The 72,089-nt window shown below is 35.5% G+C and overlaps 1 protein-coding gene and 2 long non-coding RNA genes across 3 annotated transcripts; 1 reads left to right on the top strand and 2 right to left on the bottom strand.

Moving 5' to 3' along the window:
• Positions 1-2,435: 2,435 nt before the first annotated feature.
• LOC108700186 lies at positions 2,436-6,268 on the bottom strand. Its single transcript, XR_001932962.2, has 2 exons — positions 3,722-6,268; positions 2,436-3,061 (listed from the first exon to the last, which is right to left on the bottom strand). It is a non-coding gene; the product is annotated as an uncharacterized LOC108700186 (long non-coding RNA).
• Positions 6,269-47,427: 41,159 nt separating this feature from the next.
• zic3.S (Zic family member 3 S homeolog) lies at positions 47,428-51,134 on the bottom strand. Its single transcript, NM_001087619.1, is given in 3 exon segments — positions 47,428-48,517; positions 48,888-49,051; positions 50,025-51,134. Coding segments are annotated over 3 exon segments (1,326 nt in total). The 5' UTR covers positions 50,998-51,134; the 3' UTR covers positions 47,428-48,328.
• Positions 51,135-51,367: 233 nt separating this feature from the next.
• On the top strand, positions 51,368-69,531 carry LOC108700185. Its single transcript, XR_001932961.2, has 2 exons — positions 51,368-52,719; positions 69,015-69,531. It is a non-coding gene; the product is annotated as an uncharacterized LOC108700185 (long non-coding RNA).
• Positions 69,532-72,089: the final 2,558 nt, after the last annotated feature.

Below are 72,089 nucleotides of genomic sequence, written 5' to 3'. Positions count from 1 at the left end.
AGTGTTTTGCCTCCAATAAGTATTAATTATATCTTAGTTTGGATCAAGTAGAAGGCACTGTTTGATTTTTACAGGTAACAAATATTTTTCAAAACTGTAATTATTTAATTAAAATGTAGTCTATGGGGGATGTCCTTCCTGTAATTCGGAGTTTCTGGATAACGGATTTCCAGATATTGTATCCCATAACCATAGAACTACTAATTATTCAATGCTCTGTACAGAGAAATTCATCCTTGCAGTGTTTTTTAAAGGTTTGCTGTGTGGGGCTCAGGGAAGTAATGGCATCCCAAGGCAACTTGGATTTGATACAAGAGTCATCACTAAGAATCAGGGGCTGCTTTGTGACTTAATCACTGACTAATACCTGTTATTAGACGTATAGGTTGCAGGGCTGGGATTATCTTGTGTATCGCATCAGTCTCTCTCTCTCTCTCTCTCTCTCTCTCTCTCTCTCAATTTATGTTTGAGAACTTACAAGTAGTCCATCCTCTGTTGCCTATGATCAGTAGTGTGCCCCTCACTAGCAGGCATGGTGTATCCTTTATATACACAATTATTTATATTATACATTAAAGGTATAAATAAGCAATACCTTATTCCTGTAATGTTTTTGCCTTGTCTTGCTGAAAACTGTCTTGTCCCAATATGGCAGCCCATTTTCATGATTTTCATTGCGTTGGGAACCAGAGGGTTAAAACTCATCCTTCCTTATGCATTGCGGAAAGTTGACTCTGGTAAGTGGAATGGTTGTACCTTTGCTGCTTGAAATCTTTTGTAGAAGCAAGTAAGAGCATTAAGGTCTCCTACAAAATGTCTTTGAAGATTTGTACTACAGAGAAAGGTTGATTTCTTAAGGTTTTAACATTTTTCAACTGCAAAAACTAAGAGATTTGAACATCAATTGCTACAGCCTTTTGTCAACAGTTATGTGCTAATAGAAGATGTGTCCAGTCTTTTTCAACTAAATCTTATAAGAGGGAATTAAATGCAGGGAATATCCAGTATGAGATGCCATCACAAGTTACCATGTGTTCTATACAATGGAAATGGGTAAATTTCACATTTCAGTCTTTTGTCCATTTGCACATGCACTATTTTCTATATAATTTAGAATTTGCATTGTTTAGGTGAGTTAAATGATTCTGCTGTGTTAGTTCAGGTGGTGTATTCAGACAACCACAGAAACTTCTGGTACATTTATTAGAACATGGCAGGCAAGATTGGCCTGCTCCATAATTTGCCTCAGTTTAGACAGGAAGGGGGAAACAGGAACAGGAATATGAATCATAAGGCAATGGCAAAACAGCAGGAATGGCCTTACTACAGGTTGCTACAGTTAACACTGGAGAAGAGATAAGGGGAGATATGATAACTATGTGTATATATATATATATATATATATATTTATATATATATATTTATATATATATATATATATATATATATATATATATATATATATATATATATATATATATATATATATATATATATATATATATATATATATATATATATATATATATATATATATACAATAAATAATAAGGTCTCTGATACTTTGTTTACCAGTAGACCTTTCCAGAAGACATAAGGGCATCCACTGATATTATAAGAAGGCCTATTCCATCTTGATATTCAGAAAGGGTATTTTACAGTGAGAGCTGTGAAATTGTGTGATAAATAAGATAGCTGCAAGGAAGGTGTTGACTGGTTTTATAGCAAAGGAAAATACAGGGCTACTGAAATTAGTTTTAAGAACAAAGTTGATCGAGGCACTTGTCCAACTGCCATCTTGGAGTCATGAAAAAAGGTTTCCCCTTTTGAAGCAAACTGCCGCGATAATTCACCAGTGTCACAAAATATTGGATGCGCGTCGGAAAAGGCAGTCCCGTCAAAACCGTCGCATTTCAACATTATTCGGACACCCATTGACTTTAATGCCATTGTAAAAATTGACACGGCATCAAAATTCGCGTTTCACACATCTATCGCCGTTTCGTGAATTGCACAGGAAATTCACAAATTTTTCTGTGAATCGAAACAGGACAAATTCGCCCATCACTACTTATGAGAAAGGCATTACTATAGAAATATTTGTGCCCTGTGACAAGGACTTTCAATAAATAGGGAAACCATCTATAGAAACTTCATATTGGTACACCATTGCAGAGGCCACATAAAACTGACAAGAGTATTCTAGTAGGATTCTTCATATCTGCAAGGAATATGAGCTGCAGTGGGTGCCCTCCCATGGTGCCATGACCATATCACCTTGCATTGTGGACCATGATGTACCACACTGCCACATCTGTGTTTTTTATATTACATGTCCAGGTTGTATATCTTCTCTGTATATACTAGTCTAGTAGCACTATTCAATGAAGTTATATATGAATACAAATGAACTGTGTGCAGTTATATGGGCTAAATGTGGTCCCAACCGAGCTACCCTTTATTATTTGTTTGGCTAAAATGTATCAATGGAACATCTGTTCATCATTTTTGTGAAGCAGACACCTAGAAACAGACATTTAACAGACATTTAAAGGATTAGGATAGACAGAAAGAGGAAGGGTGACGATAGATAGACGTCTCTGAATTAATGGGATACATGTTTCCACACAGATTGTAACTCACATATCTGTGACATTCTTCATTTGAAAATACGAGATTTCACAGCACAAAACAACTGAAAAGCAATCACTTGGTAGAAATGAATAAATGGGTAAGGCACGCAACATTTAGCTTTTCTCGCTGCAGTCACAGCACAGCAGGAAATCCAAAGCTTGACTCGCTGAACAGTCTGAAGTAACGAGAGATGGGAGACAGGAAGTGCTAACTCATACTGTGGCCAGGGCCGCCATCAGGGGGGGACAGGGGGGACAAGTGTCCCGGGCAGGGCTGCACTTTTTTGAAGATCCGGGCCCCCCTTGACAGCTCCGACGCAGGGCCGCTTGATCGAAGTCCCGAACAGCCGAATGCGAAAGCGCCGAACAGACGAAGTCCTGAAGCCACGGAAAGACCCGAAGTCATGAAAGGAGCCGACACTAAAGTCCTGAAGAAGCAAAAAGACCAGATGTCACGAAAACAGCTATAATTGAAGTCCTGAAGCCACGAGTTCAATTCTACTAACAGCGATGTGGGTTTTTTTTAATCCCCTGGCCACCAATGTTTTATTTTAATACTCTATAGGCCCCTGGTAATTTTTAAAAAAAAATATTTTATGGGGCCCCAATTTTTTTTTAACTTGTAAGGAGGGGCCTTGGCGCCAAAGTTTTTAAAAAATATATTTTCTGCGGCCCCAATTTTTTTTTCATTCAATAAATTCTAGCCAAGACAATGCTACAATGAGAAAGCCAGCATTTTAAATGGATATCATTAGTTTACATTCTGGTCACAGGAGTATGAGTGGAAAAGCTGAGGCAAGAATGGAATTATAATAGGGACAGTAAGCCTACTTGGAGGCCTATTAGCATAAAGGGACCCACTTAACTTAGCTTATATCACTAATATGGAATATGTAGTATTCCTAACTCACTTTGGGGCAGATTTACTAAAGAGCGAAGTGACTAAAGATGACTAACTGCTTTCAGGTACGCCGATTTACTAGCGGGCGCAGGTGTAACTTCGCTAGCGAAAGAGAAAGCCACTTAGTAAATGTACCCCTTTGTATTTTTTCGGCTAAGATTAATTGTCAGTGGTGCCCCCTTTTTACCTTTCCTCGGCGGTAGGTCATTCTCATGTCATCTTCCCACCATGGCAGAGCGAGCCATCTTTGCTTCATGCTTTCTGGCTTTTTAGATGGCTTCTATGAGGAAATGGCTTTAAAATAGTGCTTTCTGGCTTAGATCTAGGCACTACTGTATACTGAGTCCCCATCCTTGAATCATTGTGGTTATTACTCTTTAAAGAGCTTTATATTCTCATGGCTCATCAATACAATTAAAATGCATGGAAAGCTATTCATAGAAATAGTATGAAGACTTCAGAATATTTTTCTTTTTTGGCTCTCAGTTTAAGATACAGTTTGTTATATCATGCTTCTTTGTGTCTAAATGAATCCTACCTAGGTTTGATTTAGGCAGAGCAATGCTGCAGGCTGTAACCTCACAGTAAAAGCAAGAAACAACATAATACAAATAGTGTTTATGTTTCCAGAATAAATAGAACTTCAATTGGCAGGGTATTCAGTAAAGCTGCATAGGTGAGGACAATGTAGCCAGTCATGGTTTATTTATGTGAGACACATGGAATCGTGAGTAAGGTATTTTGCATAATCTATTTATTTTCCAGCTGTTTTAAGGCCTTTTAACATAGATAAAGTGGCTAATTTCACACATTTAACTTGGACCTGTACTTCACACTAAAGTGTGGATGCCTTCTGCATTCCGCAGTCTGAGCTGACTAAGTCTACAAGATAGTATAAATTAATTAGCATGGTACCAAATGCTAATGCTAATGTCTAGCCTTTAGAACCACATCTGCAGTGCCTAATAACAAACTGGACTCACATGAGAACATATTAGGTTTATGCAAAGGTCTCAAGTGTACATAAGCTATGCATTGCAGATCAGACTTTTATAGCAACCACATTGAGTGCATTCTTACTTCTTTAAAGGCTAGTTCCCAAATTGAGATTAAAGGCATCTAAGTCTCCATAAGAAAACTAGTTAATATTTAATTTTAGCAGGAACACTGCATTGAAAAATATATATTATAAAAATACATTTCTGCATAATACTCTTTTGTAAAACAATCATTGGTTTAATTATTAATGTATATTGAATCCTCCAGAATCATATCCAAAATTTCTCTCAATCTCATTCCTACAAGGCAGGGTCTTCCAACTGGTATATGTATGGTACATGTTAAATTTATAATAATTTTGTACAAATACCTGCCTTTTTGTGCTCTTATAATAATAATATAATATATAATAACATCTTAATATAGACCCCTGAGGTGGAGCTACCTAGTTTACTTTACCATGTAACTCTCCCTAGTTTCCTCCGGACTATAGTATCTTATTTGAAGGTGCAGGGCTATACAATGCCAGGCTAATCACTATAGCAGTCATAAAACAGTTGATTTGTTGGTCATTATGTCCCTACTACAGGAAATTCTGCTTACAGAGGTGCTTGAGATAATAAAATAAAAGAAACAAGCAAACACTGTGCATTATTTAAATGTAGACATAAGCAGTTGTCAAGAACTTAGCTCCTTGAGTTTTTTAGGATATGTATATACTGTATGTATATTTATTTAGTTAGTTAGTTAGTTAGTTAGTTAGTTAGTTATTTTATTTATTCATTAAAATAGGGGTCCACATGAACAGTATAAACATTGACTTAAAGCTAAATATACTTTAACTTGTAACTATTGCTGGGAAGCTGCCTGTCAGATTCATGAATCAGCAGGTAATGTTAGGTGTCTGGTCCTATAGATCCGCATACAATAACCGGCGAAACTCATTGCTCTCATGAAACATTGGAATTCCTTTAAGTTAAGGTATAGCAATTTGCACCTTAATTGTCTAAATGAATAGTGATGGGCGAATTTATTCGCCAGGTGCGAATTCGTGGCAAATATCCGCATTCCGCAGCCGACAAATAAATTAGCATCAAAATATATTTTATACCGGCGACAATTCCGATGCTGGCGAAAATTCTAGGCACCCATTGAGTTTAATGGGCATCGGAATTGTCGCCGGAGTCAGAATGCGCGTTTCTCAATTTTTCTTGCCTTTTCACGACTTTCGCTGGATCGTGAATTTTCCGGTGAAGAGAAACGGGAGAAATTCGCCCATTACTATAAATTAAGCACTATATATAATTGGAGGGATATGCAAAGATGCACTAAAAATATACATTGCTGCATGCAGGTTATTTTCAAATATAAATTTAATTTAATTTAATATGAACCGCTTTATCCTCTAGTATGAATGCAGCTCTCTGAAGAAATAAAGTGGCCCTCATTATGTTTCACTTTAATTTGGCTATTATACGGGTTTTACATGCCTGGACTAAAACACAGTCACTTAGTTGCATGGTGCTAAAAGGGGGGAAATGTAACACTTTCAGTGCCAAACAAGAAGAACCAGGAACGGAAAGTAAACGTGTTTTCCTCTATCTGTGGACAAATGCACACTAAGGGGCAGATTTATCAAGGGTCGAATTTCGAAGTGTAAAAAACTTCGAAATTCAACCATCGAATTGCATTACTTCGATATTCGAAGTCAAAGTTTTTTCTAATCGAATTTGGCCATATTCGGTCAAAGTAAAATCGTTCGACCGTACGATGAAATCCTTCAAATCAAATGATTCGAGTGATTTAATCGATCGATCATACGATTTTATTTCGACTTCTAAAAACTTAGCCAAATGTTGCCTATAGGTTCTAGGAGGTCCCAATAGGCTAATATAGCAATTCGGCAGGTTTAAGATGGCAAAGTGTCAAAGTCGAACTTTTTTAAAGAGACAGTACTTCGAAGTCAAACTTTTTTACTTCGAATCTAAGTCGAATTTAGGCCTATTTGATGGTCGAAGTACCCGAAAATTAGTTAGAAATTCGAAGTTTTTAAATTTGAAAATTCACTGCGACCCTTAGTAAATGTGCCCCCTAAAATGTAATTCAATTTGCTGGTATAATTCTGCACATTCCAAGAGATGATATAAAGGGTCTTTTGCAGTTTACCGGACCGTTAAGTATTATAACAAAACTGGCAGGAATTAGCACTTATTGCTACCTAGCCATACCAGTAAGGGATTGAATATATCTAACAATGCATTTTGGGAATAAAACATACATTTCACTCAAACAGCTTAGCTGTATTGTATTTTGAAATGCTAGCTTGATTTTACTATTAAATACTGCAATATAAAGACAGACAAAATAAAAATGCATGTACATTCCATATTAAGTGTTAGTAGGGATACACAAATCAGACATTTTATAATTGTGGATTACTATGAACTCATTAGAAGGGGTAATGCAACAATTAAACTTAATTACTCACCTAGGAAATCTAACAGCAAGGGCACTTTAAATCACCTGGGTGCACCTAGCACATTTAAATGCTCTTGGCATAAATTTACTTTGTTCAACACAGAAACAAACATTTCATAATTCCATGTGAGTAAATAACAAAAGCCATTTGACAGCTACGTCCCACCTTCCCCACGTAGGGGGTTTAAAGCATCTCCAAGGATTTTTTTTTAACTTATGCAAAATCTACTTCTTGACTAGAGAATGGGAAACAGGAAATGCAATGTTGTGTAAAGTCCAGACTGAGAGTCAGAAAAAACAAAGGAGGCTGGGTTTTTGCTAGCAGGAGGCTAACTGCATTCTTTTGTTAAATATTAACATAAAATAAGGCAGTAGAAATGGATGTCCATCAGGAGGATAAATAAGAACTTAGTGCATATTTTAAGAACAAAGGCATGTCTCATTTAAATTACTGAAGAAAAATAATCAGGAATGCCATTTGTAGCACAAAGCTCGTGTGGATATGATTGATTTGTGAGTAGAATGCCATTGTTTAAACTTGAAAAGTTGGGGAATGTTACATGGACAAAACAAGCAATTTACCATGTCAACTGATTAATTAAAAGCCCTTCAGACAATTGAGTGAATTAAACTTTAAAGTTCTTTTCATTTTTGGAAACTGGTAAACTTATTTTTTCTGCATATCAAGTAAATATCCTAATTCATGAAATAAAATAGACACGTTATGTTAAAAAGTATATATTAAGATATTTATACTGTTTTATATGCATGTTTTTATACACCAGACCATTTCCAACCTAAATTAGTCATTAGATACCACAGCAGTGCAAGCAGGGATAGCCACAATGTTCAAATGCCTTTCCCAACATGTCATTGCTTTATGCTCAAAATGAAAAATGCTCTGCCTGTGGCAGACTCAAGTGGTGACAGACAGGACTCAATTCAGAATGCAAAAATTCAGTCCTCATTAAACAATGAACCCAAACACTGGCACAACCTGGCAAGCATTCCTACACAAGCGGTGACGAGCAACCCAACCTTCTTGAACACTCACTTTAAGGGAGGGTGTGTAGGATAATTTCCACTGATTAACATACAGGTTAAGAGGCCTATGGTTCCTCTCACAGTCCTAATATCTTTTTCAATCCTGACCTCACTTTATGCAGTGCCTCATCCTTCTCCCATCAAACCACGTCTTGCCCAACCATCAACTGAAACTTGTCTGAAGTTCCTAACACCAAGGCTCCTTTTTCTTGAGCCCAGTTCTGTGCCCATGTGTGTCCCTCTAACATTTTTAAAGGACACCTATCATAGGAAAATGTTTTCCCTCTCTGGAGGTCAGGTCTAGTAGAGCCTGCACTGCATTTTTGGACTGTGAATAATGTTAATAATGAAGGGAACCCCAGCATTTTTATGACCACACATTTTGGCTTTATTAGCCTGAACCTGCACCAGTTGGGTAAATACTTTGCTATGATAGGAAAATTGGGAAGGGCATGTGAAGCTCAGAAGAAATTTTGGAATAAGTCTTGGTTGACAATTGAAGGAAAAATGAGCAGTAAGTTTCAGGTAAAGGATGTTAGTATGCCAATTCAGTTTGAGATGAGGGTGAAATAAAATGAGAGGTGACTAAATAACTTGAAGGGGAGGATAAGTTTGTGTACGTGTGTTTGTGTATAGGAGGGTGGATTGAAATTACAGTGAATTGGAATGATGGGATGGAATAGAGATGAATGGACATTAAACTCAGAGGGATATAAAACAGTAAAACAGAGAAGATGGATAATCAGGCCAGGATCAGTTAAGGAGATTGATGATGGGGGGGGGGCATCCAGCATGCAAAGTGTAACATACGGGAGGGAAAACATTTAACTGACAAAACTGAGGCCCAACAATAAGATACACTGAAATGTATTGAAATGAAGTACCTAATGACAAAGATATTAACATATAAATATACGTAGTGTTTATGGTAGTGCTACAATTTCCATTGACTGGATATCTGGATATTCTAAAGACAATGCTGTGAACATTTGGACTGTGACAAGAACAAAAGTAGCAGCAAAACAACTAGAAAAAAAGAGGATATTTTATAGTAGGGAAATATTTATGTTATATTATAATTCAATATATATATTTTATTTATTTATATATATTTGATGTCCCCATCATTTGTGGTGTTCCCAGTTTTCATTTTAAAAATATGAAATATTGAAGTCATCAGGTAATTTAAAAAAGGAAATCATTTGGGAATGCTTTGATAAATGTTTTTCTTTTTGTAATTGGTATTGTATTGTATTTGTTCCTACACATATATTCACAACTGTTTCTACATAGGGATCCAGTCATCAGATCACTACTTTATAAATCCAGGAAGATCTCCTTTAGTGACAAAGCTGTTGCAAATACTCTGCCATTCTATGCAACTGCCTGACAATGTGGGTGCTTCCTTAAGGCAAGATTTAGGGGGTCATTGATCAAAATCTGAATTTATCTCACTATTTATGGAAAGCCACTCCAACCAAATCCGCACAGACTTTTCCCCCCTATTTATAAAAACATTTTCCCTAAATATTATTGTGCGGGAAAAGTCCCGATAAAATGATTTAAAAAAAAAAAATCTGAATCTGCATTTCTCAGATTTGACGCCCCGAATACCGCAACGTTTTCAGATTTGATGCCTGAATACAGCAATTTTTTCAGAAATCCAGCGCAAATCAGGATATCTCTGGGATATCTGCCATTAACCTTTACATGAACTCGGCAGGTCTGAGTTGGAGTACTTTTTTATTCTGACTTTTAACACCATTGGGGTTTTTTATAAATCACGAAAAATTTTAGATTTTTTTTCTATGAAAAAAATGGTGGTTTTCTCCTTTAAAAGTCTAACCATAAAAAATGGAACTTTGATAAATAACCCCCTTAGTGTACCAATATAAAAATTAATTGGGGAAGTACCTGATTGGAAAGCTAAGTAAGAACAAATATCAATAAAATTAAAGTTGTAGCCGGACTAGTTGTTTTTTGTTCAGTGACCCAATTTGAAATTTGAAAGCTGGAAAAGGAAGGCAAATAATTCAAAAACTTTTATTTAAAGTTTTATTCTGGCATATTAGGTAAATTATGCAATACAAAACTGCTTAAAGAGAATTATGTTATGCTTTTCTTTCTGGCCTTCACTAATCAAAAGTCTACATTAACCAAATATCTACAGCATAGCTCTACAATAACTAATGGGGGGAAATAATAAAGTTTGTTAACAGAAGAAATATGGGCAATATGAATCTACAAAAGTATTTTAGCAACCCATCCACCAGTGTGCATGTAAACTAAAAAAAGTCATTATTATTTGTGCAAAATTCTACCACCTTTTAGTAGGTTTTAAAAAAGACAGTCTTTTTAAAATGTAAAGACTTCTCATTTATGTTTCTGTTTATTAATGTTATAGGCTGATAATTCTAGGCTGATTTTAGTTCTAATTGCAAAAGTTCAATACATCACAACTTGAAATGTTAATGTTCTTTTTTCAAATGACAAATGAGAAATGAAATCAAAACAAGTAAGCATTACTGCTCATTCTTTTAAGAAAAATTAAATCCACCTTATTGCATGTTTATATACATATATTTATTTATATATATTGTACTGGATTGTAGCTAAGAGGAAGCAGCGGACATGCCAGTAAACACTGGAACAAATGTGACATTGTAGATAAATATCTCAGATATAAAGCAATCATTGCATATTGAGTTTAAAGTACTACAGATAAAAGTGGTGAGGAGGAAGAGTTCTTGTTGATCTAATAATACTTGTTTGCACATTCCTTGAGGCTATGCATGATGCATAATAGGATTTCTATGGGCCACAGCAACAAAAGGTGTAAAGTGTCCTTTCAGTTGCAAAATGTACTCGTTTATTCCCTTGGTTAAGGAATGCAAATTTAAAGTGATTTTTGTTAGCTGACAAGAAGTCCCCCCCCCCCTACACACAGTCTTAAAAGTCCAGGGTAAAGTTCATAATGATGCGAAACACGATTATATTTGCCAGTAATTAAAGGGAGTTCAAGAAGCGTTAGCTAAAAAAACTTACTTTTAAACCCTAAGTGGCAGATTTACTGAAAAAAATTCGAAACTTTTTCTAAGTCTTTACACATCGAATAAAAATCTTTCGATCGTACGCTAAAATCATTTAAATCGTTCGTTTCGAACGATTTCATCGTTTGATCGAACGATTTTTATTCGATAGTAGGATTGCCAAATTCGGTGAAAAAACCTCGAATTCGATATTTGAATTCGAAATTTTTCAATTCCATGGTCGAATTTTGAAGTTTTTTGTACTTCGAAATTTCGACCCTTGATAAATCTGCCCCTTAGGGTAAGATTTAATAGCAATCGCCTTAGTAGTCAAAAGGGTTGGAGAAACAGAGCTCATTAGTAACTGGTAAATACATTTCTGTACATATGAATGCATATCTGATATTCAAAAATGAATATGTTCTCATGTGAAAGCTGAACCAAACAGAACTGGGATCCTAGTTTTGATTAGTGATAATCCAGTTTCGCTTCACCAAAGAATTCACAAAACTCCGTAACAAATCGCGAAAAATTTATGAAATCCATTGAAGTCAATGGTCGGCAATTTTTTTTTTATGCACACAACAATTTTTTCTCACTTGAAAAGCATTAAAGTCAGTAGGTATTTTTTCTTATTGCAACTTTTTTGTCTCTGTGACTTCTTTGTCCAAGTGCATTAAAGTCAATGGGCGTCAAAGTTTGTACGAGCAACAATTTTTACGTGCACAACATTTTTGCTGCAGTTTTGCAAAAAGATTCGTAGTATGGAATTTCACCGCAAATCCATGCCTGGTGAATAAATTCACTCATCACTAGTTTTGATAAGCAATCTGGACAGCATTTGTATAGTCCCCCCCTGTGTCTGAGTGGGTTGCTTCGAGGTACTCTAGTTTCCTCCCACACTCTAAAAACATACAGTCAGGTTAATTTATAGATATATAGATTGTAAGCTGCTATATGTCAATATGTGATTAGTGAATATCTCCCTGCTATATAAATGAATAATAATAATAATACACATCAGTAATATAAAATGTATTCTAACCTAAAATTTTGATAAACACAAGCAGATGATTATAGACAAGTTCTAATCAAAACTACTGACATCTGTGTATTTGTAAAATCAGTTGACCAGTGCTTGTATTGGCAGGTATAGAATCTCTGTAGCTCCTGATCTGGTCCTGTTGGCACCATCTAAATCACTCCATCTATTGGCCAATAAGGCATATTGTGTGTGTAGCTAAAATGGGCTACACGCAGTATATTATCCATTTCAAAGGATCTTTATGTAATATGAAGGGACAAACCTTAAGACTACTATACATATTTAACAGGTTTCTATATATATATATATATATATATATATATATATATATATATATATATATATATATATATATATATATATATATATATATATCATGGATATAGTATCCAACATTCTTGGCATCTGTTTTCCAATTGAGGGATTTTTTTCTGCAATTTGGATTGCCATAGCTTCAAGTCTATTAAAAACATTAAATAAACCCAATAGGATTGTTTCTTTCATAGTTTGCAAGTATAAGGTATTGTTTTATTATTACTGAGACTTTTTAAAATTTGCCTTATTTATTTAAAATAAGCACTATATATGTACTAAAGACATTTTTGGATATCTGGTTCCCAGATAAGACATGCCATACCTGTACCTGCAAAATACTTTTTTTTTTTAGTTACAAACAGTAAGTGCAGTCTGCAGCTCATTGTTAAACTCTACAGTACTATAAACACTGTTCTGTTTTATTATTTTTAGTTAATTATTAAATGAAGCATGGGTATAGCACAGATACAATATATGAGAAACCACACTCATAATAAGTCTGGCTGATTTAAATGTGTAATCACTCAGTTGTTTTGCAATGCAGAAATCTAAATAAATGTGGGAAATAAATGTGGGTCAAATGAACACAATCATATTGATTTCTCAGAGGGGCCTCTAAACAGGGACCAAATGTGTGTGAATATTTTGCATATATTAATCAATCCTAGTCTGAAATGCACCTGAAAATGTTTCCTTTCATAGAAAAATGTTGCCTGAGTTCCTCATTTATCTATCTGTCTTTATTGATCTATCTATCTATCTATCTATCTATCTATCTATCTATCTATCTATCTATCTATCTATCTATCTATCTATCATCTATCTATCTATCATCTATCTATCTATCTATCTATCTATCTATCTATCTATCTATCTATCTATCTATCTATCTATCTATCATATATCTCTGTCTCTTTTTTTTTTATATATCCATAATATGACATATGGAAAATGTAAATATCTCAGTTAATATAAGATGCTGCATTTTGGTGTGCATGAGAAATTTCAGCAAGAAATCTTTATGAATTCATTTTTGAATTTGAATGTTCATGTTTCTCTTTAGTAGCTTACAAGCAAGCCCAAACCCAAAATATGTTTATCTGTGCAAACATACACTTTATTAATATGCAAGTTTATTGCCATATTTTCACATTATTCCTGCTATTTTGGTGGACCAAAAAGATAATTTATTATATATTAATATCATGTTCTTCAGTATGTCAAATGCACATTTTTTATGGGTTTCAGATGTGATGTTTCAATAGACATTTATCAAAAACCTAAAAAAAAAATGCGTAGTAGCAGTAAAAACCAAATCAAGTAAATAGACAGATCCATGTACAAAATGTTGGCTCGAGGTTCCCAAATAATTAGATTTAACTAAAATAATAATACTTAAATGGTAGTAACTTTAGTTTTTTCCTCTACGCTTAAAAAGGTTGACAAATATTTAACTGAATCAATATCAGTCCATTTTCACTGCAAATATTTTTGAGTTTTCTATTCCAATTTCATTAAATAATCAAAATAAAAATGAAATAAAATAGAAATGTAAGGTAGATAAATAGATCTTTAGTGTTTACCACTGTTTTTTTTTTACTATTGTTTGGCTATCACTAGTCAAGCACAGCTTTAGAGAGAGAGCTCTGATTCATAGTGGAACTGATCCTAAGCTACACTCCTGTGTCATCTATACACTCATGACAGATTTCAGTTATTTGTCACAGGAGTGAAGTGACTAAGTGACAACTCATGAATCACACAGCATCCAAATGTATACAGTAGTCACACATTACTGGCTATTTTTTTTCTGACACTGCTGGGAATTGACACCCTCAATATATCTTCTTGGTGATTCATGGCCAGAACATTAGACAAAGAAACCTAAAGCTATGGGCACAATACCCAGTATATTAAAACTCAGAGATTATATGGGACATTCACTAAGAATCGTATCTGCTTCGCCGCTCTTCACCGCACTTCGCCAGGCGTATTTTCGCCAGCGCTCCGCAAATTCACTAAAATCCGAAGTTGTGCTCAGGGGTAGCGCAAGGTTGCAAGGTTGTGAAGTTGCGCTAGCGTTGATTCGCAAAGCAAAGTTACGCTAGCGATGGTTAATTTGCATATGGCGCCATATTCAAATTTCAATGGAAGTATTCGTAGCAGCACTACACAAGCCTGGGAAACCTTCATAACATCAAATAAAATTTTTATTTTGCCCTACACATGTGCCCACTGTATAGTTAAGTTGCCATGAGTTAGGAAATGTAGGGGGGAAGGAGGGGAGCCCCAAAAAAATGTTTAACTTTTTTTGAAGCAATCCCTATCTACTCTATTGCGCTTCGCCTGGTCTGAGGTGGCGAAGGAAGTCTGGTGTAAAAGGTAGCGTTCAGAACAATGCGCGCGTTAGTGAATTTGCGTAGTTAAGTCCGTTGCGCAAATTCGCCAGGCGTAAGGGTGCGAAGTTACACTAGAGAAGTTACGCCAGCGTCCGTTAGTGAATTTGCAAAGTAACGAAAATGCCCAATGCTAGCGAATTCACGCTAGCGTTAGGCGCTTCGGCGCTTAGTGAATTTGCCCCTATATGTTAGGGTAGCTTCCATTACTCAGTTACGTCATACATGACCACAGTATCTTATTTACATAGATGAATATAGAAAACATTAAAGCAATTTAAAGATAAAGGACCACACCCACATTGCTGACAAACCTATATTAATATTGATTTTGACACTGGGCTTTTTTGACATAAATGCTGTGTTGCACATGTCCCATCTTGTGAAAATGGTGATTTTTTTCCCATAGTCAGCAAAGTCAAGCAAGTTGTTTTTTCTATGATGCACATTGTTGTTTTAAATATTTCATTATGTTCAGTGTTCAGCATTGGCCTTGCCAGCAGATGTTTAAAGAAAAAAAAAATCAGAATTGCATTAATAACATATATTGTAGTGGAATTCATTATAAGGCTTTTGTCTTTTAAAAATCTCATTATATTAATATTTGAAGTCATTTGGCCAAAAGGAATAGAACCTGCTGACATCAGGGATGTTGTGTAAACTGGCAAACTTTAAAACTAATCTTTTCTCTGAAGTTACTTTTACGGTGTTGAACATATTTACATTTTAATGAAGAGGATATTCAGTTCACCCGATGATAAGTCAACCACAGAAAACCTGAAACAGAAAAATAAAAAAACGATCTTGGCCAAAAAAATTGTGTTGTGTGGGTGGATGCATAAAAATATTTCTACAATGTATATTTAAATATACTTACATAACCAATATATACAGATGGAAACACAATGAAGAGAAAGGAAAGCATTTCAATAAAAACAGATATCCATCATGTACAATTTAACTTGATGAGAGCAATTTTCTCACTGATATTAAAAATAGAGAATAAAGCAAAGCTCTTTTGTCACAATAATTCTCACAATAATGGTACGAGCAACAGTCACAAAGTGATGGTTTTTAATAACATAAGTGCAAATATTCAGTAAGTCAAACAATCCAGAGGCACACAGAGCTGATGCAAGTAAGGAACACCTTGTTTATTAAGTTGCACTGCACTTCCACAATAAACGTGCAAGGTGTTCCTTGCTTGCATCAGCTCTGTGTGCTTCTGGATTGTTTGACTTCTAGACTGGATTTAGGGTTGCCAGACCTCTACCATTGTGCACCAGACAGCATTGTATTTATCTTCTACAAGGGTGTGCGAGAGCCAGATCCCTATTGGGCAAATGTTCAGTAACCGATACAAGTCCATTAAAATTTTGTTTTGACCAGCTTAGTTGTACTAAGTGCAGTCTCTTCTACATCAATGTGATCATACTATTTCCTATTTCAAAACCAATGGTATTATCATTGGTGCATGTGCTTGCACTAGATTTCATCAGTCTGGAATAGAATGTCTAGTCCAAACTAGTATGTGCCCAGACGTTTGTAGTGTTAGTGGTCAGTCTTACATCAGTGCAGTTTGAACATTCACACATTTTAAGTTGGCAACTGACCCACTGCACTTTCTTCTAGAGATCTTTGTGAGAACATTTATGATATATAGAATTAACTACTTTAAAATGGTCTCCCAGAAACACTAGTTAGCATATTGTGACCTGGTAGACTTAGATTAACTTTGTTACTTGTCTTTAAGAACATTTAGGGGCTGATTCACTAAATTCGAGTGAAGGATTCGAAGTAAAAAAAACGTCGAATTTCGAAGGTTTTTTTGGGCTACTTCGACCATCGAATGGGCTACTTCGACCTTCGACTACGACTTCGAATCGAACGATTTGAAGTAAAAATTGTTAGACTATTCGACCATTCGATAGTCGAAGTACTGTCTCTTTAAAAAAAACTTCGACCCCCTAGTTCGGCAGATAAAAGCTACCAAAGTCAATGTTAGCCTATGGGGAAGGTCCCCATAGGCTTGCCTAAGTTTTTTGATCGAAGGATATTCCTTCGATCGTTGGATTAAAAGCCTTCGAATCGAATGATGATTGAAGGAATAATCCTTTGATCGTTTGATCGAATTTTCTGCGCTAAATCCTTCGACTTCAATATTCGAAGTCAAAGGATTTCAATTCCTAGTCGAATATCGAGGGTTAATTAACCCTCGATATTCGACCCATAGTGAATCAGCCCCTTAAACTATCTTAAGGCTCCTTCATTGCTACCAGTGAGTGCAGAGGATCAGTTGTTTGTTTAAAAATTATGTTAAAAAATATTTATGTATATATTCATATCTTGTTCACAAACTAGTTTGGTTTTAAGATGGTTATTAAATTAACCGATCTCTAAAACTCAACATGCCATCATGACTCATCAAAACAACCTTATTTGTCACTTGCTATTCTTTTAGAGTGTATGTTCTAGATTCCAAATTGTTTTTAGATTAGTAGTTAAGCTCTTATGGGGGAATGTAATAAAAATTGTAAAGAGAAAAACAATTTGCACAATTAAGAATACAAATTTGCATTTCACAATGTAATTAATACTTTTAAGAAGTGATTGAAGGTGTCATAATGTTTTGGAGCAAACATACAACTTTTTCAGTAAGAAGTTTTATTAAAGTCGCTATATTCAACTATAAAATTTGCAAACCTTCTTCCAATGTTGGAAGAGGTCGCTTAAAGGTTTCCGGGTTCGCAAAGCTATATTAAATTCGCACAAAGGAAAATTTGTTCACACAAAGGCAAAACTTTTCACATTGCAATATTTTTTAATTACTAGCTTTTATTACATTCCCCCATTACTGTTTTATTTAATAACCCTTTATTTGCTAATAATTATAAGACCCCTGTTTGCTGTAAAGCACTGTGTAACTAACTCTCACTATTTTAAATAATGGACAATATTGATGATGTTCAATTCTTTGTTTGTTAAGATGTTTGTAACATGAAGGCTGTTTAATATGTAGTAAACAATTTACACGACACTCAGTTATCTGCTGCCTATTTAGTAATTGAATTTTGATTATTTTTCCCAAAAATTTGATGATGATCAAATTATTTTGATGAGAGAGAAGTTAAAGGCGAGAAACAGAAAGTGGGAAGAGAGATAGGCAAAACAAAAGGAAAACAATCCAAAAGTTAGAGATAGAAAGAAAATAGAAACATATTTTTATTGTTCTGTAAAAAATATGTACTGTATATATTCATATGTTGTTCACAAACTAATTTTTATTGAGAAAAATCCACATATTTCATGAAACAAAACTGATCAAGTCAATGAAACTCATAAACAAATCTTGTACATTTGAAAATAAAATATATAGTCTCCATTAGAGAATTTGGTCATAATGAAACATGTGAATGCATGATTGTGTTCTGAATAAATTCAACTGCTTCATAAATATTGACCTTAGTGCTAACCCTATCATGGAAATCACATTCTACTTCTTATTATGAATGCACCATGATATATTTTAAATAATACTGTATATTTTAAAACCAAGAAGTGAGGATTATTGTAAATTAAACAATGTACTGACTTGTCTGCTACAATTCACTAGTCATGTGTTGGCCTGTATAAATTTACATTATAGATTTGTTTTTATTTTGGTAAATTTTTATTGTCATTGATATCATTTTTTTCATATATATTTTTATATCAGAGTAATCGCACACTGTGCTTCTTTTAGTATTTTGAGATACAAATCACTGTATTGTAGCATAACCTCAGTGATTGGTGATTACTATGAGACAATGTCCGTGAAATTCCTGTGTCACAAGGCTTATTACTTATTATCGGTTGGTGTCCGAGTTGGGGCCTGCTTTTTTCAGTTGATGCCTTTCTCCCAATAACACTAAAATACAATTCAATATAAAAAGGAGTATGCTGACCCGTCCATAAGCTACCGGACAACATGGGGAAGTTAAGAAAGCGCCCGTCACCGCAAAAAATGACGGCCTTTTACCCGAAATCCGGACCGCAACCCGATGCGTGTCACTCCCTCCAAGATGGCGCCGACTCTGGCAGTAACAGCCCCACACGCGCAGCTCCAGAGGCAAGTGCAGTATCACAAGCACACGCAGACACGCTATCCCCCACAAGCCATAACCCTGCCTATACTAAAGGGTCTACTTACCTCGCTAAGGTCAGATCTCCAGGCAGACTTCAAGGGCGCCATTGCAGAGCTCCATAAGGAGGTGGTGCAGATAGGGGACCGGACTGACCATCTGGAAGGGAAAATGGCGGAGTTAGTGAGCTCCCACAATGAACTGATAGATTCCAATGCAGTGCTCGAGCGGGAACTCTCCCAGCTGCACAACAAAGTCGCTGATTTGGAGGACGGAAACAGGAGGAACAACATCAGACTGAGGGGAGTCTCTGAACAGGTACTGATGGCTGACCTGCATTTATATCTCAACAGCATGTTCCAAGAACTGTTTCCAGACATGAGTCCCGAGCTCCTACTAATAGACAGAGCTCACCGACTCCCTAAAAACAAAAATGCTCCCCCTAATGCACCCAGAGAGGTGATTTTGCGACTGCATTTTTTCCACGTTAAAGAACTCACTCTAAAGGCCTTTAGGGACAAGCAGGGAATACCTGAGAAATACAACATGCTTCAATGCTATCCAGACCTCTCAGCCCACACGATGAAAAAACGTAAAGAATTTCTTCCAATCACCACAGTGCTGAGAGAGGCACAGCTGCCCTACAGATGGCTGTTCCCGGTGAAGATCAGGGTCGTTTACAATGACACTCCTTATATTATGGACACGCCACAACATGGGGCCCGACTATTGCAGCAATGGAATCTTCTGCCGACTCAAGACAAGATGTCACGACCAACCACTAAACAACCTAAGATCCCGCAGGACTGGCAAGTACCCAGTAGGGCACACCACAGACCATCACCCTGCCAGGAAACCCCCAGCCAGGATCAAGTGGATGGCACTGATAATACCTGAAGATATATGCCAATTTAGACATTATCAAGACCCCGAGTGAGGCAACATGCTCCACGCCTGACAACGCTCAGTTAAACATGACTCTATTGTTATTTTTTCCTTTTTTGGTTTCCCCGTACACAGGAACTCCCACTGTTAACTGGATCTCCCCCCCCGACTATGGCTTCAAAGTGCACGACATTGCACGTTTCCACCCTGGCGACACGAACATCATCTTGTGGCACGGACCACCGCCTAGAAGCCACCCTCTTTGATACTATTTATAGTATTGCTGTACTTAAGTTTGTTTGTATTGATGCTTTTCAATTACTGTTACTGATGCTCTTCTCTTTTCCTAACTTTTCTGCTCTTTCCTCCCCTACCTCTCCCAACCCTACCCGAGGTTTGATGACCCCCACTTGGAGTGTGCTACAGATCACTACAAGCAGCCCTACTGCGGAAAACCACATACCCTGCTGCTGGCCACAAGAGCCCTGCTTCACCAACCGCCTAACAGTGAGTACCATCAACCGACACTGCACACATTCAACACCACAATGGCAGTTACTGTTACCACATTAAATGTTAATGGGCTAAATAGCCCGAACAAAAGATCCCACTTACTACTCTGGGCTAAACAAACAAAACCATCCATACTGTGCCTCCAAGAAACCCACATCGCTAGAAACCAACCTAACAGATTAAGTTGCAAGGACTACCCACTACAATTTTATGCAAACAGCCCCGTGAAGAAGAGAGGAGTTGCGATCTGGTTTCATTCCTCTGTCGCACCCCGAATACTCAAACAACAAGCAGATCCACAGGGTAGATACATCATCGCAGTGATCGAACTACATGATCAAATCTATACAGTAGCATCGGCCTATGCCCCGAATACAAAACAGTCCTACTTTTACCGTACCTTCTTTCGAACCCTGAATAGATTGAAACAAGGCAGAGTCGTAATAGGGGGCGACTTCAATATTCCTTTAGCTCATGCCATGGACACCAACTCGGCAAACATCCACCAGCCTAGAAGGGAAATGCTCGCCCATGCCCTAAATTTAAAGAATCTCTTACATAAACATAATCTATTTGATGTCTGGAGATCTTCGCATCCAACAGACAGAGACTATACCCATTATTCTCATTCACATGCAAGATATGCTAGATTAGATTACATATTTACAGACAAAGACACCCTTCAAGCTGTTACTGATATACGAATTGGGCTGATATCGTGGACTGACCACGCACCTGTAACTATGACCAGTAACTTCAATGAAGCCATACCATTCACTACGCACTGGAGATTAAATGAATCACTGCTGCTCAACACAGATATCACTCAACACTGTTCTCGCACACTACAGGAATACTTTGCCCTCAATGCCACTGGTGAGGTCCCGACGCCTATAGTTTGGTGTGCACATAAACCAGTTCTTAGAGGACATCTCATAAAATTTGGTTCAATCATTAAAAAACAGAGGGAACAGAAAAAGCAAGAACTAACGAAATTGCTACTGGATCTGGAAACACAAAATAAGGCGCAACCCAACAAGCAAACCACTCAACAACTCAGGGCGGTTAGGGCACAATTGTGTGAGATCGATTTGACTAAAATGCATTACCACCTTCAAAGGTTACGCCTCACCCATTACACAAAAGGCAATAAAGCCTCCAAATTGCTTGCGAACCTTCTCAAACAGAAACAGAGGCAACAAGCCATAGATCATCTGATAGACAAAGGTGGTGGAAAAATCACCAATCCCAAGAAGATAGCAGATACGTTTGCAGAATATTATGCATCTCTATATAATCTACGCCATGACGTGTCAACTCCACAACCAGTACAACAAGCTATTACTGATTTTCTGGACCGAGCCAACCTCCCACAAGTATCACCACCGCAATTAGCCGTATTGAATGCCCCTATCCTGCCCAAGGAAATCCAGGTGGCGATCGAGACCACCCCAACAGGGAAAGCCCCAGGCCCGGACGGCCTATCTGCTATCTACTATAAAACCTTCAGTCACATCCTAATCCCTCAACTAACGCAACTCTTTAACCACTTCTGTCAGCATGGTAACATACCAGATGAAATGATACAGGCTACAATAACGACTATCCCCAAACCGGGCAAGACTCCGAATCATTGCCCTAATTTCCGACCAATATCATTGTTGAATGGGGATATCAAACTGTATGCGAAAGTGTTGGCGAATAGACTTAGAGAAATTCTGCCGAGCATCATTCATAAAGACCAATCTGGCTTCACTGTGGGGAGACATGGGGCGGACAATACTAGAAAACTTGTTTCCTTAGTTGAAAAAACTACAAGCCAAAAAACTCCGGCACTTTTACTAGCCCTGGATGCCGAAAAGGCGTTTGATAGAGTCCACTGGAGATATATGGAAAATACCCTGCAGGCCTTTGGTTTTCGTGGTCAGATCCTACAATCAATTCTAGCATTGTACTCCACACCGACAGCACGAGTCACCAACATGGGATTTCTCTCTCAACCCTTCCACATCACTAACGGCACGAGACAAGGTTGCCCACTCTCCCCACTCATTTTTAACCTAATTCTGGAGCCATTGGCGAAAACGATAAGGGACGAGACCGACATCACGGGTATATCCTCTTCTCAGTCAGAACATAAAGTAGCGCTTTTTGCGGACGATATTATGCTAACCCTTACGAACCCGACTTTATCCCTATCAAAACTTACCCAGGTGCTAAAATCTTACAGCCAGGTGTCCTACTACAAGCTCAACGTCAGTAAAACACAAGCCCTCCTACTAAATACCGCAACAGATATTAAGACTGAACTACAACATCTTTACCCGTTTCAATGGAGAAAAGACACTATTTCGTATCTAGGTATAGAACTAGGTAATACAGTAGCGAAGACCTACAGCAGCAACTTTCCAAAACTATTGAGAGATTCCCAAACCCAACTGGAAAAATGGAGTTCCTCTTATATCTCTTGGCTGGGACGAATAGCAGCAATCAAGATGATGTTATTGCCCAAATTCCTATACCTATTCCGGACCCTCCCAATCACTGTACCACGAACTTTTCTTATACAATCGCAAAAAATTATAGACTTGTTCATCTGGGGTGGCAAGAAGCCCAGACTCAAACGCAGTATAATGCAACTCCACCAAAAATCAGGAGGGTTTGGGGTACCCAGTATTGACTATTACTACAAAGCTACAATACTAGAGCAACTTACCCTATGGAACCTACCAAGCGACAACAAGCAATGGCTGGAGATAGAACAAGACCAGGCTCATCCACTCACGCTACAGCAACTAATGTGGTCCAAGTCTCCCTCGCTCAAGATTGACCAAGCCTCTTTATTCCACACTACACTGACAGCTCTGAAAATCTGGAATTTGTTGAAGAAACACGAATACATTCATATATTCCCCTCAAAAAACTCTACTATCAAGATATTAGAGATGGAAATTCCTGACCTCTCCCTAGCTAATTGGGAAGCACTAGGACTCACAAACATAGCACAGCTATTTTCCAATAATGACTTAAAACTCTATGAGACACTTCAAACTGAGTTCAACCTCCCTAAACAGGATTTCTATAAATACTTACGTATCCGACACTTCCTAGGGCCATATATAAATCGCCTATCCAGACCTCAAACACCCTTTGAGCGCATATGCTTCAATAGTGTTGGAAAAAAGAAAGGACTATCTAACGTTTATCGGGCCATCATGCCGGATATTGGGCCCACAAAACCGATACATATCCAAAAATGGGAACAAGACCTAGACATAATGCTGCCGCTACCCAAATGGTCCCAATTAGCCAATATTGCCGCTAAATATACCAAGTGCACCAATCATATCGAAAATCAAAAAAAAATACTCTTCAGGTGGTACAGGACACCCTCAACACTACATCAAATGTTCCCCACTGTGTCAGACCAATGTTGGAGATGCAATACTGCGAAAGGCACCATGCTACATATTTGGTGGTCGTGCCACAAAATAGTGCCCTTCTGGCAAATGATTAATGACTTGCTCTCAGACATACTCAAGGTACCGATACGCCTATCACCAGCCTTAGCACTCTTAAACCTGGGACTACAAGATCTTGTTCCTGAAACAAGGAAACTGACCTTCCATGTACTCACTGCAGCTCGCCTCTTGATACCAAGGCACTGGAAATCTACGGAAATACCCGATAGAGACACTACAATCCGCCTAATAGACACCAATCTCTTATATGAAAAGTACGCTGCTACAACCCCTGTGCAAATCGCCAAAAATCTGAAGGCACACGAGCTGTGGACAAAATGGAAACAGCATTGTCTTATACCAGAATACCCCTGATGGTATGGACTTCCCAACCTCTAAAGGCCAGAGCACAGCTTGGTCATTAGTGCTGGACTACTTCTGAACCCCTCACTGCAGGATGCACATCAAACCCCCCCCCTCCCAAAATCCCCCTCCCCCCTCCCCCCCTCCCACTGTTACTTACCTCTCTGTCTTCATCGCTCTTCTCTCTCTCTTTTCCTTTTCCCCAGTCTTCGCTGGACCGTTTTAATATTTTTCTGAAAATCAATAAAAAATTCAAATTTAAAAAAAAAAAAAAAGGAGTATGCTGTTAGTATTCTTGGGGAAAATGCATCTATGCGCAGTAACTATATCTTGCTGTGTTTTAGATTACAAATCCCCTGTTGGGAGAAAAGCTCAAGAAAATTGCTTCTGCCTGCTCACTGTTCAGTAGCATTTCATACATTCTAACGATCATCATAGTATGGAAATGTCAAACACACACACAAACACACACTCCCATTTTAATCAAATAATTCAAATTTTTAAAAACTAAGATATAATTAATCCTTATTGGAACAAAACAGCCCCATTGGGTTTATTTAATGTTTAAATGATTTTCTAGACTTAAGGTATGAAGATTCAAATTTTCCGTTTTCCGTTTCTTAATTGACAGACAGCAAAAAGATGAAAAATAACATCTCAGTGTTAAGGGTATTATAAACATTATTTGTGATATATGAAAAAAAATAGTTTGAGTTCCATTTAGGAAGGTCTGACCAGTGCCATACTTATAGTAAGAGAAGGTGAATGGGCCTTGGCTGTAGGGCCAACTGGGAATTGTTTGGGCTGTAAGGTGTTTGTTTAAGCTGAGGTAGACCTAAATGGTTTGTGCACCTTTGACTCTCCCCTCTAAATGCACCCCAATCTTTCCTTGTTTTTGTAAAGGGGTGTGGTCCCTGTTTGATTTTTTTATTTATTCCTGTTCAGCCTTTGGTAGCCATGCAAAAAATATTACTATCCTAGTATAGGGCTTGAGCTGGAAATGTATTTATCTGTTATATACTGTATGAACAGTGTTATAGTATAGCAGACATATTATTTTCTCCAGTTATTTCCTCTACTGTAGGAGTGCCCATACATATAATGAGGGGTTTGCCTTTAGTGATGCTGTCCTATTGTAATCTACATCCATGAAAACATTGTTAACATTCTCTTCCATTGAAAACATTACTTAAATATTATATTGATTTATGAGCAAATATATATTGCTATGTTTAAATAGCTATTTATTATGTAACTTTAATAAATAAACTGTAATTAATAACAATGAAAAGACTGAAACAAGAGGGTGATTTAGTCAAGCTGTTTGTTGACAGTGTCTTGAGATCTACTCATCACCAGCTAAAAGTCTACTGATCCAGATTGACTTTGTATGCACACCTGCTATACCTTTTCTAGCAAAACTGGAATATATATTTTCTAGTGCTCCATTATAAACTAGTCCACTGTCACTGCCTATGTTAGTGTAGAGTTTCATCCAAGCCTAGGAAATGAGTCCAAATCAAGCTATACTATACTTTTTTTTATAATAAACATTATTTTTACAGTACTGGCTTGGAGCAGCTTATTGAGTTGATGGCAAGGGCAGTGGATAAAAACGACAGTAGGGTTGGGGAGTTCAGTTTAGGTAATGCGGTTTCAATTCCCCAATAATTTTCTCATTCCAGTACTCTTAAAATGAGAGAAGGGTTGCACATAGTACTGGCTTTTTAGATTCCGGGGCAGTGGGAAATTTTTTAGACTCCAATTTTTTTTCATTCCCACTCAAACCATTGTCTCATCTGTCAATTATTGGCCATTAATGGAAGCTCTTTAGGATGTGGGTTAGTGTCTACCAAGTCTGATAATCTCATCATGTCCATGGGTAGTCAAGAAAAATATTCTTATTCATCATTAATTGTGTCATTAATTGTGTGGGAATTCTTGTCTAAAACATTTTCATGTTCTAGCTGCTATAGCCGTAGAAGGGTTACCTTCATATGATTCCTCATTTGCAGATGTCTTCTCTAAAAAAAGCTCACAAGACCCTTCCTCTGCACAGGCCTTATGACTGTGCTATTGATTTAATTCCAGGTTCCTCTCCCCCTAAGGGTAGGACATACCCTCTTTCTCTTCCTGAATCTAAGTTCATGGAGTAGTATATTAAGAAAATTCTGAAATTTGGGTTAATAAGGCCTTCCTCCTCTCCTACAGGTGCTGGCTTCTTTTTTGTAGAGAAAAAAAGACGTGGTTTAAGGCCATGTATTGATTATAGAGGTCTAAATAAGATCACAGTCAGAAATAGTTTGACAGCAAAAACTGGTGACTTTGGACAAGATAAAGTCCCTCTGTATATTTTATTTACTGGCCATATGAGGTACTGTAAACTTACTGTTCCATAATTCTGTATTGTGTCTGTTTGCTAGCATGGTTTCCTTCAGAGCAACTCTTTATAACAGATCTCACAAAAATCCATACAAAAATAATACAGATGTTTTTCTCGTTGCATCACATTTAATTTCTTGATCTTAATATGGTTAAGACATTATACAGAGGAGCACATTTTATATGAACAAATGTGTTCAATAATCTTAATTAACTTTCTGTAGATGATTACATCATTAACATAGCTTAGATCTGAGTCATGATAGCTAACATCTGAGTAATGATCTAAGTGCAAGAATTAATAGACTGTGTTGGATTAATTTCATCCAAAAATTGTGCTTGTCACAGTGCAAACCCACTGGGGATTTAATTGTTATTTAAACTTGTAGATCATAACAGAACAAGCAGTTGTTTCTTGTAAAGTCTTCAGTCTTTGTGGAAATCGGTCTTTGAATATATACTGTATATTGAAAAACATCATTGCATGCTAAGTTTTTCACCCATTCTATGCTTCTGCTTTCATATATGAGCTCTAAAATATTTCAATATTCCTATAACCTGGAAGCAGCTTCCATAGTGTGCTCTCATTTTGTTAAAGTTAATGGTCCCCAAACTGTGGGGCAGGCCCTAATGACAGCTCATAGCAGTGGATGGGACACACAATCTTAATTAATCTTAAACCCAACATGTATAGAACTATTATATAAGAAATCTGCAAAGTTTCTTGTAAAGTCTTCAGTCTTTGTGGAAATCGGTCTTTGAATATATACTGTATATTGAAAAACATCATTGCATGCTAAGTTTTTCACCCATTCTATGCTTCTGCTTTCATATATGAGCTCTAAAATATTTCAATATTCCTATAACCTGGAAGCAGCTTCCATAGTGTGCTCTCATTTTGTTAAAGTTAATGGTCCCCAAACTGTGGGGCAGGCCCTAATGACAGCTCATAGCAATGGATGGGACACACAATCTTAATTAATCTTAAACCCAACATGTATAGAACTATTATATAAGAAATCTGCAAACGTTACCAATGTGACTTAAACAGCAGTGTATTCATACTATTTATCTGTAACTGTATGATGTCTTATCAACCTGGATAACTGTTTTACTACAAAAGGGGCAAAACTCAAAAACATTTATTATTTCCTAATATCCTCCACTCTAGACAGTATATCCTAGTTCATTTCAATTGTATCTAAATTCTAATGAGCACATACACACTGAGTATGTATAAAGGCTTCTGGTAATTGTTTCTATTTGAGGCTAAGAAATATAGCTTCAATTGTATATTCTAAGAAGAACTGGAAATACCAGTTAGACTACTATCTACATGCAGAAAAACTGGATGAGCCAGTAAGACTACACAGCCTGTGGAACAAAAGACCACCAGGGATGCAGAATAGTCAATCTCTATTCCATTTTACTGAAAGCACATCTCAATATAGAATGAAAGCCAGTGGAAAACCCTTGATTGAGAGATCTTTTTCCATTTGCAGCAGAGTCTTGGTTCAATCTGGGGTCTGTTTTGCAGAATTTTGCATTATTTTTAAAATTTGTAGCTAACTCAAGCCCAGTAATTATGTTTCAAGTCTTTGGTTATGTATTCTGAGATTAAATTTTTTCCATGCCAGTTTAACATCAAACATGTTTTATTTGGTGTGTCATCAATGTCATCTAGTAATTTAACTCACCTGGTAAAAAAAAAGCACCATTATAAAAAAAAAGTACTTGCTGCAGCCCATCATTCCACTACTAGCCTTTAGTGTATGTGGTTAGTTGCCATTATTGTCCATTCCATAGCTTTTGTGTGTACATGCCTTTTCTCTCTCTGATGCTATTTGGGGAAACTAATCTCTTGAAACGGCTGTGAATATTAAACTTCAGAATTTAGTAAAGCACATGTCCATGAAAGACTAAATTTACATTTAAAGGCTATTTCTGCTTTTATGGCTCATATAGGAGTTTAGGAGAAGCAGGCTGTGACATGCTTTTGATACATATTTTAATCAGCTCCATATGCTAATATTCTGCTGTATGGTTTGCATTATTGTTATTTTCCACTGTATCTTACCTGACATGATTATTGAAAACATGGCACAATGTTAGTATGGGTGCAGCCCAATTATCTATTTGCTAAATAAGATTATTATTATTATTATTATTATTATTATGTGTTTAGTATAGACTTATTTGATGCACTTTGGCGCACTTTGAAGGGATTATACATCATTCATATAATCTGCCTCATTGCTGCCACTACCCATTCTTTTTCTCTGTAAGAGAGATTCTGGATGCAGGTAATAGATTATTCCATAGAACAGCTAGTTAATTATGTTTCCCTAATAATGCATTTGCTAGTCCTGGGAATCACTTTCAATGAAAACCCTACAATAAAATGTAGTAATAAATGCATGTTCTCATAAAAAATAAGTACTTTTTGTATTTGTACCCAAAATTGATTAAAGGGTAGTTTGTTTTTGAAAATTGCCACCATGCTGTCCTATTTAATAAAATGTCAAAGTCATTTTAAAAGACAGCTCTTTCCTATTCTAAGGGGCTAGTGTGTCTGACTGGAGCAGGAAGACACCAACCCTCTGTTGCATTATTCTTGCAGAGATCAATAGTATTTCCTCTAGTAAGATCCAGGACAACATAAGTGTTTAGTTTTACTCATGCCTCTTCAAGGCCCTTTTATTAGCAGTTCATTAATTACAGAGTGTAGGTTAGAACAAACACTGCTATATGTATACTTCTAGCATCTGGTCAATGTTATAGTGTGGGTTGACCAAATATTGGCAATTCATTTCTTTGTTTTGTGTAGAAATTGTTTTTTTTTTTGTCAATTGCAGAATTCATTGCACCCAAGTAGCCATAAAAGGTGTGCCTGCTACTGTGGTCAACAATTCTAAAACATACTACTATTCAATATAGCAGGCACTCTCATGTACATACTGGCTGAATAGTAGGCCACAACTCTTAATATGGAGGCACTTAGTTCCTGCCAGTAAAAATTATTGCAAAATGTTCAGTATATTGTCTGATAGGCTGCTGTTCAGTCAAGTTAATTCCCATATTTAAGATGGGCTGAAAAAGCCAAAAGTCCATCAAGCTCAACCCCTCCAAATAAAACTTAGCATTGAAACAAATGAACATTTTGGCTGCAATTTGGCTACTTAGTCCTGTAGGCCTGTAGACCTGTAGGCACCCCATTATGCATTTAGAAAGCCTTACTGTGCTATTTATATGGAAGTTCAAATCATATGACATGCAATTGACAATTGGTTTGACATTTTTGTTATCTGTGGTTATTTAGCTTTTTGTTCAGAAAACGCTCCAGCTCACAAGTTCAGCTGGTTGCTAGGGTCAAGCATACCCTAGCAAACATGGATGTAAATAAAATTAAAATATGAATAAGAGAGGCCTCAATAGATAAATGAGTAATACAAAGTAGCAATAACAATACATAGACATAGATGTTACATAGATGTAAATAAAATTAAAATATGAATAAGAGAGGCCTCAATAGATAAATGAGTAATACAAAGTAGCAATAACAATACATTTGTAGCCTTAAAGAGCATTTGTTTTGTAGATAGGATCAGTGACTCCCATTTGAAAGAAAAGAGCAAATAATTCAAAAATACATTAGAAAAGAAAAAATGAAGGCTAATAGAATTATTATTATTCTATTGCATTCTAAAAGTTATTTTAACAAAGAACCACCCCTTTAACATTATTTAAGCACAAATATTTTCGATGTATTCCACTGTTTATAAGACAAGAGTGTGTCCTTTCTCAACAGTGTGAAGGCTCTCAGTTAAACACTGTACTTTTCTCAATGTGCTGTAATCCTCCATACAGAGATATGCAACACTATGGTCTCAGAGATATAAGAAGAAACATATGTCTTATTAAATACATTTAAAGAACAGAGTTTTAACTGTATGCATATGTCAGTACATACTGGGAAATGTGTTAGTAGTACCTCAAAAAAGCAACATGAGGAATAATATATGTCTTTTACCTTGCATAATTATTGATAATAATCCATTTATGGAATCTGTTATCTGACATGCCTGGCACCCCGGGTTTTCTGGAAAAGGGTCCTCTAAGTAATCTGGAGCACCATGCCTGAAGACTACAAACAAAATTTAAATGATAAAACATGATTAAACCCAAAAGGATTGTTTTGCCCCAATCACAATGAATTTATGCAGGTTAGTTACCATCAAGTACAAGCTACTGTTGTGACGCAGTGACGCTATGCAGTTATACTTACATCAACATGGAAGTAAGTTTGTCGTCTCCGTGTTCCAGTCTCCAGTGTTGGATTCTTGCCAAAGTACTTCTGATCTTGACTTTAGTTCTCCTCCAAAGTTCCCCAGCTCATTTGGACAGATTTTCAAGGCTTCACCCAGCACGCTCTGGCACTGGAAATTCTAATTCCCTGTTGGCTCTGTCTCCCAGAGGGTGCTCCCTAGCAACAGACCTACACTCCCTCCTCCTGCTCCTAAGTGAGTTAAAAGTTACTCAATGCTGTATTATTTTGTGCCTGGACTTAAATGTTGTCCGACATATATTCTAAGCATTGGATAACCCTTTCAAGCTGAAACAAAGCGTACTTTTCCTTATTAAAGATTGTGATTAACTGTTTGCCAGCCCTTCCCAGCTTAATCAAGACAGTGGAGTTAACCCTTGTCAGCTGGGCTCTGCTTAAGTTTTCTTGCCAAGCATCGATACCCTGCTAAAGACTTTGCTGATTAACTCCTTCTTACCTATGTTACTTGGCTTATATTGCATGATTCTGGATTGACTGTATGCTAATCTACCTAGTGGGGGACTTGTACCAGTAACTGGCTCCTAATTCTAGGACGGAATTCGTACCTAAATTGCAACCCTCCAGGATTACTTATCTCAGTGAGACTTATCTTTTCTGCCTAGCTGTGAGGAGTTACACCATCGATTCCCCTAAGGAGGGTCACCCTGCGCAGAGTCCATTCCCTCGAGTACCTGAAGGAAGAGGTCATCATTAAGACCATTAAGATACTTTCCTGGAAGCTCCTGACAGTCTTCTTTCAGCGTGTGGAACAGCCTTTCCCCAACAAATCTTCCTCTACGAGTACCTGAGGATCAAAGACTCTTTCAGTCCCCAGGTATATACGATTCTTGCTGCTTAAATACAGGGTTCACCGCAGTATTATATTAAAATCCTAACACCTATGTCTTATTTTATATTCAGCTGCAGAAAGGACCTTTTATATTCATAGAGGTTAAGTTAAGAAACACAGTTTTTAATGAGATCATGCTTGTAGAACAGTAAATAATGTCAAGGAAGGGTTGGATGCCCTCATAGAAAATCACAAAACACAAAGTAAAAATAAATACATAATTGAGTTTTTAATATAACTTTTTTTAATATATACTGCACTCAACGGGACTACCTGTGAAAAAAATCAAGATTTGTTGAAAAAAAATCAGACGTATCGAACACCAAGGGGCAGATTTATATATGGCCGAATATTGAGGGTTAATTAACCCTCGATATTCGACTGCCGAAGGTGAATCCTTCGACTTTGAATATCGAAGTCGAAGGATTTACCGCAATTAGTTTGATCGAACAAAAAATCGTTTCGATCAAACGATTAAATCCTTATAAACGAACGATTTGAAGGATTTTAATCAATCGATTGAACGATTTTTCTACGACCAAAAAAACCTTAGAAAGCCTATGGGGACCTTCCCCATAGGCTAACATTGAGGTTCGGTAGGTTTTAGGTGGCGAAGTAGGGGGTCGAAGTTTTTTTTTAAAGAGACAGTACATCGACTATCGAATGGTCGAATATTCGAACGATTTTTAGTTCGAAACGTTCGATTCAAAGTCGTAGTCGAAGGTCGAAGTAGCCAATTCGATGGTCGAAGTAGCCAAAAAAAACATTAGAAATTCGAAGTTTTTTTTATTCTATTCCTTCACTCAAGCAAAGTAAATGTGCGTCCAACTGTGTGCTCTTTTTTTCAATTAATCTTGATTTTTTCACAAGTATTCCCATTGAGTGCGGTACTATGTCACTTTATTTATCTTATTTACCAGCACCCAGGCAAGTTACTAAACAAGTTTAGGGTGTGCTCCTCCATGTATTTATATATATATATATATATATATATATATATATATATATATATATATATATATATATATATATATATATATATAATAACTAGCAGGTATTTTATGTCCAGCACCATGGACAGCAGTCTCTGTATCAACATTCTTGCAGTTATGCACCAGCTTTCTTTGAAGGTTTCTTTTCATTTTGTTACCAAGAACAACCAATCAGACATTTGCTTACAAACAGCAGACTGGTACATGCTACCTGCTGATTGGTTGCTATGGGCTAGTGGAACTGGAGCAAACAACATGAAATATCAAATTATTATGAAGTTATTATGAAATCAGTTACTTTATCAGAAATAAAATATGGGAATAGCAAGGTTTTAAACTGCCTGAAAAATTGTTTGTGCTAGCAGTTTACCTTGTTTCTGTGTCTCTTAACATGAGCCTCTTAAATTGTATATTTCATTCTATTACTATGTGTATACTGTTATTGCAGTGTTGTCCCCCTATTTATTCTATCACCCTATTGTACAAATAAAAAGGACTATGTTGTCAGTAGTGCAATATAAATACGAATAAATATGCATACATATATATTCCACTTTTTAAAGTTATATTTCTTTCTTAAATGCCTTTGAGCAAGTGAAAATGTATGTTATCTTTTAAGAAATGATTTGAACACTTAGAGTTTCTAGACATTCTTTTTTTTTTCCAATCTCTGACATAGCTTGCTTGATTGAAAGCAGAATGACATCCTTTGTAAAACCAGTCTCTAATTATTAGCAGCATCCATCTGTCTGTGCTAATATTCCACCATTTTTCATGGTTTGCCCATTGTCTCCCTATGGTGTTTGAAGGTAGAGTGTCTGCTTTCTCGTTCCTTTGAAAAAGATGATGAAAATACATTTCAGTGTCTGCTAGTATTTCTTTTTCTTGTCCTTTAACCTTTTTGGGTGAAAAGAGGTCTTCATGTCTGGCACCCAAGGGGGTGATCCAGTTGTCACTGTTTTTCTCTGTCTTAGTGTGTACTGTAGTGTATATTAGTTAGGTTAGGGAAATGTTTTAAGTTAATGGACATTATTCATTACATGCCATATCAATATTGTAAAAAAATATTCATATGGAGTGTTTGCTTTCTTATAAAAAAACAGATACAGAAATCTTTATAAACACATATATAAAACAAACACATCAGTAACATGCTGAATATTTCAAGTTATTTATTTGTATTACTCTTTTCAAAATCTATATCACCATTTTATTTTACAGTTGCTTACAGTTTTTCTTTTTTACAGATTCAATAAGATATATATTTCATAAGAACTTCATAATAATTTGATATGTCATGTTGTGATATGTACTGATTGTAAGCTCTAATATGTAGGACCATCTTTACCGCTTGTATTGGTAAGTATTTGAATGTAAGCTGTATGCTTGGTGTATGAATCCTTCTATTGGACAGTGCTATAGCATATGTTAGATTTTTATAAATGCTTATTATTCATAAAAAGGATATTATTGACATAATCATGATGATTTGTGTTTACCTTGTATATAAAAAGCATCATTTATTCTGCTTTTCTGCCCACATCATTCAAATCAAATGGACACGGTCTTTCATAATCTAGAGAATGGCAAGAGTCCAAAACCTAGTACTACTGTAAATAAGGCATAGACACTATGGGGCCCATTTACTTAGTTTGAGTGAAGGAATAGAAAAAAAAATACTTCGGATTTCGAATTTTTTTTTTGGCTACTTCGACCATCGAATGGGCTACTTCGACCTTCGACTACGACTTTGACTTTGAATCGAACGATTCGTACTAAAAATCGTTTGACTATTCGACCATTCGATAGTCTAAGTACTGTCTCTTTAAAAAAAAACTTCGACCCCCTAATTCCCACCTAAAACCTACCGAAGATTTTTCGTTCGATTGTTCAATCAAATGAATTGCGGTAAATCCTTCGACTTCGAAATTCGAAGTCGAAGGATTTCAATTCGGCAGTCGAATAGCGAGGGTTAATTAACCCTCGATATTTGACCATAAGTAAATTTTCCCCTATCAGTCTTATACTGTCTTATACAAATCTAAGAGGAAAGAAACATGGCAACATTTTTGTCCCAGAGTCCCAGGAGAAAGCATGTGGCACAACAAGAAAAGGAAGCGACATATGTGTTCCCAATACAGCTATAAGCAGCATCTTTACTATATTGGCTAGCACACAAACATGTATATTTCTACATTACAGCACATTCATTACAGAAGCTAGTATGAATACAAGGTTATGTGCTCTGAACTTGAACATTTACTATAGAAAAGTTTTGCTTTGTCTAGCTTTAGAAGCAGATAGTCCTTCATACTAACCCTAGGGATTTTTTCTTAATAAATGCAGCAGACATGGCATGTAATTGTGTGCTCCGCCATCATGATATGAATTATATAGTACATATTTAGATTCCTGGTGTAGCTAGTGTACACACAGCATGAAATATTAATAAACATTTTTTTACTATGCTAGATACAGTTAATTTAGTAAAGTAAATCCTAGATGCAGTAAATTTTTTTTTTTTTTTATTCTAGCTTATGTGGAAATAAAGAGTACAAAATAGATGGCAAAAATCAATCAAATCATCCAATCTTAAACAATATTTCATGCTTCAAGTTTACACCTCTTTATTGCATTTCTTTTTCCACAACAGCTAGAAAAAGTGGCATCTACCACTCTTGCAATAATGTATTGTAACACAGCTAATGCTGAGCTTCCTCCTGCTGGTTTCATATTGTGACTTTGTGGTTAATAAAATGACCTCAATCTGTATGATTTCCTTGATCTCTTTTATTTGCAAATTATGCATACAAATGTCTTTACTGTTGTACTGTTTGGTCAAGTTATGTAAGAGAACTAGATGCACGGCAGCAGAGATTACCTACCTATTACCTACCGATCCAAAAGTTAAAAAAAAGAGTGAATCAGAATTGAAGTCAAGCAGGTCCAAGTCAGGGCAGGCAGCAAAAGTTCAGATATCAGACCAAAGTTCAGAAGAAAGCACATTAAAGCAGGGGTGGTGAGCAGAGAGTGTTCTTTTAAGGGCAGAGTTTATACGGCAACTTAGGGGTAGTGATGGGCGAATTTGCGACGTTTCGCTTCGCCGGAAAATTCGTGAAACGACAAAAACTTCGCGAAACGGCGCCGGTGTCTCGTTTTTGATGCCGGCACCCATTTTTGACGCCGGCACCTGTTTTTGACGCCGAAATTTTTTTTTTCCGCGGGCGTTTCGCGAATTTATTCGCTGGCGGCGAATCGCGCAAATTCGCGCCTGGCGAATAAATTCGCCCATCACTACTTAGGGGCATATTGCATCATGTACAGCAGGAGGCAATGATCAAAGCGGTATGGAAAATGTATTGTCTAGAGCAGGCATGTTAAGAAGTGAGACCATAATTTCAAAGGGTTTGCTTTAGCAGTTCTTTGTAACTTTGCTGTGATAGAAACACAGCTATCACTATTTAAAAGGAGTATTGTTGGACTGATTGTAGAAATTAAAAATATTTATACATCTGTGACTATTTAGGCCTATTTAAAAAGCTTCACTTCACTTGCTTGAATATTTTACTTCAACATTTCTTTCCTCGCCTTGCCGTTATTTAAAAGGAACTTTGACATCTTCGTTGTGCAAAATATTATTAAAATAAGTTTTTCACCTAAAATCCCATGATTTCATACAGGTTGTTGAAATGCTGCTGAAATAGTGGTATTCCGGTGACATTCATACTTCAACAAATGCATCAGCAACTCTCCAGGAATGTTTTGAAGCTTTGCAACACTGATGGAAACGGTTGCATTACAGTAGTAACAATATAGTTCTATACATTTTATAAATTGGGCCCTATATCTACCTTTCTGCTAGCACATAAATCAGTGGGGCACTGGAACTCACCAGGTTCCAGGTTGAGGTAGGCTGTCACCAAGGGGTTAAATTGCAGCTACTTGATATATCTAAACTTACCGCAGAATGATGTGTTTTACCACCTAATTTTATGAAAGGTCTAAACATCCTACATGGCCATAAAGTCAAGGCCAATTGTATAGCATCCATTTGTTTTCCCCATTTTGTTTTCCATTTGGGAAAGATCTGATGTTATGACCCTGCCTTATACAATGTGACAAGATTTGTTGGCTAAGAAGGAACACAGTAAATTCCTGTATAATAAAGTTGGAAAGGAGACCACAGGGCTTGTTTTCTTTACCTAAATAAACAAACAGGCCAAATGTTAAGGAACATTATCATAAAAGCATAGTACTTTACTCCGTAAAATCATTGTAGTGCAGTTTTTTTTAAATTCATTCCATTTCAGACTGTATAGCTTTGAAAATAATGATAATTACATTTATATAGACAGCATTAGATATACCCAAATAATGATAACTGTGTTGCTATAATATTTTTTGTTTTAATTGTTTTTTTCTAAATAGAACAAGTCATTTTGTTTAATGGCTAGGGACTGGCCTGCAAGGAAGACCCAGAGATTGCTGGAATCCAGGAGGAGCTCTGTTTTGGCACGTCAGTCAAAAGAGTGTGCCTACAAAAATAACCTCAGCAATGGCCATCTTGAATAGCTGTGCTCAACCAGAAGGAGAGACATGGAGCTACAACCATTACTAGAGGGATGGAACAGCCACCAGCAAAGCTGTATCACACCCAGAAAGTGAGTTAATCAAATTATCAGTGAGGTGACAGATGAGGTTTCCCACACAGTGAGGACAACATTGGAAGCACATTGGTAAAATTGGTACAGGCTGAAACTAGTGTCTTAGCAAAAAACAGTTACATGGGAGTGTTTTTTTTCTTCTATGGCAGGTACTTGAGGTAGGTTGCACCATTTGTGAATTAATAAAAACCCACAGGATTTGTAACAATTGCATTGGACTTCCCTAATGCATTCAACTGACCTATGAATGTGGACTGAAGTTTTCCTTTTCCTCAGCTGAAGGTATTGTGGGAATTGTATCTTCAAGAAGGACTGTAATAGGATTGTAATAGAGAGTTTGCTCTATTCTGTTTAGCCAGATGGGTCATTTTGTTCCTCATTTTAGGTTACATGGAGATGACTGCGGAAATTTCCGCCTTGACAAAAAACAATTGTTGCGCGTCAAAATTGGCTTGCGCATAAAAATTGATGCATGTCAAAATTATTCGGACGCCCATTGACTTTAATGCATGTGGACAAAATATTCGCGCTTTAAAAATTGTCACTCACCTCAAAAAATTTTCTGTGTCAAAATTATTTTGACGCCGATTGATGTCAATGTGTTTCGCAAATTTTCGTCGTTTCGCAAATTTTTCCGTCGTTTTGCAAATTATTCACAAAGCTAAACAGGACAGATTCGCCCATCATTGATCACAGCCAACAAAACCCTTCTTTTTGAGGCACTGTCTCATATGATCCACCTGGTAGAATGCAGTTCAGTAACAATGCCGCAGGGCAAGTTGCAGTTTTGACTTCCTTATGCAACATCACATGTTTTAGCAAACAGCAAAGATAAGCAGTGCAAAGTGCCAAAATAAATGAAAAAATTAAGTCACCACACCAAGGGACATATGTATAATGCTGTGTCAGGATAATCTACCAAACATCGCCATGATTTGCAGTGTAAAAAACAGTGTAAAATGTGTATGCGTTTGTTCTTATGTGACTTCCAGCACATATTAAAATTGTGTTGGGCCAAAGGTAGATGCCTGCAGATGACAGCTCCCCCACCTCCTGTGCCCCCATCTCGTTCTTGCACACAAACCCATGCAGTTGGTGAGTCTTCAGGAGGAGGGTCCGCATGCAGAAAGATCATTAAGGGGAACTGAAAATATTTTTTGCATAGGGGTCCTGGAAAAGGTTCCTTGACTTTTGGGAAGCCATAGCCTATTTGTCAAACAGAAGTGTAAATATTTATATTAAAGTCAACATATTTTATGGGTTTCCATACTCTTTTATCTCCTTATAATGTTAAAGACACATAACAACAGAATGAAAACCATGCCGGCAGCTCCTTACCATAACTCCATTGCAAAGCAGATCCAAAGCTTATCTTGTTGATGCTGGCTAATTGGTACAAGCTATACATACATATGTTTACAGCTATACATGCTTTGAAAGAAACCCACATCATAGTAAATCCAAAGACATTTATATGTTTTGGAGCATATATAGCAAACAAGTCAGACAAAATCAGACAATATTAAATAAGTGGACTGGCGCTCAGAGACAGCCTGAGGGTAGACAAAAAGGAGAGATTGACTCTGATTGTTGCATCCGAAGGTGAACGGATATTGGGCACCGGCAGATGAAGTGGACTGCAGGATCCTAGATCTTTTTTTCTTCTATTTCTATACTATTGATAATGTCCTAACTAGTGATGAGTGAACCTGTCCCCTTTATATTTGCTGAAAAATTAGTGCAACAGCAATCATTTTCGGAAAAAAAGGCAATGGATGATTTTTTGCTGTAACTTTTTCTGCATAAAATACATTGGTGTCAAGGGGTGTTTGTTTGCAGTGACTTTTTCCATACAAAATATGTTGAAGTCAATGGATGTTTTTTTGCATCAACTTTATTTCTTCAAAATACATTCGGGTCAACAATTTTTGGAAATAAATTTGCAGTTTCACAAAATATTTGCCAATGGTGCAATGCACAATCTATGCCTGGCAAAAACATTAAATTACCGCTAGTCCTAGCACATCTCTACAACAGCGGTTACAGGAACTGCACATGTGCATTTCCATTCAGGGCCCATAAGCCAGTTTTAAGGGCAGCTTCTTCCAAACACATTTACAACTGGAATATCAACATTTAGGGGCCAATTCATTAACTTTGAATGAAGGAATAGAAGAAAAAATACTTCGAATTTCGAAGTGTTTTTTTGGCTACTTCGACCATCGAATGGGCTACTTCAACCTTTGACTACGACTTCGACTTCGAATCGAAGGATTCGAACTAAAAATCGTTCGACCATTCGATAGTCGAAGTACTGTCTCTTTAAGAAAAAACTTCGACCCCCTAGTTCGCCACCTAAAAGCTAAATAGGCTTGGCTAAGTTTTTTTGGTCGAAGGATAATCCTTCGATCGTTGGATTAAAATCCTTTGAATCGTTCGATATTCGAAGTTGAAGGATTTTCATTCCCAGCCGAATATCGAGGGTTAATTAACCCTCGATATTCGACCCTTGATGAATATGTCCCTTAATGTATCAACATATTTCTACATGGTATTTAAGGCCACATTGTTATGTGCCAGAAGAAGTGCTCACAAGGAACTCAAGCTCTGGGGACAAATTCAGTGAGATTTTTTTTTGGTCACAGGAGTGCTGTTAATCTCGCTTTCAAAGCAATGACTACCCAAATTCAAAGGAAAGAGTGCCAGACAATCACAGTATATTTAAACTGGAAGCAATATTTGAATCAATAGCATAAAAGTAAGCTATAATGAGGGTATTGTAAAACATATTGGAAAACAGACATTTTTTTACTGTTCCATCACAGTCACTTTTAAACTCTGTCTGTATTTGAGATAACAGTTCTTTTAATTTTTTGCAAGGATGTATTTCTATTGCTGTAAATTACAGTATTGCCTCTGATCCTTTTAAACAGTTGGTTGTAATTGCAATGCAATTACCACAAATGCTAATCACTTAGGGGCAGCAGTTAAGTTGTTTGAAATTCAAAGCGGGTGAGGGGGTTGCATCACAATACTAGATAGCTGCATGAGATCAGGTTTCAGGTTCCCTCTCTGAAGAATGTTACGAGCCAACTTACTCTTCTGTTTTTATGGCAAGTTCAATGACTTTTCTAGTCTGAAACAATAAACTTGCAGTTGAAATGTACATTTATGACAAAAACGCAAATACAGCTCTGTGCCACAAGGAATCGGCAATCCTATTGTGGAATGAAACAGACAATGCAGTGCTGTTACTTTTAAAAGAATTAGTCAACCTTTTAAAATTCCTGTTTAAACAGAAAACCTTTAAACTCGAAGAACTATGATGAACATGCTTACAAAATGCATATGAATCTTTATCAAGCTGCATTTTATATTTGCATGTGCCACTAAGCACCTAATAGTGCAAAAGGTTCACCTTGGACCCATCTGTACCCTTCCCATGTTTTATGATTGTCCCACTAGAAATTCCACTAGATTACAATACTTGGAACTACTTCTTTGCTCCCTTTTTATACTTCCTGCTTATAGTGTCACCCTTACTTACTATCAGGACAAATGTGGAAAACTATTCAGGTCAGTTTAATGTCACCTTTAATGTGAGTCCTCTCTCTTTGGAGTTTGTGTCAAGTATATAGAATATAAACAGTTTTCTGTGTAAATGATAGCTTTGGCAAGAAATAACAAGCAGTTGCTTCTAGTGGTTCAACTCAGTATGAATGCTTCAGTAATTTTCTTGAGAGAATCAGGAATAACCAGTATGTCCTTAAAACCCAATAGATTTGTGTCATGGACAAAATGTAAAGATTCATATTAAGAAATAGTAATAGTGATGTCTGTTGACTCATGTGCCCATGTGCTTCTATAGCATCCTACAGTTACGTGTGTAGAGCATTTTGCCATATGTGTAATTATTTCTGGAAAGTTTATCCTTATGATAATTTATCCAAAATTGTATTTAGCCTTTTGCAAGTTAAAAATTACTAAGAAAAAGTGATGTAATAACAAAATCTGCAGCTAGCCACGATAAGATGGTGTCTATTGCCCACAAAAGGGAGAGTTATCAAAATCAGACAAATTTTCTCATCTTTTCTCATCTTTTAACACTTGCCCTCACATTGTCCATGTCTATTTAAATAATCTCAATTGATTTTTACGCGAGAAAATTCATATCAAGTTTCAAAAGCTTAGGGTCATATTGAATAAATGTACTAACCTATCTCAAGAATTCTCAGGTAAGTCCCTTGATAGAAACCTGCCTTTGTGTTGCTAGAATTACTAATGATTTTAATGGCACCTGGGATGCCAGTGTATTGCAGCCAACAGAGAAGCACTGAAAAACACAGTATTACCTTCCAACAGACACTGTTGGTAAGGGCAGCTCTTGGCCTCAAAATTGTGCATTTGCAGACAAAAAAAATAGATTTTGACTGAAATAGACTAGTGTAAAAAACTCTGTTTACCTATACCCTGTGGCAAGTGCAGAAGCCCCATTGCAAAATTGCAGCTTAGTGCTCATTCTCAAAGCATTTGTGGCAAGGGAATATTTACACTCTGCACTTAAAACCATCAGAACAGGCACAATGCAACCCTGCACTTAGGGGGTTATTTATCATAAGTCCGAATTTATTTCAACATTTTATATAAAAAAAACCTCTGACCAAATCCGCACAAGGTTTACGGCTTATTTATTAATACACTTTCCAGAAAATTTTGTTTGCGGGAAAAATCGTGAAAAATACAAATTTTTCAGAATTTCCTCCCGAAAACTCAGATTTTTTTCGGATTTTTGCCCGAAACTTCGGATTATTGCATGAAACCCAGGGCATATCAAAAAATCTTTGGGACTTCTCCCATTGGTTTATATGCAACCACGGCAGGTCTATTAAATAACCCCCTTACTGTATATGTGCCTCTCTTTCCATCCAAAAGGATTCACTGGCACTCAAGGCTAGTTCAAGCAGGGACAAACCCTTGCAGTGTCTGACAAAGGGGTACAACCCCGAAATGTTGCACAACTGCAAATAAATATGCAAAGGTTTGTCCCTATTTGAAATAACCTTGAGTGCCAGTGAATCCTTTAGAATTGTCTGTCTGGGAGGGTGCAGATCCCGCCATCACTGTGCACCAGGCGTTAATCTAAGAAGGCCAGGGTGTGTGAGCGGTGCCATATATTCCTCTCTTTCTGTCCCCCATGATTCTCTTTGGAGCACTGATGCCTGAGCCAAAACATGGTGGTTTGTGCCTATTTATGCGATCTGTGTGACCTGGCTATTTATGGGGGTCATATTATCATTATTTATACAGAGTCACCACATTAAAATCTAGAAGTTTTAATCATTTCATTAGGGCATGCCCAAGTGGAGCTTCACTAAAGTAGGCTCACACTAGAGCCATTTTCCACACACTAGAGCAATCAGATGTCTAGTAAACTCTTGGTATGTTTTTGAACTGTGGGAGTAAACAGGACTATTAATAGAAAACCCTTGTATTGACAATAAGAACATGTGAGTGCACTGGTTGGAATCAATCCAAGACCCCTGTAATGGTAGCAATTTATTGTGGTTTTATATATTGCAAAAGAGAGAAACATCAGTTATGTGGCCCCAACTGAGAGTTCCCTGTCAATGTTTGTGTTATGCCTTACTGATGAACGTCTTGGAATAAACACATATCATACTGTATGAGAATAACATTTTATTTGTTTAATTAAATTTTATGTTTAATTATTTGTTGCCTTTGCCCTTTACCAAACTTAAAAGCCTAAGCACATATGGATGTTGGATGTTTGGATATGTTTGCTGTGGTCTATCAAGTTTAGAATAAGGTTTGAAGAAAAAAGCACAAAAGAACACACAAAAGATGAAGGGGCACATTTACTAAGGGTCGAAGTGAATTCGAAGTGAATTTTTGAGTTCAAAAACTTTGAACTTCAAAGTAATTTTTGGGTACATCAACCATTGAATAGGTCAAAATTTAATTTGAATTGAAAAAACGTAGAATATTGGACCATTCGAAAATCTAAGTACTGTCTATTTAAAAAACTTCGACTTCGACACTTCTCCACCCTTAACCTGCCGAATTGCTATGCAAGCCTATGGGGACCTCCTAGAACCAATAGCCAGTATTTGGCTATGTTTTTAGAAGTCGAAGTTTTTTTGGAAAATAGTTTGATCGATTAAATCAGTCGAATTGTTCGATTCGCACAATTTCTACGTTCGATCGAACTATTTGAATTTGATTGAAAAACAGCTAAATTGATTTAAAAAAAATTGACAATTCGATGGTCAAATTTCAAAGTTTTACCACTTCGAAATTCAAACATTAGTAAATGTGCCCCTTAAAGTATAGTACAATTACACTTCTCTACTAAATAATAAAACATCCAGAACGACAGAAGAAAAAGACAGAGATATATATTTAGCAGCTTGGTCCTATTTCTATAGGCAATTTTGCTTGTTTTGTTTTTAAAAATGAGCTTGTGACTCACTTAGTGGTAACTGTTTCAACAGGAAGCGATACATTCTGTCCTTACCCTTACCCTGAGCCAGAGATAAATCCTCACAGTAGGAGGTGTGTCTGCATCAAAAAGAAGACAAAAAAACTCAAACTAAATGTAAAATAGTTATCTATGGATCAGATGCCTATATTTAAAAATAAATGAAATGAGAAGCAGAAAACAGAAACAATATTTTATACAAGTATATTTTAAAACTCAGTAAAGTTGTGTTTTACTAGTACAGATAATCCTTTGTTTATTATTTTAACTTAATAAAAGAAAAGATAAACATTTACCCCCATATGTAATAGAAGGTGCTAAGTTTGCCCAGGAGCAGTAACCCATAGCAACCAATAAGATGTTTGCATTTAAACAGGAGACCAGTAAGTGCTACCTGCTGATTGGTTGCTATGGGTTACTGCCCCTGGGCAAACCTAGTGCATTTTATTACATAGCCCCCAAAATGTAGTAGGATGATTGCACTATTCAACACAGTGAGAGTGAGTGTGATTATTGCTATTTATTTGCAGTAAGGAAGAATCTTCCTATGAAATATAGTGGTGCGCTAGGGCTATGTCAGTGCACACAAATCTTGTTTGACTAGTTTTATTACTAAGACCCTTGATAGCAATTTAATTAAAATATGAAATACACATACTATAAACAAAGCACACAGGATGTATCACAATCACAAATACAATAGACTACCGTAACTGTAGTGTTAAAGGTGGCCAATACAAATATCCACATAATTAGGAGGCCCATACAAGATTCATACTAAACCTATGCAATTTTTTTCTGTACTGTCAGCTGGTTAAAAGCTGCTTCAGACTCATTTTAAAAGATATAGTAAAATTGCAATCGCACAGACCATGCTGAGATGTTTATAAACTGTGTAAAAAAGCCAATTGTCTTCTCCTTCCAGTCTTCTTGAGATGAAAGCATCCTATATAAGTTAAGCATATTCAGGACCTGGGAGGAAAGAAAGGCACAGAACTCATATGAATCATCACAAAATGCAGCAACAGGGCGTGAGTAAATCTAGTGAATGACAGCTGCCATAAGCAGACATTTTGTCTCAGATAAAACAAATCTGTATTAAAGCCTTCAAATTCTAAATTGCAAAATTATATTACAAACATGGAAAAAGGAATTATTATCTTGACAAACAATCATCAAACAAAAATGTTATGCTCTGTAGAAAAATTATTTTTATTTTAACAAATGAGAACAATTCATTTTCCAACCTGGCAATATGTGTATTTCTGGAAGCTGTGAATGTTATCCAACGTGTATTACAGACTGATGCACACCAAAATAATATTACTGCAAATATTTCAGATAGTAAAAAAAATATATATTTTTTTCTTTTTCTTGTGTCTATACCACTATTTCAACTTCCACCACTTCCATCTGTTTTTATTTCTATTAACATCAATTGGGTCACTCACTTCATAGGCACATCGAGTAAGCTGATGATATGATTTAGACTAGAGGTAGGCTTTGCGGCCTAAACATCAACAACCTTCCCTCGTGAATCTTTCAAGACATTTTAAAGCTTCTTGCTTGAAATGATGTCTAACAAGAAGATACCATGGTGTTTTCTCTAAAATATAGAGGCACAAGCACCCAGAAATAAAATCTAAAGGTACAGATTGTATATGACAGAGGAAGTATAGTGCAGTTCATGATTCTTAGGATAGGATATTTTGTAAAAATGTATTTGGCTATTAAACAAGTATAATCATATACTTCTATCCTATAAGTCCTTTGCTATGCCTTAAACAGACACCAGTACAGAATAGGTTTCATATGAACATATACTCATAGTTTTGTCATGGAATGTGTTTCATCAAAATATCAAATCATCAATTTGACAAAATGTAAATAATCAACATATTCAAATGCTGAATGCATCTTTTTTTTTGTTAATATTGTTGAGTGTAGGAACATTTCCTCTGCACTGATAAATATTTTTTTATTTGTGTTTAGCTCAGGTATTTGTAAAGATATGCCAGAATATACCATACTCTGAAATGGGGTAGGTTTCATTGTTGATACACACATAGCTGTTGCAAACTAATGTTGCATAGCATGGGCTTAACTAGATGTTTTACACCCAGATGCTGGTCTGAAAACAAACTTTAATGAAAAAACCAATGAACTCTTTATCACAATGCTGAATTAAGAAGAGACTGACATATCTGAATTTACAAAAAATAATTTATCCTAGTGGTACATGCCCCCCACTCATGTACTTGCAGAAATCAAACTGCACTTCTTTTTTCTTTAACATGTTTCACAGTTTCATTGTATTGCTAAGCTCATTTACATGAAAGATCTGTTTGTTCCTTTACCCAATGTTTTTTTAAATCTGCATTACAATGTCCTAATTCCCAATCAAAGCCCCATTTTAAAATCTTTCCAGCATATGTATGAAGGCAGGAATTTAGTTAAATTGGATCAAAACAACATACATTATATAAAAAGTCCCAGAATGCAAATGCATTCCCTTTGTTGAAAAAAGAGCATATGCTTTGTTTCACAATTATCTTTTCAGTGCCTTCCTATATATTCCATTAAATTGTTTTGCAACTGCATTCATTTTCTTAAGCAATCCTTTTTGCTGTACTTGTTTTTTGCTGTAAAAACCTAAATGCTAAAAGTCTGTAACACCTTGATAATAATGACATTTTGATTGTACTTAAATGCAGGGTGGTTTTATAGATCTGATCTGACAACTAAATAATATTTCTGGAAACTCTTATTAGAATCCTTATAGTGTGCTTCTAATGTTTTGAAAAAGTCTGGAATACTGGACATAGTGATTCATTGTGATGAAAAAATAAATAATGATTAATCATCAAAACATTAATAAGTGTTCCAGTAATTAAAAGGCTCTGATAGTATATCCAGTTATTTGCAAAAATTACAATAATGTAGATTTTGTATTGATTCATTAAATCTATAAGTAAAATTAAGTAAATGCAAGTAAGATACTGGGGCTATGATAAATAAATAATACTGGAAATAAAGAATGATTCATCCTAGGAATTGGACCAATTCCAGTTTCATTTATAAAGGTGTATGATATTTGTGTATAAATAGTATAGTCCACTGCAAAAATCCCAAAGCAGACACAAAATATGCGAGAATATTTTCTGTGATAACATTATACATGTTTTGGCCACTTTCCTTGCAGTTTAAAACATAGCCAAACCCGCTGAGGCTAAAGTATTGCAATTTATATTTGAATTTTATATTGGGCCTACAGAGGACAAGGGAGGGTTTACTAACTAATCTAACTGCCAAAAATGTAGCTATGTAAATTAACAAGGGCATTACTGAACGTGTAGCACATGAACCTTACTCCTTTTGAGAACATGATAAAACTGAACCCATCAAAAGCTTTGCATTTTGAAGATGAGGAGCAGAGAGCCCAGATATTGTGATTTGAAGCTCAGATGAGATATTAGAGATGTCAATGTACCAAGTTGAATTGATTAGAAATATTTGAGTTACCTGCCAAATGTCAACAAGTACTTCAGTTATACTTTATTCTTCAAAATAAATAGGATTTTATCTTAAATATTTTATATATCTACAAGTATTGCTCAAACAAGCTGAAAAATTATAGTTTTTGATGACCAATTAATACAGCAGAATCAGAATATTGTCATTAGTTTCAGCATTGCATGACGTAAACAAACATTTGTTAGACAGCTTAAATGGGAATTCTTCAAAACAATCATTTTTAATGCTAAAGCAGTTATAACCAAAAGCTATACAGAGTTTTGTTAGAAAAACTTTTTTTCTCATAAATATTGTTCAGTTCCCGGCACTTGTATCAATAATTAAATTACAAATGATAAATATATGGCATCGTGGATAAGTATTTACAAAAGTTCTTACAAAAGGCAACTGTACTAAATGGTCACAATCTGTGTATGAACATCACATTCCCATTTCTGAAAATATGCCACACAACAGCTTTGACCCTATAAGACAAGGAATACATTCACAAGTGTAATGCTTTGAGTTAGGTTCAAGAAATAACAAGACTTTGGCACTGTTTAAGAATGTGAGAGTTTAACATTCACCACAAAGGTGAAGAGAATTTTAAGTACATTAGCTAAAGACCTCTTAATTTCTTTAAAAAAAAAAAAAAGGAGTGAAGTTGTTAAAATGAAAAGGGCATAAAATCAGAGGAAATACAAACACCAAAAAATGTGTTCAGATCCTGAGAAAAGGGCTTTGTTAGTCTGTAGCCATCTTTAGAAAATGTTGGTAAATTATTTTAACAAGATGAAGCCCTATACTGTTGCTTGTGTGGTAAATTCCATTTCCGCCTTGGTTCAACATAAAAAAAATTGGATTCTGTTTTTTTGCACATGGTCCTTTTGTTGAGCATGACTAGGCCTCTCTACATTTTGCTCAGACATACCATTCGTTAAAATTAGGTGGAAGTAGTCCTGTGTTATGAGAATTGTTGTTAGTCTGATGTGTTGCTGATGAATTTTTGGAAGGTTCCTCACTGTTGGCAGAAACCATTGCTGGTGGGGTAGCAGATTCGTACCCTGAGCTGGCAGCAGGGGAAGAATCAGACCCTTGTGATTCATGAACCTAAAAGCAGAGTATAAAATTAGATAAAACTGTTATGCAATGAAATGTTCATAATGAACGTAATTTGTAAGGCCGTAAACGCATCCTGAATTGAGTAGATAACTATAGAAGAAACACAATTGATATATGCCAATAAAGTATAAAAATATGAAATTGTTTATGATCATTAAAAATATAAATATTATAAGGCATTCTCGGGTGAAGTTTAGGTTTGTGGTGAAGGTATAGTTCACCGGTTGTGACAGAGGAATTTGAGAGTAAACAGAAACTGTGGAATTCCTCATTTTTATTTTTTATTTCATACCTATTTATATGTACAAATATTTCTTTACAACATTTAAGCATGTTAATTCAGAACAATAAAACTTACCTTCATGTGCTTTCTTAGGGAGCTGGGGTGAGTGTAGGATTTATCACACACTTTGCAGATATATGGCTTATCTGACGTGTGCACATGCATATGTTTTTTCCTGTCGCTGCTGTTTGCAAACCTTCTATCGCAGCCTTCAAACTCACACTTGAATGGCTTCTCACCTAGGGAAAATACAAAAGATATTTAATAAAACTGAAATCTGTAAGATATTTTTTCACATTTTTGTGGTACGACTATGTTCTATAATTTACTCGTCTGATTTTACTTAATGAAATTCACATTGTTGCCTGAGACTGATCTCTTTCCTAAACACTCCCATACGATATCAGCTGTTTACAGTGAAAATTTTAACAAGACAAATTTACACTTCATAAAATACAAAAACACACCCATACAAATCCTATAAAACAGGTCAAGCAATCTGCTGTCTCTTGTGTTATAACTAAATTCAATCAGCTTTAAATTTGTGGCCAGTAAATACAATGATGCAGCTTAAAGAAGTGTAAAAAAGTATAGCCTTGGATGCTTAGTAGCAAAGCAGCATCAAGTTCCAAGTTATGTATTTAAAAGGGTTAAAATAAGTGTAGTTTACATCATGAGGAAGGATTTTTTTGCATATATCAGATTCATTTTATTCTTAAGCAGTTTAATACTTTAATCAAAGAATTCCTAATAAAAATACTTTGACAAAAGTATCACTGTTTAGAAGATGTGCCAATCAAGGGTAAAAAAAGAACGGAAGCAAGTGAAAATTAGATTTAATTAGCATTTGTATGGTTTACTTTTCAGTAATCAGGGGGACTGAACTCCGAGAACACTAGTTCTTAAAAAATCTTATTTTATTCTTAGCATCTCAGAAAATGTTAAAATTCTGTTGTTATTTTTTCCCCACAGAATCTTTGCAGTATAAACATTGTTTTACTTGTATTTTTTGATAGAATGTAGCATTGAATTAAAATGCTAAGAAAAAGAATTGATAAAATGAATGGATATGTAGCTATACATTTCTCATAAATGTACTTGCAGTTTGCAAACCAAAACAATAATCTCAAATCGATAAGCCTAAACGAAAACAAAATATTTGTGGTTTCTATAATATTTTTTATTCGAGTAAAAGAAAAAATAATGCCTTACCTGTATGAGTTCTTTTGTGGATCTTGAGATTTTCTGAACGTGCAAAGATTTTCCCACATCCAGGGAAGGGGCATGGAAAGGGTTTTTCTCCGGTATGCACCCTGATATGATTCACTAGTTTATACTTTGCTTTAAAAGATTTACCTCCCCTGGGACATTCCTCCCAGTAGCATATGTGATTATTTTGTTCTGGACCCCCAACATGTTCCATTGTCATATGTGTAACCAGTTCATGCATGCTGCTAAATGTCCTGTCACAGGTTTTCTGAGGATGGTTCATTGTTGATTCCTCAAGCCATTTACACGATAACTCTTGTTTGATGGGTTGCCTCATGTATCTAAAGAAAGCCCCTTGGCCATGGTGAGCAGCTACATTCATGCTCATATTCATGTGATTATAATTATGGAATTGGGCAGCAGCATAATGATCTGTCCTCGGGCTGGGCACTGCCCTATAAGGATCTGGACGTCCGAAAATATCTCCTCTGAGTCCTAAATGCATTTGACCATTGACCACATGTCCATTGGATGATGTATGGCTGGAACTTTGCTCATGAAGTCCGGGGAAGATCAGGTGTCCTGGGGGCTCACCAATTCCTGGGGGCCCATGGTTGGCAAAAAGTCCATGTTGACTGCCTGCAGAAGATGAGTCTGCAATTCCAGAGTTACGATTTCGGAAAAGGAAATCGCGTGTTGAGTTAAAGGCTGCACCACCGTAAGATGGCACCTGCCCAGCATGATGTCCAAGTGAACTGGCATATCCAGAAGCCTGTGGGGTAAAAGCTGAGCTCTGGCTTGAAGAAAGATCATGACTTGCTGGACTGAGCTTAAAAGCCGCAGCATGAGAAGGCTCAGTGAATGGATTAAGCCCCATGCCAGCATCTCGGTTGGACATCTCATGATGGCGAGCTGTCCCAAACCCACCAACTCCCAGGGTGGGAAACTGCGGTCCTCCATCTAATAGCATTGTCATGAATGAGCTGAGCAGTACAAGCTGATCTGTGGTCAGCACTGGATACAGTTCATGTGGAATGTTCGGGGGGAAAAAGTTATCTTTTAATTCCTTTTGCTTCCGAAAATCCTGGAAACAGTTCACCCTCTCCAACTGAGTAATGTCCTTGGACTGATAAAGTCAATCACTCACTGCTCACACATAAACCAACTCAGGAGGCAGTCTGAATTGCACCAATAGAAACTCAGCTGGGGGAGTGTCAAAAGAACCCAACCCCAGGCACCCATTTGCCTATGAACTCTTGATTGACAGAGTTTAGCACTGAATATGGCAGAGCCACTAATATCACAGCCTTGATTGGTCTACTGCTGTTGAGTGTTTGCAGGTAAGTTTAACCCTTTAGTTGCTGCAAGTGCCCAGGATGGATTGTGGAAAGATGTTTGGCATCATCTTCCAGGACTTCAAGAGTTAACAGATACTTGAATGAACAAATATTTTCCCACACATTCTATAATCTGAGAATGCCTTGCAGCATCTTCATAAACATTGTAAACCTATGACTATTCTTTTAAGAACTAAACCGTTATGTCTCAGCAATTCTCTATAAAAACTCCAAGAGCTTTGAGAACAAAAGCAACAGAACAGCTTTGCAGTTCATGAGTTACTGAATGAGCAGTTCTGCCTCTGATTTAAAGCACTAGCTTTCCTTTTAACTGCTTTTTTCTCCACATCTGCAGAAAACTTATGAGTGTACTGCATAAGGTAAACAGTATTGCTGCCATAATGCCATTGTTTCTTGAAAGAAACACTAGTTCACTGAAATCTTAAGTGGCTCCTTTCTATTTGGGGTTGGTTTAAATTTATTATTAAATCACAAGCAAGGTTTAAGCATGGGTTATATAAAACTGGAGGTACTAAATTTTTTGTATGAATGCCAAAGCATGTTGTTTACCTTATTTATTTTATTTTTTTTATATATCATATATATCATCATATATAGTTCGTAAGTGAGCCTTTCCGTGCAGCATAACTGTATTTGACTCCCAATTATCAAAGCATTGCCCTTTTTCTTTTACAGAAGGGGAGAGACAAGCATATGATTAAACTGGCTGGTAGACTTAAATGCAAAATGTACTGTAGATGCCCTGTTTGTTTTCTCTGTTAGAACTTCACAGAAAAATCATACTATGGAAAAAAAAATGTATGAACTCAATACATAAAACCTTCATCATATAGACATGCATAGATCGCTCCCACTAATACACAGAGAAAAGGATTTTTGGAAATAATGCATTTGTCTAACAATGATTATCTGCTTGAGACAGCTCTATAAATTCAATCCTTTTCTTTAGGGGAAAGCATTTGCAAAGAACTATAGGGAGTAAGATTCGGAATAAAAGGCAAAGAGAAAGATGGCTGTAATTGTAATATCCTGAGATTTGCTGAGCCCAAAAGTCTGTCTATTGAGCCACTTTCACAGGATTGTCGCTGTCTCTCTGCAGGAAACATAAAATCTGATCAAGTTCAGAGACGCATTGGGAGACTGCTTCAAGCAGTGCTTTATAACTGCAGTCTTTTCACAACCTTCCCCCAATCAGCCCAAGGAAAGACTTCACATTCTTTATTTTAGAGTTTTGCTTAAAAAAAAAAACTCCACCCCTATAAAAATCAGCTTCAGTAGTAAAACCATCTTCCATCAAAATTCATGCTACATATCTACCAAGAACACACTAAAAGTTAAAGGTGAGTGTCTCTTGTCTTAAATTACTGCAGCTTGTATTTTGCAGCTTTAGACTAGTCCAACTGAAATCTGTTATAGTGGATGGTTTAAGAAAGCATACCTACAAAGTGTAAAAAAAAATTGCTAGAGATCACTTAACCTGGGTATCATGGTGCAAGAAGGCTTGCATTTCTAACTAGTATGCCTGGGAACTTGTATTTTTTTTTGATAGATGCAAAGCTTATCTCAATGCAGTATGTAGTAGTCTTTGATGTTTCTTTGGTGAATGCAATACATTTCAAATGCCCTCCTCGTCACAGAGCCTCCTATAGAAATCTGCTAAGATTTCTAGTCATTCACTTGTTCTTTTATAGGTGTCAGCAAAGTTTTTCTTCAAACCTATCCCCTTTCAGTGGTTTATTGACTTATTTTAAGCAAATAACCTAGCTGGGTTACCTGTTTATGTGACTGCGTACACACACTATATGGTTCCAATAAGATAATTAATTAGCTCCGGCATATGTTCCCTTGTTTCTGTGACAAAAAAGGCATAATTTAATTAGACCATCAACTGAGAATACATTGTGAATTGTCTGTGAAGTTGCCGACCTGAAACCAGTAAGGATAAATGACCATTAGCTTTTTCAGAGGCCACAGCAGCAGTCCGCCTCTGTATTTTCTTCCCTTCATTTCATACATTATAATAAAACATTCCACTTCCAAAGAAGCAAAGAAAAAAAAAAATGTGGCTAAAGAAGACTGTGTTTCACGATTTAGGTTTTTAAGCCATGTTGTCTTTCTTTGTGTGTGTAAAGCCATCCAGATGTGTAAAGAAAAATAAACAATCCCTTGAAAAGAAAACGCAAACTTCCCACTGTAACCTTTTGGCAAAGCTCTAAACTGTATGGGAGCCTTTCAGTGCATCCAAAAAGAGTCAAGAATTGCAGTCAAAGAATTGTAATGGCAATCTATCTTAAAAAAAAACACACTTACTATTCGGGAAATATTTCCCAGAGAAAATGAATGACAAGTAATAGAAAAAAAGAGATAGATATACTTCAAGCAATTATAGATACTGAGAAATATTTTCTTAGGGCTATATTTCAAGAAAGTATAAATCCAGCTAACCAAAGGAGACTTTCGCATAACTTTATTTCAAATTTAAAAGAAAAATGACAAAGAGTTAATAACATTGGCTTATATTTGATCTATATTTTAATCCAACTTTATATATTGACATATTTACACATAGATATATTAAAACATGATGATGGCATTTGATAATTACAATCAATTCTTTGTATTTGTAAATGTTGCTATATATATAGAAAAATATATTTTTAGAGATGGTGTTCAATGGTAGTTTAGCTTTATTCTATTCTAAAAAATGGGACATAACTGAAAAAATCTTAACATCCCTTGTTACTGAGGAATAAGTAGCATTATAATGTATATTGCACATATCTTTTCCACCCTTGATGCTAATATGCTAATGTATATTAGCATGATATCAATTGAAAATTATTTGAATCCATTTTATTTGTATTACCAGTCTTTGTCTGAACTGCTACTAAAGTACCTTTGTATATCATTGTATTATTATATATCAAATTAAATTTTTCGCTTTCAAGGAGTTAACCTTTATTTATGATAAACTGATTTTTATTGACTGTGCTTTTGTGGAGCAACTAAAGGGAGGCCACAAACAAATGAGAGATTTTCATTGCCGTTGTCAATCACGGGAGTTTAATCACATGTACACTTGAACTTCTGAGGTATCTACTGAAGTAAACACAGGCCTGGCAAGGAAATAAAAAGGGGCTGTACTGGCATCTAGTTAAAGAAACGAATTCTCACAAACACATCACGGATTTCCTCCAAGCAAGTAGATACTCACTCTTGTTAGCAGTCATTTGCTTTCATTACAAAATGCTATGTTTGGGGAAAGAAACAATATTAATCAGCAGATACATTAGCTTTTTGTAATTGCAGAATTATCTCTCAAGCAACATAGTAGACAATGATAAATATATAAATACATATCTATAATATATATATATATATATATATATATATATATATATATATATATATATATATATATATATATTTACAGTCCTGAAGGTGCACACTGTTTACTAGGGTATCTACCTGGGTACCCGCTAATCTAATCTATATAGATTTAGATATATATGGATGTGCGCCCCATTTTTGATAATAATTAAACTTAGAACAAAACTGTTCTCTGAAAATGAACAAATGAACATTACCAAACGATATCTGTAATTACTTTTAACGTGTGCATGATTGAGATCCTGAATTAAATTCACAAAAAATAATATCTATCTTACCTAGATGTATATCTGAAGTAGCTATTTTGCTGAATTGTCATTTGACAACAGAGGTGGACAATTATTTGCAGAGATTAAAATATATTTGTAGCGGAATATCAGCAGAACGGATAAATTACCTGGTTTATAATATTTTTTTAAATACTGAAATTGAAATATTGTCAATCTATCAGTACAAATGTGGCCAATGTTTCTTTGCTTAACTTGACAAAAGACTATTTTAGAAAATGACGTGACACTTGATAATAGATTCGTTAGTATTTTAGGTTTCACGTTTACAAATCATTGTATTAAACAAAAAAGCCAACTAATAATGTTTTGTGTTTTTAAAAAGACAATTCAAGTCATATACAGTAGGTTTATCTGTGCAAAAACAAATATAGTTTAGCTTTTTATGAGAAACACAAAGCCAATAAAATATATGCTTCTTCAGAGTCTGATGATTGCTGTCCAGTGGAGCAGGGCCTGAGATGACACATATGCTGCAGTAAACAGCAAAATGGAAAGCTGTTCCCCTTTTTTTGCCGTTTAGATGTTTCTTGTGTGTGCAGTAACTTTAGCTGCAGAGTAAAAGAAAGTTGAGAATATCTCAATCAGTGATGAGGTGACCTGTGACCTGGAGGGTGGTTTTATTGTACTGCTTCTTTTACGGGGAAACACAGTTTATTGACCCTTTCAGCGTGACTGTGCCCTGGGGGGATCCGCAAGCACCAAGCTACTCGAAGACATGAGAGTCTGAATATCCCATCCCTTTATACCTACACTATCAGCTGAGAATTCTTGGCACACCCCTCGGGTACCAAGTTTTATTTTACTTTTTACATTTCCTCTGCCTATTTAAGCAATAAAGAACCCTCTAACTAGCTGGAATTACAAAGGCCCAGCACCAGGATCTCCTGCTTTTAAGATAGCTATTGCAGTTGACAAATGTATCGCAACAACTGACACCAGTTAACTGCTTAACACATGTTATTTTTCATACATAACCACACTACATAAATAATGTGTGCATATATTGACTTATAGAAATGTATAGTTGTTGTAGATGCCATTGTTGGAAAGTATCTCAGCAGTATTGAATAGTATAAGTGGGCACATACACATCATTTTTTTAATAACACCAAGGGCCAGATTTATCAAGGGTCGAATTTCGAAGTAGAACAAACTTCGAAATACGACCATTGAATAGAATTCTCCGGCATTCGAAGTCGGAGGATTTTATACATCGTACGATCGTATTCCGAATGATTCGAACGATTTTATCGAATCAAAGTAAATTCTAAGTGGTAGTATCCTATTCGATGGTCCAAGTATCCAAAAAATTACTTCGAATTTCAAATTTTTTTACTTCTAAAATTCCCTCGAATTCACTTCGACCCTTGATAAATCTGCCCCCAAGTATATTTCATAAGTGTTAAAAGCTGGTCTCCTAAAAATTCTCCAAAGCCTTTACAAGTAAATCCATCTATAAACTAGGCTTCCGTATTTTCCTCCTTTAAAAGACACAATAATCAAGAGTAAACTTTTGAAATTACTGTAATAAATACACAAACGCGCACACATTTACACTACCCATTAATTTGCTAAATACTTATTATATACAATCAAAATAATGTGCAATCTTGCTACAAAAAAATAAATAAAAGTTAAATTCTACATATTTGACATTGTTTTATTTACTCCTCACAACAAATGCCTGTAAGAAGAGTATCTAGGTAGTTACAGAAAAAAATATGCACATATATTTATATTTATGTAGAGAGAGAGAGAGAGAGAGAGAGAGAGCTGTATGTATCAATTATCCTCAAAAGGAGTGTATTCATGTTTAAGCTAATTTCAAATGTTGATTTAACTTGAAAAGCAAGTTTTACTCAATATTCAAGGTGATCTAAACCAAATTCCTTTTGTTAGTGATTCAAAAGTATTGTAATCAGGTGTGGCTGCTGCTGTTTACTTTCACCAATTCCATTTCCTCCTTGCATTAACATAAACAGATGTTGTGTGAGGTAACTGACTTTGAAAAGGTGTGCCTTTGTCTTTTTAGATAAACCAAAGTGTAAATACGTTTGCATCACAGTGGAACATAAAATAATAGTTACATAGTTACATAGTTACATAGTTAAATCAGGTTGAAAAAAGACAAAGTCCATCAAGTCCAACCCCTCCAAATGAAAACCCAGCATCCATACACACACCCCTCCCTACTTTCACATAAATTATATATACCCATATCTATACTAACTATAGAGTTTAGTATCACAATAGCCTTTGATATTATGTCTGTCCAAAAAATCATCCAAGCCATTCTTAAAGACATTAACTGAATCAGCCATCACAACAATGGTTTCTTTTTTTTTTAATTACAAACGGAACTAGAGCTCCCCCCCAAAAAAACCAACTTCACCATACTTTCTCCTCTCTTTTTGCACTAAAGCACACTCCATCATTCATGTAAATATTATGATTATTCTCAGAACTTCCCTGTATTTCTTGTTACCAATCCTCTTTATCCTTCCTAAGCATCCTTAGATGCAGACAAATACTTATTTATACTTTGCATTTGACAGATAGTATAATGCTTTGCAGCTTTCCATTCTATATGCATTTGTATTGGTTAGTCATATCCAGGGCTATCTTAGGGGTCCCATGAACAACTCAGTCAACTTTTCCATGTGAAAACTCCTTGATTGCGTACCTGAATAGTTAAATCCCACTGCAGGCAGACTAAATAGCCACTCCATCATGAGAAGCAGAGGACTTGTGCTCAAGTTTTGGCTCATTGCTAATAAAACCATCAGAGTTCTTTCACTGGGGCAGAAATCCCCTGGATCCATTGTCATAGTAAAAAGGGGGGGCAACTTGTTTTCCTTTTTTTAAGTTCAAGAATTCATTCGCTTTCTTTATGTAAGTTATTCATTTTTGAAACTTTTTTAGCTATAAAATAATCTTACACCTTCCCCAACAATTACACAATTAGGGGGTTATTTATCAAAGTCCGAACTTATCTCAATATTTTCTGCTACAAACTCCGATCAAATCTGCTCGGGTTGCATTCCCCAAATATATACTAATTAGTTATTTTAATATAAATACCAACATACAGATATAGGAGCAAAGCAAGTGCAGCCTTCTTAAAAATTGTTTACAATTGAAATCTAAATAGAGTTAAGAAATTCAATTAACCTAGAATTTTGTATCACAACACAGTAATTATGCAATCAGTATTGCTGTGTCATAAATTTTGATTCTGCTTTAAAAGCAAGCCATAAAAGTAGAACATTATGCTAATTGGATGTGAGAGACTGAGTGAATGAATGTGTATAGAAAGAATTACACTTTGAGTGTGAATTATATAGTTAAAATAATCCTTTAGCCTGCATATTTCATTGTAAGAAAAAGAAAGATAGTACAGTATAATTTGTAAATTGAAATAGACAGGAAACACTGTGCATGCATAGCTAAATCAGTCTGTATATAAATATATATGTATAGTCCGTGGAAATAGCACTCACAGGTCTAACGGAAAATTATAAAAATCTTTAATATGGGCACAAAAAAAAACTGGAACACCAGCCTTTTTCAAAGTGCAATATATATATATATATATAAAGAGAGAGAAAGAGAGAGAGAGAGAGATAGAGAGAGAGAGAGATAGAGAGAGAGAGAGAGAGAGAGAGAGAGAGAGAGAGAGAGAGAGAGAGAGACATTAAAATTAACAGACATATATATCATATAATTTTTAATATGCAAATATAACAGTAAAATCATACACTGGTACATCATTTTAAATTTATAAAAATCCACTAGCAATAAAATGAAAATTCAAAGATCGCCCCACCCAGAAAAGTATCTTCTGAGAAAAAAAAAAGTTTGCCCCTCCCCCGAAAACCATATTTTGGTCAGCTATACATTAACACTTCTTTTTGCTCTTGGTGAACACAAAAAAAAAAAGAACTGACCAATTGGATGTTCTGATAAGCACTTAATAAAGTCTGTAAATGTAATGTTTAACTATTACTTTTAATAATTCCACATTTTATTATGGGCCTACACTTTCACCAAAAAACAGAGGCAATCTTATTTTCATGACTGAAAGCTAAAACAGTATATCTACTTTTACTGTTAATGTATATTACAGCACATAAAATAAAGCAAAGTAAAATATCAAGTGAAATACAAACGGTACTGTTATCTTGAGGAGATACTTCATTATCATTGAAGTATTGTGCATGTATTTGTTGATGTTCATTCTGCATTCTTTTATATTTCTTAACAAACAGCAACCTTTACAGTAAAAAGGCCTTAGTTATAGGTCACAATGACAACATCGGTCAATTAGTATTTGCCTGACTTTAATCCTGTTAGCTCTGTTATTATGTTGTTTAAATGTAGCCAGATCATAAAACCTATTTCCTTTCAACACCTAAGATACTCTGACCTTCGTCTTGACCCACTGACCTCTTTAAAGAGATAGGGCAACATATTGGACTTGTCTTTATTTTCTGATACCATGTGGATAAGTGCCTTACCTTTTTTTTTTTTACAATAAGATCATTTATTTATTCATATTCTGAGTAAATACAGGTTTTTGGGTATAAAAAGATGCATGTATCATATTTAATAGTCTTAAATATTTTTTAACGTTGAAAGTATTTCACCCATCTTGATGGCCATAAAGAGATGTTTATATTTCATTAAAGTGTCAGATCTATTATCTTATCTTATCTATTGAAAACAGATTCTAAAAATGTCATATGCCACAGAAATCTTTTCTAAGTTATTATAGCTACTAAATATATTTTGAAACCAAAAATCTATTTAAAATCACTGTAGATACAGACATTTTGAGCTATACTTCTAAAAATATCTTTCTAACAACACCGTTGAAATATTTTGCTTAATAATTAAATACAAGAAAAATTACTTTATTTTGCCAGTATTTAGTGAGCATCTCCAAACGATTAAAACAAGCCATGAAACATTATTTTCATGTAGCATGCGGCACTTTTCAAAGGTAGAATGATATATTTTAGAAAAGAAATCAAGCTGTGAAGCTTGCGTGTCTCCTTTCCACTAAACTAAGCTCTTGTCAATCAAGTCAACCCCTATCCAATCACTGTGTCTCCTTCCTGAAAGCACATCATCCTGCTGTGCTTTTATATATCACACTGCAGCATGTTTTGATGCATTTTTGCTATCACTTTTAGGACTGTGAATTAGAGGAGGATAATGCTGCATACTGCTCTTTCCAAACAGTTACTAGTTTATTGCTTGTGTTTTGTGTACTTTGTCTTTAAAATACAGATATTGGCAAAAATATGGCAATTTTTAAAAAAATCTTTTTCACCGATCTAAACATAATAATTATAGGTTTTTAAGTGGTACAAGTTTCTGCATGTCAATGGAAAAATGGTCTTCTCTTTTGTGACTGGGTAACTAAACTACATTTCCTAGAAAAGTTGTAATAACTCAAAACATTTACAAAGAAATGTATGTATATTGCTTTACGTGTCATGAACCATATAGGAGCAGATAAAACAGGGACAAGTTGTTAATTAATATACTAAAATAGCATGCATTACTGAAATACAATCATTTACAAGGATAAGAGAAGTTTATGGGCTTACCAGGCAAGAAGATGAAGCAAATTCATTTTATTACTTTATTTGCTACTGTTTAGATAATTAAAATATTCAGTGACGTTTGTTTTAGGAATAATAACATTATTTCTATGCAGCTGTTATGTTGCTAATGTTCTAGCAGTGATACAAGAAAATACAAGGATGGCATTGCTTACCCTAATAATCCTTTTTAAACTTTTTTTTATCATGTGTTGTTATCTGTTGAATACTGGTAACAGGTAATTTGGTTACATACATAATTAAGGTCAACAATGTCCAACTATAAAAAAAAATGGATGCCATTGATCATAATACAAATAATTGGAGCAAGCCTTATAAAGCTATATTAAAAAAATGATTAAGACTAGGGTCCTGTAGCTCTATAAATACCTGGTCTAGATTTGATTCCTTCCCAGTGTTGTATTTTCCCCAATACATCAGAAGACATACATTTCTGAAAAGAAAGTTTAGTAGCAATTGCGTGAAATATAATCCCTAAAATAATACGTTCTATTGATCTTGAAAATTGCCTGCAGCCTCCTGCTAACACTCTGTTATCTTTATTCTTACATATTCGATCCCTCACTTGCTGTTTTGAGAGCATTATAGTTTCTAGACCAGTGGGGAGGGAAAAAAGAAAAACAATTTGAGTTTGATTTTGGGGGTTGTTATATGAGCTTTAACAGAATACATAAAACCCTCAAACTTTGCATCTAAACAATCCCCATAAGGTTCAGATTTTTATCTTATTAGTTATCCCCAATTGTAAAGTAGTCAAAAGACACTTTTTGACTCTATCTTTTTCTAGGCTTGGAAAAACAAACCACAGAAAAGCATTACACTGATAGTATATGAATTTATATTGTGTGTTGCTTTGGTTTTTAATTATAATTTTTTTGCATGATCATCAAATCTTTTATTAGAACTCAAATCATGGCCACAATTGTTAAAATTTAAAAAAATTCAGAGGTTGATGTTAAAATAGCAATATTTAACAGTACAATTATCCATAAACAGATTATGTATGGTCTTTTATTTTAATATCTGTGTGCACTGGAAGGAATACTTAGCATTTATTTTCACTAACTGATCAGAAACAGCATATTGCAACATTATGATATGGTCATTCTGTGTCTCTTTTTTCCATATCCTTGAGAATACTGCAGACCTGTGAAATAAAAGTGGTTGATAGAAAAGCCATAGCAATTTTCTATCTTCATGGATTCTATCTATCTATCTATCTATCTATCTATCTATCTATCTATCTATCTATCTATCTATCTATCTATCTATCTATCTAATCTCTCTCTCTCTCTCTCTCTCTCTCTCTCTCTCTCTCTCTCTCTCTCTCTCTATCTATCTATCTATCTATCTATCTACTGTATCTATATATCTATCCATCAATGAAAATAGCCAGTGTTATCCCTCGCAACAATCTGTCCCTCTATATGAAGGCATTGTCCCAAAGACTTTAGAGAGTTTAGCCTAATACATCACTCATGTGTGCTATCTTTGCCTAGATGATATACTGTATATAAACTGTCTTTCGAAAACCGACTCTGACACACAAAGCCTTTAGGTAACTAGAGGGTGATTATTAATTATTAAAAAATAACCAGATAACCCCTCAGTTTGTTTCCAAGAACCACTGACAAACAACAAGCAAAAAAACCCACCACTACCGCATCAAAACAGTTACATTATTTTTAGATTTCCAAGTCAACGGGCCTGTTAAAGCATTGCCACTTCCTTGTTTCGGTTTTTCTTAAATCTTGTTTATTTTTTTGGACTTTTTGGTATTTTTTTCTCTCTGATCAATACATGAGCACATATTTTTGCTCTGTGACAAAACCCGGTCATGTTGTGTGTCTTCAATGATGAATGTCATAGACTTTACCCTGTTATCAGATCATTTTGTTCATTTGGCCTGTTCTAATAATTCTATTTAGATTAAATATCGAAAATTAAAGATGTTCTGGTAAACAATGCTTAACCAAATCTTCACCCTGTATCATGTTAGGGCAAAGGGACACATTTTGTTTTGATTACTGGTGCAATGCAACTACGAAAACAGAGAAAAGGAACATATTACTATTATATAATGCCAGAAGCCATTGATCCTTAATTCTTATAAAAAACATAAAAAAAATATTTATTTATATTTTGGGGAAGGCCATGAACTGAAAAATACTGGATGTGCATACAAAACATATTTTGCAATGTCGTTATGTAACACATCTTTGACTTTGAGAGGTTGTTTATTAAAGAATTATAGGATACTGAACTGTTACAATACTGTTCCCCTATTGGCCCTCTGTGTCTCTGGAATGTGTTTGACACTTCCTACCACCCATACCAATGCAGCTGTGGAAGACAAGTAACCTATCTAGAAGTAGAGAAAGCCCTGTGCATTGTATGTTCAGAGTCCATATTTTTCTTGTGCAATTTCGATCTTATGAATATCATTCATATAGATGATATATATATAAATGTTGCATTTTTGCAAAATTGTCCAATTGGTAGGTATGATTCACATTTATTAAAGCAATAATCTGAGTGATCAATGAAAGTCCAGCCAAAGAGTCTAGTGAAACAGTGCCATCCAGTGGACAAAATGATCATGAATGTAAGAATGCCAGAGAGTCCACTTGTCATGAAACAATGGAGAGGGCTATGGCACTCTCAGTAATTTGATCGCTGCTATTTAGTGCAACAATCAGAATGGCAAGAATCACTGTGCCTTGCTGCCCATTGATGGGAAAGGGAGGCTCTTCATTTAAGCCCTGACCCACAACTGTCAACTGAAAACCTGTGTGTGTAGCACTTTAAAGACTTCTACCACGGCAAAAAAACGTGTATTTTTTTCCATGGTATGGCCCATTAACTACTTAATTTGTGTGTAGATGTAGATTGATTGAAATTAAACAAGATAGAGTTCTGAATTGACTCACTTTCTCTAAAACCACGATTTTTATTAAAAAAATACAAATACCTCTAAAACCTCTAAAATTGGCATTTTTCAGACAATTCATAGCAAAAAAAATAATAAAATCTGTAAAAGTCTGAATTGATTGAAAAAGGTCCATTACATTTTCCCCAATTTTTCAGATTTTTTTATCCGATTTTCAAGATTTTTTTTCATGATTTTCACCCGAAAACGCAGAAAACTTCGGGGTATTGCACAAACCCCAGCGTACATCAAAAAAATCATTGTGACTTCTCCCATTGACTTATATGCAACCTTGAAAGGTCTGAGATGCCGGATTTTCAGATTCGGACTTTTCCATCCTCTAGGTTTAATAAATTCAGAAAAAATTGTGATTTTTTAAAAGTCTGATTTTATAAAAACATATCACGATTTTTTTGTGATTTTTGCATTCAGAGTTTAGTAAATAACCCCTAAATAAATCTCACATTTTTAGAGCTTTTAAGAAACAGAAAAAAACACAACTTCATAGAGATTCTTGAAACAAATAGAAATTAAATTGTTAGTATATTGGCCCCATAGTCTGTTGATGTTTAACAAGTTGTTATTTATAAAACCTTGTAGGTTCTAAAAGTACATTGTAATGCACAGCAATAATCAGGATCATTAAGGTACAAATATGATTTAGGAGACTCAAGAACCTTGCCTCCTGTTTCACAGTAGCGTTTGTATGATTAGGATCATTCTTGTGAATTATAAACTTCTGTTCTTTTTTTCATGATGGCAGCAGGTGCTGTGCTGCCTGAATACCAGTAAGCTGCTTTGCTCTTAATTGAAACAATACTATAGATTTTATAGTGTATATGTATATGTATATATATGTTTCAACTTTACCAGTTGTGTTCAAATCCTGGTGAACTGCTTTCATTAGGAGACACCCATGTTTTATTGAAATACACAGCATTCCGTTTATTGTAAAGTGCCTGCACATCCTGGGAGTAAATCAGCCACTATAACTGGCCTCAGAAATAAGGTGTTTTAATAAAGAATTGATGATTTATCTCTATTTCAATATATATATATAGATATCATAGACAGCACAGAATAAGAAACCCTACTTGCTGATCAGGAGCAAAGCAGTGCCGCACAAATGCTACCAAATGAAGCAGTCAAAACACAAAGGATTAGGAGACGTGAATGCCCTTTAGGTTTTACCTTTAAGGCTTGTTATTAAGGCTGTTTTTAAAATGTATATTTATTGTTTTCTAGCATATTTTGTGTATTTTACCCTTGTAATGCTGCAGTTTTACAGTTTTAAAAATAACACTGGATTTTTATGTAATCCGTGCAAGATTTTCTAACAAGAAACAAACATAGAGTAGACAGGATATGATACGTTTCAAAAACCCTATGCAGCACCATGCATTTATATACTGAACAATTTCAGACGTTTCTTTTTCTTGTTTTTTTCTTACCTAAAATGTGTAATTTGGGTCAGATTTACTAAAATTTGTATTGGGCATTCCTGATAAATTTCAAACCCTTTTAGTCATATTACCTGCCAGCTAGAAAATTGCTTTTATGAATTGGCACATTGATCAAAGACTTTCTGGGTTTTTAAAATTATTCAAATTGTTAGAAATGATATGACTGTTTTGAGCAGTAGAATTAGATGCTCTCCAATAGGGTGTTAGAGTACAGAACTTGACTACAACACACTAATGATTCTGTAAGTGCTTTAATTACTCATCTATGGAGATTTATAAAATAGAATTGAATTTCAGCATGTTTCAAATCAATGACAACAGAAAATCACTTGTTGCTCAAAATAAAAATTGATAAAAGATCTAAATCTAACATTTTTCCCATGATGCTTTTACGTAACATTGTCTCTGCCTCAGTGAACTTATTTTTCTGTTCAACCTCTATCCATACATGAGTATCCATTAGTCACACATACTATAATAAAAGTGCAGAGCATAAGACTCTTATTACTAATCAATTGCAGTAAAAAGTCAAATAAAGATCTACAATAAAGAAAATATGCAATTTTAATTTCATATACAGTCACTTAGTTGTATAATATAGCTAGGATAGTGTCCTAAATAAAATAGTTTAATAGTAATAAAATTGGCATAAAACAATAAGAAATGTTGAGCATGAGTATTTAAAGATGTGGCATTTGTGGTACAGAAGTAGTTTTAGTCGTTTCTTTTTCATTTCTGCTATGTTAAATTTTTTAACAGCTGTGAAATAATTCACCATTAAAATAATGTCAATTTTTGTCCCTAATTTTTAGGGTTCTCCTAGCAAGTAGATAAAATGTGCTTTATGATTTTTTAGTAGAGGTATAGATATACCAAAGAAATTCTTACGGTGTTATTAAACAGAGATTTCCTAAGCATCAAAAGAAATCTATAGATAATATATTTTAATTAGGTGCATTCTTTAAATGCTTCAAAGCTATAAGTGATTTATTCCTCAATCAAATTTACAGAAGTTAAATATTGGTTTACAAGGAAGAAACCACAGTGCTGGTGACCTCTGCAGACATCACTGACTTATTAGACAGAGAGAATGACAGTAATTAAATTATTAGTGAACAATTTATCATCTAATCAATAAAATACAATAATAATAATAATAATCATAATCATAATATTAATATTCATTGTTCTATAGCAATTCCAACAAATAGACTTACTAGAGTACAAGAATACTTACATATTTTTAATAATGATACATATTAAGGAATAAAAGGAAGAATATCATGATAATGAAATAAGCAAAAATATAATAGAGTTTTTCGTAAATGTTTGAATGTTAAACTGCATGAAAAATAGCAAGAAGTCCACCCATAATTTCAATATAGGTGCACTTATATTAAAAAAGTGTACAATTTCCAAATATTTTGATTTGTTTACAATAAAGCCTGATCTACTTCTTGTAGGCTAAAATAAAAAACAGAGGGACATAAATGGTATTGCAAATAAATCCAGTTGATAAAAAACATCTGATATGCTTGGGTCATGGGGGTTTCTGGATAAAGGGTCCATCTGTAATTTAGACTACAATGTTCTCAAAAATACTGTTAACATTTAGGGGCACATTTACTAAGCTCGAGTGAAGGATTCAAATGAAAAAAACTTCGAATTTCAAAGTATTTTTTTGGGTACTTCGACCATCGAACAGGCTACTACGACTTTCGACTTCGATTCGAATGATTCGAACTAAAAATCGAAGTACTGTCTCTTTAAAACATACGTTGACTACATACTTCGCCAGTTTAAACCTACCGAGGTACAATATTAGCCTATGGGGACCTTCCCCAGCACTTTTCTAACCTTTTTTTTGATCGTAGAAAAATCCTTCCTTCGCTTAAAATCGTCGAATCGTTCGATTTGAAGGATTTTATCGTTCGTTTGAACGATTTTTACTTCGATCGATCGATCAAAGGATTTGCGCTAATTCCTTCGAATTCGATATTTGAATTAGAAGGATTTAAATTCGAGGGTCGAATTTGAGGGTTTATTAACCCTCAATATTCGACCCTTGATAAATGTGCCCCATATATATTAAAAAATTGTTTTACCACCAAAATATGGATTAATACAGTTTAGCTTTCATCAAATACAAGCTACTGTTTTATTACTACAGAGGAAAAAGAAGCATATAGGGTTCTGTATATTAGATGTCTGAATTCATTTTGTTTGCATTCAATAATAATTATTCAATAATATTTTTATTGAAAAGAAAAGATATTTTTTGGTAAATAGGAAAATCACTAAAACATCTTAAATATTTTTAAATGACAGAGCAAAGCATATTGTGAGAAAATATAATTTATAACTTGTCCAGATAAGTGCAGTAATAGATAAAAAAAGATCATTTAAATGGTTTTTATACTCTTGTAGTTATAGATTAAAAATGAAACGGAAAAGTAGCTATGCATAACAGCCTGTGCGCATCTTGTTACATGGCTAATTGATCATTTGATCAACCCTTGAAAAATAAAAATTAAGGCTGGAAAGGAACAGAAAATGAGTTCATATCTTTATATACACACACACAGTTACAATTCTACATATTTATATATATACTCAAACACACTACAGTTTAACTACCTTGCTTTTATTACAGACAACTAAGAGCCGATGACCTTTTTATTAATACTAATTGATATGTAACTATTATATGGTTTATTTAATAACCACATGCTGTGCTCCATCCACTTAGTAATGTCATTTATAAATGATGGTATTTTTTACTCTTTACCTCATTCAGAAGTAAAAAAACAATATGTCCACAATGAATGATTAATTTAACAGATCTATAATGAATGTATATGCACTGGGTTTATTTGATTGCAATGGTAATACATGTATAGGATCCGTTATCCAGAAACCCATTATTCAAAAAGCTCCCGATTACAGAAAGGCTGTCTCCCATAGACTTCATTTTATCCAAATAATCCAAATATTTAAAAATAATTTCCTTTTTCTCTGTTGTAATAAATAGTACCTTGCACTTGATCCAAACTAAGATATAATTAAAGGGGTAGTTCGCCTTTAATTTAACATTTAGTATGATGTAGAGAGTTATATTTTGAGACAATTTGCAATTGGTTTTCATTTTTTATTATTTGTGTTTTTTGAGTTATTTAGCTTTTTATTCAGCAGCTCTCCAGTTGGCAATTTCAGCAATCTGGTTGCTAGGGTCCAAATTACCCTAGCAACCATGCATTAATTTGAATAAGAGTCTGGAATATGAATGGGAGGGCCTAAATAGAAAGATGAGTAATAAAAAGTAGCAATAATAATTTGTAGCCTTACAGAGCATTTGTTGGGGTCAGTTTCCCCCATTTTAAAGCTGGAAAGAGTCATATGAAAAAGGCAAATAATTCAAAAAGTATAAAAATAAATAATGAAGACCAATTGAAAAGGTGCTAAGAACTGGCCATTCTATAACATACTAAAAGTGATCTTAAAGGTGAACCACCCCTTTAATCTTCATTGGAAGAAAAACCAGCCTGTTGTGTTTACTTTATGTTTACATGATTTTTTAGTAGATTTAGGGGCAGATTTATCAAGGGTCAAATTTCGAGTTGGGAGTTTCTAAAATTATTATTTAATTGGTTTAATGGTTACAGAAACTCTTCAAAAGTAGAGGTATATGATATATAATGCAGAATGCTTGTGAACTGGGATTATTACTGTGAAAAAGAATTAATTTAAAAAAAAATTTGAATTATATACTTAAAATTGAGTCTCTGAGATTGCCTTTCCACAATTTCAAGCTTATTGGATAATGGGTTTTTGAATAATGAATCCCATAGCTGTATTGTTTAAAACAAATAACGGCAATCAATCATTCATAAACTAAAACTATGTAGTAATGTTTCCATGTTTTGTTTTATGCAGAATGGTAAAAAACAAGATGAAGAAGGCAGATCCAAGGACAGATCATCTTTCAACAGCGTCACTGCACCTGTCTCAGTTTGCATGCTTAGTAAGCTATTACAGATTAAACATAATCATACCACGTTCTGTCTTTCCAACCCGTAAGACTGCCTGAACTTTGGCTGTGAAACTACATAAGTTTAAAGACATATTCTTTGATCTTTAAAACGACGATGAGACAGGAAACATCTTTTTTTGTACTGTTCACAAGTATGTTTTATAATTCAGAGTTCTGACTTGTTTTCTAATGTTACTGCATGTTTAATAATCTATTTCATCTAGAGTATATATGGATTTGTATAATTTCCACGCAATCAAAGAATTGCTTTTTTATGTGTGACTGTGCCACATATCAAGCACTTTTTTTACTGTATCTGGTTGCCAACCACGTAATAATTATGCTAATATTTGTCAAGCTATAAGGCATTTCATATGAAATTATATTTTCTGAAAGTAAAGTTAAAGATTCTGCAGTCTTCTAAAGTGTGCTCGTTCCTATTGTGTGTGCTTCTAATATAACTCAATAATACTTAAAAACTTTTTACACACACAAATACTTTTGACCTGGGTAGCGTTAAGGCCGCCTGTATGTACCTCTTGCATTTAACCCCCATGTATACTACTGTAGTTGCAATAATGACACTTGGAGCCCAGGATGGGGTTTAAAAGGCCACAGCTTTATTAACCATGTCATATAAACTGCAGATCATCAACATATAACTGGAGTATATCATCAACCCCACTGGAAATGTTTGCCTGACCAATTGCTCTACTGAATGAACAGGCCACTGCATGCCAGCCATCCAAAGAGCTCTGCACCTGGATGGGCAAGTAGGAGCGAATGGACTGCCAGAGCCCTTATCTGGAGAGGCCCCAGCACACTCCACAGATAGGTGAACACTGCCCCATTGCCCAACTCTGGCAAGCATTCCTCCACCTCCCAGCTGCCCAACACAGCATACTTAACAACTTACCAATACCTGGCAGGAATCCCAAAGGAGGGTGAGTGGGATGCTGCTCCCACCACTGATCCACACAGCCTGGATGACTTCCGGCTCAAGCTTATACCCCCTGGCTGGTAAGCCTTCTCTCTTTCTACTCATTGCCTGATATTAAAGGAGAACTAAACCCCCCACGGTGATAAGTCCCCACTGGCCCCCCTCCCTGACTCCCCCCTGCTAAGTGTTACCCTAGAATTGTGTCCCCTGTCGAAATACTGACTGTAGCGGAGCTCACGGGTAATCCTCGTAAAGTGAGCAGCGTATCAGCACATGCACAGTTGGAACAGTTTTCCATTTCATTACAACTGCGCATGCGCCGGAAGTGATGGTAAGACCCGAAGTCTATCGAAGATGGCGCCCGTGAGCTCTGCTGCGCTCACTCTGCATTTGCGGTCGCTGATTTTAAACTTAAAGAAAAAGGAAGGTGCCACAGTATATGAAATTTAGTTTAACAACATGGCAGTACCTGGCTCTGCAATGTCTATGGATACTAAACTTTCCCCAGCAGCTTACATTTCACTGTGCTTTATACTATTACTTGTACAATATCCCTTCGGGGTTTTTATTTCCTAGCTGACTTAAAGGAACAGTAACACCAAAAAATTAAAGTGTATTAAAGTAATGAAAATATAATATACAGATTGCACTGCACTGGTACAGCTGGCTGGTTTGCTACAGTTGACGGACCGAGTTGGCAACTTATGTGCCTGTGTATGGGCCTATCCAACCAATGCCTGCCAGAAAATCAGAAAGACGTCACATCAGTTGGACAGGTTTTAAAATCAAGGGGGGAGAAACACATAAGCTCACTGATGTGGCCCAGAACATTTTTTTTAATTAACTTTATATAAAAGTAAAATGATAATCTTCCAGCTAAATCCCTCTTAATATCCAATTCTAAGATGGTGATAGCTAGACCAGAAATGCCATCAGTGGAATCGGCATGCTCTCCCGGGTTTATACCTTCCTTTGCCTCTTATTCCGTAGAAGTTCTATTGAGCCCTCTTTCAATAAAACTGTAGCTACTGCCATTTTGGTTGCCTAGTTTTACCAGTGAATTGGGAGGTAGCTCCTGGGTGTGGGGAAGTGTAGCCTGCAATAATGTGCATTGTCTGCTACTGAACAGTCCACCAAAGGATGATGTTAGAGTCGCTCCTGAAGGTACAAGTCAGCCCTCTGGCCCCATAGCAACTAGCACTGCTACACAAGGAACTCCTTTTGGTAAATGTTTAATAATAATACCTGTGGCATTAGACAAAAGTAATGTACAGTATATGTATTTGACTCATTAAAGGGGTTGTTCACCTTTGCATTAACTGTTAGGATGATATAGACACTGATATTCTGAGACAATTTGCAATTGGTTGTCATTTTTTTATTATTTAAGGTTTTTGTGCTATTTAGCTTTTTATTCAGCAGCTCTTCAATTTACATTTTAAGTAATCTGGTTGCTAGAGGACAAATTTATTTAGCAACCATTCACTGATTTGAATAGGAGACTGCAATATGACTAGGCGAGGATCTTACTATAAAGATGAATAATAAAAAGTAGCATTTGAAAGCTGGAATGAGTCAGAAGAAAAAGGCAAATAATTATAAAACTATAAAAAATAAATAATGAAGATAAAATTGAATTGCTTAGAAGTTGCTTAGAATTGACCATTCTATAACATACTAAACGTTAACTCAAAGATGACCTACGACTTCAACCTTGTACAATATCTGTATAATTGTGCTGCAACCTCCGTCTAACTTTGTACATACTGTACTTTTCCTTAACAGCTATAATAAGCTGAAACGTTCTTCTCTTAATAACCCATAAAATATAAGTATATAATATATATAATTTCATACATTTGCTACTTATACCAGAGTAAGGAATACATTCTTGTATTTCTCATGGAGCAAACAAGCAAATGAAAAGCTTAATTTCTGTGGACCCTTTCTCCGTTTCCAAAGACCAATATCGATTCTGCCTTTACCATTTCCTTTTCCAAAGACCAGCTTCACTTCTGTTGGCACTTTCTTCTTTCCC

The sequence above is a fragment of the Xenopus laevis genome, chromosome 8S (genome assembly GCF_017654675.1).
Source record: "Xenopus laevis strain J_2021 chromosome 8S, Xenopus_laevis_v10.1, whole genome shotgun sequence".
Classification (NCBI taxonomy): Eukaryota; Metazoa; Chordata; class Amphibia; order Anura; family Pipidae; genus Xenopus; species Xenopus laevis.
Note: the sequence above shows the minus strand (reverse complement) of the source record. Positions and strands in the feature narration are given on the sequence as shown.